Source organism: Ursus arctos, unplaced genomic scaffold (assembly GCF_023065955.2).
Source record: "Ursus arctos isolate Adak ecotype North America unplaced genomic scaffold, UrsArc2.0 scaffold_2, whole genome shotgun sequence".
NCBI lineage: Eukaryota > Metazoa > Chordata > Mammalia > Carnivora > Ursidae > Ursus > Ursus arctos.
This window is the reverse complement of record NW_026622874.1, coordinates 29063114-29134145: the sequence shown is the minus strand read 5'-3', so window position 1 is coordinate 29134145 and position 71032 is coordinate 29063114. Positions and strand designations below refer to the sequence as shown.

Below are 71032 nucleotides of genomic sequence, written 5' to 3'. Positions count from 1 at the left end.
CGGCACACTGAAAAAACCAGCTGCTGCGAACAGCTGAAATGAGCGAAGGAGTAAGAAAATGCTCTCAGGAAAAACCACCTTTCCCTCTGGGCTCCTTGTCTTTGGGAAGGATTCCGATGTGAAAAGCAGGTGAACTCTGAGGTCCCCAAGGAGGGATCCCGATCCAGCATCACTATCTGAGCACCCAGAGATCTGATCATTTTATGTGAAAAAAAATTTTTTTAATAGTCTTAATTATTATATACTCAACTCCAGGGAAAGATAGATTTAAAGACTTCAGCAGATTATTCCTTAAAGCCAATGCATTGCCAGTATTATAAGAATAGCCTAAAGCTGTGTGAGGAAATACGCTGCTTCCAAGGCAGGAGCAGGAACACAGATCAGTTCCCCAATGTCAAAGATGGGGAGTGGAAGCCCATGGGCGCCAGGGCTGGAGGCAGCAAATGCCTTCTTTTGTCAAACTCGTAAGAGAAAAGTTTGAGAGCCGTTGAACACAGTTAGCCAAGTACTTAGACCTCAGGAGAGAGGAGCTAGGCTCCAGTCCTATTCCAGAGCTGCGTCTGTCCCTTGCCTCTGTTTCCCCGACTGTTAATGGGAATATTAATTCCATAAAGCCCACCTCAGAGACTCTTGGGCTCTGGGAAGGCAAGGATAGCGTCTCTCCATCACTGTAACCCCACTGTCTAACTTGGACCCTGCACATAGTAAGTGCTTGTAAATATTGGCAGAATTAATGAATGAGATAAGAGCTTTGAACACCAGAACTCTGCTCTTCTGTTTAGCTGATCTCCTTGCCTTTAATTATCCCTGCCCAAAGCCGGGGGGGGTGGGGGGACTCAGCAAGTGGGGCCATGCTTGAAGACAAGTCTACTGAAGGCACTAGCACTGATAAGGAAAAATAACTGCTCATATCCTGGGGGACTCACTGCTAAAATCAGATCAAAGTAGAACACTCAACTCAGAAACTCTTTTAGAGAAGGCTCATTTAAAAGCATGACAGTAATTTAATTTGCTTGTATGTTGGAGGTAAATCAGGAGACCGTCGGGCTTCATTTCACCTGCTCATTCTTGAACTGCAGTCATCAGCGCAGGTGCAATAGTCATAAAGTGGACTCAGTGTCTGGGCATCGTGATAGCAGGTGAAAGATAAGTATTGGGGCTGGCAAAGCCCTTAAAAACAACAGTTCCACTCTAGACAGGTTTTTAAAGGTATAAAGGAAAAGGAGAAATTATGAAAAATTTACTCTGCCATTTTTTTCTTCCAATGGGAAAAACATCCACTTGATTTTATATGTGAGGACAGATTTCTAAATTTTGATATGGGCTTACAAGTGTGGCTACAGCTTTTTATGATATCTGCATCAGATGACTCTCTTCTCTTGTTCTTTCCATTCCTGCTTTGGCTTCTCTGCCTTTGTCTCCTTCTTTTTCCTCTCCCTTCTGTCCCTCAGTTAACTCCTTCCTTCCCTTCTTGTTCCCATTTTGCTTTCCTCCCCCAGCATTCTTTCTCATCGTGTAAACTTTCTTAAAGCTTCTCACAAGGAGTCATTCACATGGTGAGTGGTCAATAGCGTTTAAAAATATATATATAAAAAGAAAAAGCCCTGCCTGAACTAATTATAAGGTCACTTATAAATAAGCTGTTCATAAATAAATTGTTTCTTTTTAAGCTACCAAGATTAATCACACCCCAAAATATTCTTGTTCACTTAGGAATGTCTTTGATGAGGCAATAAAAAGTAATTAAATATTGTCCCTTGAGTACACAACCTTTTGAATGTTCTAAATTTGCACCGCGGAAAAAAGGGGGGACCCCCAGAGAAAGACACCCACAGAGAACCTTGATCCTGCTCTTAACTGAGAGGCCCAGGTGTGTTTTAGTACACTACCTGGATCGACTTATCTGTCCTCTCTCCACTCGTTAATATAATATTGTTAGGCTTACTTTGAACAGTAAATAGAAGCCAGTCCATGCATGACTAATCAATCCAAAGTGGTTGTTGAAAAGAATCGGGATCTGTGGTTTCATCCCAAACATCTGAGGACCATGCCAGGAGAGAAAATGTGTGCACTGCGGCGGCTGTCATTCACTGCTTCTACCCTAGACACCCTCTCCAGCGGGGTAAGTCCAGGCTGGGGGCATCTCTAAGGTTCCGAACCTCCTCTGCTCTCTTCATATCAGAGCGGCGTGTCCAGGGCAGTCCTGATTTCACAGCCCCTAGTCCCTCACCCTCACAGGTACACTGAATGCTTGTCAGGCTGGGAACCCTAATTTGGGTTTGAATGACATGGTCTGTTCCCTAAGACATCTCAAGTAAAAAAGCTCCTCACTTTTGATCTTGGTTTGTTTATTTTATAAATATTTCTAAATAGTTTAATATTCATGTAACAGTATTATTAAGTTAGTGACAGGTGGCTGAACATTTGAAATCCAAATGCTTAACATATATTCTAAAAAAATTTTGGTTCTTTAAACCCCTTATAGAAAAAGCTTATTCTAATTTTCCCCTATATTGTCCCTTTCTTGATTTCTTCCCCTCTTCTTTCCTTCCCTGTATCCTTCTCTCTCCCTCCATTTTCCTTCCTCCCTTCCTTCTTTCCTCTTTATTTGTTTTCTTGTGTTTTGTTTGTTTGGTGCTTATGGTACATGTCTTTCTGAAGAATATATCTAGGAGTTAAGGAAGACTGATTAAGGCACCTAGAACCGATAGAGACTTCGCATCATATGCATTTCTCTTACTGTTCCAATTTGTAATCATGCACACCTATGCTTTTTCCCAATTAAAATACTAGTTAATGAAGCAGTATTTCACACCCTTCCTGTGTTTAAGTGTTTTCTTCCCCAATTTTAATGCCAGTCTATTTCCTCCTCTCCAGAAGTGAAAGACAGAAACAGCTTCCTAAGGGAAATAGGGAAGAAAGGAAGGGAGAAAGCTAACAGAAGTTGAATGTCTCTGTGTCCACAACAGGGATATAGGGGAACGGGTTAGCCCAACAGGATCAAGGAAGCGTGGGGTTTTTTTTTTTTTCTTTTTTTTAACTCAAGATGTAAACATCTTCCCATATCAAGTATTTTTTTTTAAAGATTTTATTTATTTATTTGACACAGAGAGAGAGACAGCCAGCGAGAGAGGGAACACAGGCAAGGGGAGTGGGAGAGGAAGAAGCAGGCTCCCAGCGGAGGAGCCTGATATGGGGCTCGATCCCAGGACTCCGGGATCACGCCCTGAGCCGAAGGCAGACACTTAATGACTGAGCCACCCAGGCGCCCCGTCATCATTAAGTATTTTTTACAACATTATTTTTAATGGTTATACAAGAGTCCTAAGTTATTATCTTTGTACTGAAATTTTAATTAATACTCTATGTTAAACATTTGGGTAATAGCTGATTTGTTATTATTACAACTAGTGCTACAATAAACATTCTTGTACTTAAATCTCTGTGCATAGCTGTTCCTTTTTACTTTAAATATGTCTTCTCAAGGAGAATAAATATATTTCCCAAAGGAAAATACATCAGAGTATATAAATCTTAGAGCCTTTGATATATGTCACTCCTGAAGTAATTTAAATTTCTGTAAACATAAAGACATTTCCCCCATGTTTATTAAGTTTTATTTCCTATTTATAAACTTCCTGTTCAGAACTTTTGCCCACATACTGGTTGATACCTTAATACTTGGAATGACTTAGAATGTTTCCACATATATCAAACATACAAAGACCCCCTTGTCTAATATTTTTAAATAATAATCATCCTCTGGCTTGATATTTGCACTTTAATGTTGATTATATATTTTTTGACATACAAAGACATTTAGATTTTAAGTAATCAAATCTATCAATATTTTCCTTTCTGAAGAAACAGCTTTTCCATATAGAACTTCAAAAATTATTTCCTATGTTCTTCTAATAAAAAAGGTTGTAAATTAAATTTTTAAACATTTTAATTCCAGTGTAGGTAACATACGGTGCTATATTAGTTTCCGGTGTACAATATAGTGACTCAGTAGTTCCACACATTACTCAGAGCTCATCAAGACGAGTGCTCTCCTGATCCCCTTCACCTATTTCACCCATCCCTCCACCCACCTCCCTTCTGGTAACCATAAAGTTCATATATTTTATATATTTACAGTGAAATGCACAAATCTTAAGTGGATCAATCATTGAATTTGAACAAATGACAAATGCATAAACCTGTAAAGATTTAGAAGTTGAAAGGGTATGGGTTGTGTTTTTTTTAAGCTGATAGTTACATAGACATATGAATATATCAGAAACCGTTGGATTGTACACTTTAAATGGGTGAATTGTATGGTATATGAATTATATTTAAATAAAGCTGTTAATATATATATAGAGAGAAATTAACATCATCCCAGCCATTGCATAGCATCCCTTTCCCGTACATCGTCACTTGCACTTTCCCTCAGAGGCAGCCCCAGGTTTTAATTTTTTCATCATTGGTTACATCTGCCTGTTTTAGAACTTTATATAAATGGAAACATACAGGATGAACTCTTTGGGGTAAAGTTTCTCTCACTGAACGTGTTTTAAAAATCCATCTGTGTTGGTGTGTATCAGGAGTCTTTTGTTGTTGTTGCTAACAGTAATATTTCATTGTGTGTCTATGCTATAGCTTGTTTACCCATTTCTCTATCGATGGACACCCGGGCTGTATCCAGCCTGGGGCCATTATGAATCTTCTTGCACGTTCGCTGGTGGACATATGCTTTTACTTCTCTTGGGGAAATACCTTCAGGTAGAATTGGTGAGTCATAGAATAGCGTATGTTGAGACTTATAAGAAACTGCCAGCCTTTTTCCCAAAGCGATTGTACCATTCGAGGCTCCCAGCAACAATGCATGAGAGTTCCAGCTGCTCCATACCCTTGCCAACATCTGACACTGTCAGTCTTTTCAAATTTTGGTCCTTTTTCTGGGCATGCAGTGATGGCTTCTTGTAGTTTTAATTTACATCTCCTTGATGACTAAAGTTTTTGAACTTTTTTTTAAGTGCTTCTACTTTTCTTTTAGTTTTAATAGTTTTGTATTTTATACCTAATTACATCTGTTTATCCATCTAAAGTTATTTCAGTTATGGTCTAGAGTAAATCTCTAAATTCATTTTTTGCTAAATAATCCATGAACCCAGCATAGTGCATTAAATAGTAGTTTTATTCCTACTGGCTTGTCATGCTTTCTTCATCATAGATGAAGTTGTTACATATAACGTGGTCTCAAAATATCTGTGTTAGAAAATATAATGAAAAATGGATTTGTACATTTGTATGTTTGTCCTTTTCTCAATTGCACAGTATTTATTGATACTTCCTTTTTAAAATGGTCTATAATACCTGGCGGGGCCTCTTTGTTATCATTCCTTTTCATGCTCAATATTTTCTTCATATCTAATTATTCTTTCAGTAAGCTTTCTCCTACAGTGACTCTTACTGCGATTTTTATTGAAAGCATATCGAACACACAAATGAATTTGAAAAACCCTGCATCGTGGCCCAGGAGCTTAATATTTAAACTTTCCTCTACATTTCTCAGTAACATTTTGGGAGTTTTTATTACATGACTCTTTCACTTTCTTATAAAAGCTATTCCAGGGCATGTAATAGAGATTTTCAATGTTATCATTGTTGATTTTTGCTATTACAATTTGCTTTTTTTTCCTTGTATTTTCTGAGTAATATTTCTATATAGAAAGGCTATGTAGGAAATTTCTGTGTAGAAAAGCTACTGGCTTTTGTGTCTCTTTAGCAGTTTTCTTGAACTCTCATACCACTTCTAAAAACTTTTAGTTGAATAATTTTTTTTGAGTTTCCAGGAGTGTAATTATATCATCTACAAAAACTTATAAATCTGTTTTCTCCCTTGTAACACTTATGCATCTTATTTTTATATAAATACTATTTAGTTGGTCAGAACTTCCGGATCAAAATTAAATAAAAATGGCAATAGATTATATCCTTATTTTGTTCCTGATTTTAATAATATTGCCTTAGTATTTCATTCTTAAGGATAGTGTTGGCTGTTTGAAATAAATCCTATTTAGTATGTTAAGAAGTTCTTAAATTTGTAATTGCTTTTTAATAAGTACCAGCTGTTAGATTTTAATGTTTTTTTCTGCATCTACTGAGAATCTCATCTGGATTTTCTTTTTTAACTGGTGGATGTGAGATATTATACTATTGGATTTTGCAAATATTAGAACATAAAACCTTTCATTCTGTTACTCTAAGAATAACTGGGGTTATTCTTTTGATATTCTGCTATCTGTGTCTAGATTTCCTTCTCTATGTTTATAATTTAGATCTTTCTTTGTCTTTCTTTTTTCTTTCTTTTTCTTTCTTTCACCTATCTTTTCCTTCTTTCCTTCTTTCCTTCCTTCCTTCCTTCCTTCCTTCCTTCCTTCCTTCCTTCCTTCCTTCCTCCTTCCTTCCTTTCTGCTATCTTTTCCAGGTTTTGACATCAAGGTTATCTCTGTAAATTAGGTACACTTTTTCTATTTTTCATTGTTTGGAAGTAATTATTGAAGTATAATAATTACCTATTCCTTAAGAGTTGAAAGATTATTCCCTCTAAAGATTTCTAGGCCCAGACAATTTTTTTTTCTGGACAGAATTCTTTCCTTCTTTTCTCTTCTAGTTTCTTTAGCTATGATTAGTATATTTAGGTTTTATATTCCTAATTTGGGTAATGTATATATTTCCTGAAGAAATAGTTTTCAAATTTAACTTAAAATTTTACAAAGTATTGTCTTATGTTTAGAACATCTCCTTATCTGATGTTGGATCCCTCTTTTTCTTTCTAATTTTTTTATCCACAGGGGTTATTTCCCTTCTTTACTTCCTCTAAAGGTTTGTGTATTTTATTTTAAGAAGCTCTTAAATTAAGTCTATAAATTTTCCTATATTCTAATTCACATAGTTTTGGTTTTGCCCTTATTCTTCTTTCTCGGAATTTAATTGTCATCATTTTTACAAATCTTTAGGTTGAATGGTTTCATTTTTCCCTTCCGTGAAAATAATGAAAACATAAAGATTGTAATTTCAGCTTTCAATATATTTGATAACATTTCATAACTTTGGATATGGTGTGTTCTTATTTTAATTATCTGAGTGCCATGCTCCTATACTTCGATTTTTGTTTTGATTTTTATTCTGTCCTTATACTTTGTTATTTTAATTTTTATTGCTAGTATTAATAGCTTGTTATTGTCCTGAAATCAAAGAAATAAGCTTGTATAGTTTCTCCTTCTTAAACTATTTCCCCTTTTTGGTTATATACATTGTAAATACTTTCTGCCATTCTATAGTTTTTTTCCATTTTGTTTACCATGTCTTTTTTTGTGCATCAGGTTTTTTTTTTTTTTTTTGGTCTTAATGTAATCAAATACATCCCTCTGATTTTATAGTTTGTATGTTTGTGTCTTATAGGGGAAATCTTCCCCTACTTGGTGATAGCAAAATGTATTTTCTTATGGTTTCTTCTAAAAGTTGCAAACATTTGCTTTTCGCATTTAGGTCTTTAATCTTCCTGGCTGGTGTGAGTAGGACTCTAGTTTCTCTTTTCTCCCTCAGGTGGTGATGCCACCTTAGTCTTAGGTATAGAGTTCCCTCATGTGTGTAGGTTATTTCTGGGCTTTTATTCTGATGCACTCATCTGTTCGTCTATCTCCTGCGCCGATACCACCACGGTCTTACTACCCTCTTCTTCTTCAAACTTGTCTTGACTCTTCTTGTCCCTTTCACATGCATTTCAGAATTAGCTTGTTTAGAGTCACACACACACACACACACACACACGCATTTTGGAGATATTTAAAATTAAAATAGCATCAAGTCTTTTGGTCAATATGGAGGAAATGGACATTTTTACATTATTGAATACTCTAATCAACAAACATGGTATTTCTCTCCATGTATTTAGGTCTTCACGTTGTTCAATAATAACTTTCTTAGTTTTCTCCATGAAGGTCTCACACATCTTTTAACAAATTTATCCTGAGGTGCTGCATAATTTCTGCTACTACTGTGAATGGGTTTCTTTTTTTTTTTTCCGTTACATGTTCTAAGTAGTTATTATTGTGTAGGAGTGCTGTTGACTTTTGTGTGACTGTTATATCTAGCATACCTGCTGGACATTTTTTAGCTCTAAGAGTTTCTCTGTGAATTTTCTGTCACTCTTGATGCAATCACCTTTTCTGCAAACACGAACAGTTTCCTTTCTTTTTCCAATCCCCCTCTGTCCCTCGGTCCCTCCCTGTCCCTTCCTGTCCCTCTCTAACCCTCCCTGTCCCTCTCTCTCCCTCTCTGCCTCTTTCCTTTCTGTTGCATCAGTGAAGACCCCTCAGTACAATGCTGAATAAAGACTTATAACTGGTATCCTTCCATTATTCCTGACGTTATTGGAGCTGTCTCTAACATGTCACAAGTTAGTGTGTAGATTGTAGATTTTGATATATGGCCTTAGGTAAAGAAAATTGCCTTCTATACCTAGTTTGCAAAGATTTTTTTTAAACTGTGAATAAATACTTCTTTCTGTGAGATATCTTTTCTACATTTATCAAGATGATACTAAAAGATTTTTAAAAAGCTTTTCTCTTTTGGTCTGTTAACTTTAATACGTTTCCCAGTCTTGAATTATGCTTTCAATTTGAGGTTAAATCCTGTCTGGTCATGGTATTTTTTTAAAGATTTTACAGCTACATGAAAAATGAGATTAAGTTATACTTTACTTATACTTGTCTGGCTTTAGTATCTTAAAAAATAAATTATGGAGTCTTCTTCCCTTTTATCCCCATTCTTTCAAACAGATTTTTAAAATGACATTTATCTGTTTTTTGAAGATCTGCTAAAACCATCAGGGCCTGGTGTCTTTGGAGGTGGGAGAACTTTTGGTTACCAATTTAATTTGCAAAGGCTTTATTCTGGTTTCATCTGAAGACATTACCAAAATTTTATTTTTCCTTAAAAATTATCCTTTTCTTTTAAGTTTCCATATTTATCATGAAGTTGTTAATAGTATTCTTTTAAGTATTTCTACATCTCCATTCTATCTATTTCTAACCTCTTCTTATTCCGATTTTCTGTTTGTGAGGTTTTTTCCTTTTTCTTGATCACTTTGCTCAAGGGTTGTCTATTTCTGTAAGTTATTTCAAAAAACCAACTTTCAGTTTTATTCATCTTCCCCAAATACTATTTCTTTAATTTTTTCTCTTACATCGATTATTTTCTTATTTCTAGTTTAGGTTTCTCTGGTGTTCTTAGTTTCTTTAGTCGATCACTTATTTATTTATTTATTGTCCTGTTTTTGTCTGTTTTTTCACTTTGTTTCTTTACAGAATTTGTTTTTTTTTTTAAAGATTTTATTTATTTATTCGACAGAGATAGAGACAGATAGCGAGAAAGGGAGCACAAGCAGGGGGAGTGAGAGAGGAAGAAGCAGGCTCATAGCAGAGGAGCCTGATGTGGGGCTCGATCCCATAACGCCGGGATCACGCCCTGAGCCGAAGGCAGACTCTTAACTGCTGTGCCATCCAGGCGCCCCACAGAATTTGTTTTTTAAGGTATTAAGCATTCATTATTCTCTCGGTCACACCCAGAACTTTTTAGTTACCTGTTGAACCCCCCTCCCTCTCTTGTTTTTGTTCTAGAGTTGTAGTTTCACCCTTTTAAATATATTTTTAAAAAGTATTTTTTACAATCAGTAGTTAGTTATGGTTACCAAAATATGATACACTGCAATAGTTGTTTTAGTGACCTCTGTGGTTGGGAAACTATCTTGGTCTTTGTATGTCTGAAATGTCTTTATTTGTCAGGGTATAGAATTCTAGATTGACAGTGATTCTCCCTCTGCATGTTGAGCACATCCCCCTATTGTCTTCTGGAATCCATTGTTTATGAGAAGGCTGCCCTATGAGAGGGATTTTCTTTCCTCTGTAGGTAATCCATCTTTTATCTCTGCTAACTTCTTGATTATCCTTATTCTTAATGTTCTGCAGTTTTGCTGCTGTGTGTTTAGGGATGGGTTTATTCGTATTTCTATGCTTGAACTCTTTGATTCTGAAACATTCTGAGCAATGATCTCTTTAGACATTGTTTGATTGACATTCCCTCCTTTCTCTTCTTTCAGAATTGTCATTAGATGACAGTCAGTAGCTCTCACTCAATCCTCCATGTGCCTTAATGCTTTCTCTTCTCTGCCTAGATCCTGGGTGTGTTCTCCACACCCATTTCCCCTTCACTACTGTCTCTTCACCTTCACTCAGTCCAGAGATGTTTCCATCCATTGATGGGCTGGTCTATAAAATTAGTTTCTATGTGGAATGAAATCCTGTCCTGATTCTTGACTCGTTGTCTTTCTTAGCATTAGATGTCTTTGTGTATTTTGGAATTTGGGTTTGCAGACTCATTTCAGATGGAAGTTGTGTTGGTTTTGGTTTTGTTTTCTTTCTCTTTCTCACTCCGAGCACCCTCCTACCTTTCCTCCCACGGTTGCAGTTGTCCCAGCCAGCCTTCCAGCTCCCCACCCCAAACCAGTGTTTCTGGTGTCATTTCAGGGTTACTGTTGCATGGTGATGACAGGGACACAGCAGATCCAGTCACTGACTTATTCCCAATCGGCAGGCTGTGTCTGCATTCTCCTACACCCCCAGACCTGCAACTTCTAGCGGCTGGAGCCCGGGCAACTCTCCAGAGCAATGTCTCCGGAGCAATGTCTTCCCAAGTTTGGGAAAGCCAATTCCATGTGCCTCTCCCACCATAAAATCATAAGCTCCATAGGAGAGGGACTATATATATTTTGGTCATCATTGTATACCCAGTGCATAAAATAGTGCTAACATGTAGTAAGCTGAATGAATGAAGGGTGGCTCACATGTCCCAGTGGAAGGAATACACCTGTGAAGTTAAACTTGCAGTTTTGCTGATTTGCAGGCCCCCGGAGGGTGGTCAGCCTAACAGAGAGGATAACTGTGTCTGTAGGAGGGAAGAGCATAGGTGTAAGAGTTCAAAGACCATGACTTCAGGATGGCTCTGCCTCTTACCTAGCTAAGTCACCAAATCATTCTAAACCTAGAATTTCTCTTCTGTAAAATGAACATCCCTTGGTTGGATGGCAACCAGATGGTGACTGCTCTGTCAGTCTGGGTTCTATCAGGCTGGTTCTGCAGATCCTTGGCTGGCTGGTGATGGATATACCGTGTGAATGAGAAACAAACGCATGGTTTTAAAGGCACTGAGATTTTTAGAGTTGTTTGTTATGATAGCATAACCAAGGCTATCCTGATGGACACAGTTACTCACCTGCATCCCTCCTCTTCACAGATTTTGAGTTCTGTTGAGAGAAGAATCCTCTTTTTTTCACTACTGTTGCCCAATTTCCAGTTTAGTATGTAAATATGATCATTGTTCTTTACTCTACTTTCACTACTAGGGACAAACGTATTAAAAGCCAGTAATTATCTCATATTTGCACTATTCGAATTTTCTGAGAAAATTGTGACATTGTGTAGAACACTAAGAACTATAATATGGGACGCCTGGGTGGCTCAGTCAGTTAAGCATCTGCCCTCAACTCAGTTTATGATCCCAGCGTCCTGGGATCAAGTCCTGCATCGGGCTCCCTGCTCAGTGGGGAGCCTGCTTCTCTCTCTGCCTGCCACTCCTCCTTCTTGTGCTCTCTCTCTCTCTCTCTCTGTCAAATAAATAAGTAATTAAGTAACTATAATAATACTTTAAAAAGTGTCACAGTGTCCTTTCTGGAAATGGGAAGACAAAATTTTTGACCTGAACATGGTTTAATTTTTGCATTATTACATGATTACATGCCTGAGTAACTCAGTGATGTCTACAGGGGCCAACACAATGTTTAGGTTGGCCAGCCCTCATAGGAAGTGCCCCCTGACTGTGATGTCCCGTGAGTTCTTGGTCCTGTGTTTCGGGGAGGTGGTGGGGGCCGGGGCGGGGAGTGTTGACCCTGCTTTCTGCCCTTAGTGTGCCACCTTTAGTGGAATGCCCAGCCCCCTTCCTAGTCTGCTCTCCACTGTTCTCTCATGGTTAAAAACATGAAAACCGAGAACCTGGAAGACATTCAGTTTTGAGTAGATATCGCCATTAAGTTGAACACTGCCTTAAGTAAAGTACATAAGCCCCACGGCATCTCTGATGGGGGTCAGGGAGTTTTTGCATTTGTGGAATTTAAAATGCAAAAAATATTTGTGATTTCATAGACATTTGCTGTGCTATAAATATTACACTTTATGGCATAATTATTGGTCTAAGAGAAATAAACAGCATAAATGAAATATGGCCAATAATGTGAAAATGCACACCATACAGATTAAAAGCACAAAACAATTACACAGTATCCTGAGGAGTACTTAATATATACATGTGAAATATCTCATACGTATATACAGTAAAAACTTGGCAGTGGTTTAAGATTTGAAGTTGCTAGATACGTGGTCTCTGGATAAAGGATATAGTTACATATTCTTGGAAATGCAGTATTATTCTTGTCAAGAACATAGACATTAGAAGTCAACTAATAGAATGTTAGAGTCTTCTTTTAATGGATATAAAAAATCAATTCATAAAAACACATTGGTCATTAGTTTCTGGGTAAAAGAGAACTTCTAAAATATGTGAGGAGAGCCTGAAAACAATTTTCTCTGAGGCTAGTGAAACATCTCTCTGTCTGCCACTGATGGGGCTTCCAGATTAAGCAAGTAAAAATATACAATGCTCAAAGAAATGGGAATTTGAGACTTTGTATGCTACAAAGAATTTTTAGTGTAAGTATATCCCGGATGTTACATGGGACATACTTATGCTAAAAAATTATTTGTTGTTTATCTGAAATTCCAGTTTATTTGGGCATCCTGTTCTTTATCTGGCAGCCTTAGACACCTCACTTTTTTAAACCCTTCTTTTGCACCGTTCTCTGGAAGAGCCTGTCCAGCCTCTGCCCCAAACTCCATAAATTCTGTATTAGTGAGCTTTCCTTAATGTGTTTTCACTTACACATTGTGAGGCTTATAAAGAAACTAGGTTCACCAGCCAGCGTCCCTCAAACCCATGGCACCGTTCTGAAGCAGTGTGGCCTCTAGAACTTCTGCAAGGGGAGGGTTATGTGGGCCCTCCCCGATAATGCCTATTTTAGTCACAGTTGTTAGTGCTGGAGAAAAAACACTCTGGTCATGAGATTCACCTTCTGCCGTGTCGCAAGAGAGTCAGGAAAACCAAATGCCTGAAAGAAAGTGTGGGAGAAAAGATCTGTCTCCTGAGCTGAAGATTCTGGAAGCCTTCTGCAACATGCTCAAGTGTTTTTTTTTTTTTTTAATATTTTTTATTTATTTATTCGACAGAGATAGAGACAGCCAGTGAGAGAGGGAACACAAGCAGGGGGAGTGGGAGAGGAAGAAGCAGGCTCATAGTGGAGGAGCCTGATGTGGGGCTCGATCCCATAACACTGAGATCACGCCCTGAGCCGAAGGCAGACGCTTAACCGCTGTGCCACCCAGGCGCCCCCATGCTCAAGTGTTTTTAAGCAAAATCTCTGATATCTTTCCCTGCACAGAGATTGAGCAACACTTTTTTTTTAAATTAAGTACCAGCTCTATTTCTTTGTCTCTGGCATCCCCATTTTTTTAAATTAACATATAATATATTATTTGTTTCAGGGGTACGTGTCTGTGATTCATCAGTCTTATATAATACCCAGTGCCCTTACAACACATACCCTCCCCAATGTCCATCACCCAGTTACCCCATCCCTCCACACCCTTCCCCTCCAGCAACCCACAGTTTGTCTCCTATGATTAATGGTTTGTCTCCCTCTCTGGTTTCGTCTTGTTTTATTTTTTCCTCTCTTCCCCTGTGATCCTCTGTTTTGTTTCTTAAATTCCACATATGAGTGCGATCATATGATAATTGTCTTTCTCTGATTGACTTATTTCACTTAGCATAATATTTTCCAGTTGTATCCGCGTCATTGTCAATGGCAAGGTTTCATTTTTGATGGCTGCATAATATTCCATTGTATGTATGTACCACATCTGAGCAACACTTTTTTAACCAAAAAGGAGACAGAGTGATTTCAGTCAAGTATTCATTCAGGCATAGCCGTGAGACTTAGAAACTTAGTTTCTAAGAGACTTTCTTAGAGACTTAGAAACTTTCCTCCCAGGAGGAAACACCAACGTTACTGAGCTCGTGATACAAATACCTTGATTTATTTACTCCTCATTCCCACCTGCTATAGCATGGCCCCATTTTACAACCAGGAGACAGAGGTTCGCAGAAGTCAAGCCATTTGCTCAGAGACGCATAACTAGTGGCAGAGCATGGATTCAAATTCGGGTGTCTGGGGCTACAGAAGCCTAAGCCCTATTTCCATGCTACCAATCTTCCTCTCTGGGAGGAGGGAAATGCTAAAGAATGCTAGGGTTGTAGAATGTTCTAGAAGAAATTATAGGATGTTCATGGGGTAGGTTCGTTCCTAATCAATTTGTGAGAGAAGCGTGGAGGTCATGATATATAACAAAATGAAAATGGGCTTCAGAGCTAGACATACCTGGGTTTGAATTCTGCCTTTACCACCTTTTTAGTTGCGTAATTTTGTTACCTAATTTCTCTTTGTAAGTCAGGATCCCAGTAGGCAAATGATGGCACACACAAGTGACTTAACTGAGGAGAGTTTAATAAAGGGACTATTAACTGAGACTTTGGCAGCATTAAGGGATTTGGCAACAAGGGATGGTGAAGTACTGAGAAACTGGTGAGAGCAGGAAGCCATTACCGTGCCAGGCCTGAAGGGCAAGGCGGGGGGAATATTTTATTGGATCCTGTTGAAAGCTGGAACCATGAAAGGGGGCTGCCTGACAGGAGCCATGGCCCTGGAGGAACACAGCCACTGTCTCAGCACCACACCTAGAACAGCAGACCTAACCTTGACCTCTCTTTCCCTGGCCAGGATTCCACTGTACATGTCTGTAGAGAGAGGTCAGCCCCCCAGGGCCCAGAACAGGGCAGACACGGAAGGAAGGGGGTGGGGCATTGTAATCAGAGAACAACAGCATTCAAACTGAGCTTCGGTTTACAATGGGAATCACAGTACCTACCATGTGGTGTTGTGGTGAAGATTAGCTATGGATCAACCGACTCCTTCAACGAGTGTTTGCCAAGCACCTACTGTGTGCCAGGCTCTCTCTCATAGATAGAGTGGTGACCAAAACAGAGAGTATGTCTGCCGTCATGGAGATTATACTTACAGGAAAGCCAGATACCACATTAGTATTTACAAGGGGGAGGAGATAAAATATCACCAGAGGGCACTCATAAAGAGTAGCTATAATTGTTTTTTAAAGTCCCAAAGAGGCCCACGTCACATAGCACTTTCTCATTTCATATACTGACTTTATGAACGACTTTGTCCATCAGGACAGGGTTCCCTACCATACTATAAAGTTCTGAGCATCCTGAAAAGGAAAAAGTGGTTATTACTACTTATATTAGTCAGGGTTCTCCAGAGAAACAGAACCAATAGAAGATTAGATAGAGAGATAGATAGATTGATAGATGTTAGATAGATAGATAGATAGATAGATAGATAGATAATAATTGGCTCACATGATTATGGAGGCTGGTAAGTCCTCAGATCTGCAGTCAGCAAGCCAGAGACCCAGGAGAGTTGGCCATGTAGTTCCAGTCAAAAGACTGGCAGGCTTGAGACCCAGGGGAAGCCAGTGCTTCAGTTCAAGTCTGAAGGCAGGAAGAAAATGATGTCCCAGCTCAAAAACAGTCAGTCAGGAGGAGTTCCCTCTTCCTGGAAAGAGGGTCAGCCCTTTTGTTCTCTTCAAGCCTTCAACTGATTATATGAGGCCCATTTTATGGAGGGTAATCTGCTTTACTCAGTCTACTGATTTAAAAGCTAAACTCATCTACACACACCCAGAATAAGGTTTGACACAATATCTGGTCACCTCATGACCCAGTTAACTTGACAGATAAAATTAACTATCATGCTTACCCTGGAGTCAAAATTCTTCATTCATTTGCCCCACTCCTTCTCTCTCCTGCCTAAATATGGCCTCCCTCTTTCACCTGGAGTTTCTCAGAGTGTGGCTCCCAGGCCACCTGCATTAAACCCCCATCGGAGCTTGTTAACCATCAAGAGAGCAGGCCCCACCCAGGCCTACTGCATGAGAGTGCCCAGCAGGGAGACCTAAAAATCTACTCATTTTTAAGCCCTTCATCACCTAATATGCCCCTTCTAACCTGCCACATACCAAGAGGAGGAGGTGAAGAGGAACCCTACAAGGGAAGGTCTGTTGGTCCTACATATCCACCCACCTGGCTGCCTCCTAAATGACCCAGGTCCTGTTGTGACCTCTGAAGTCCTCTGCATCCTCCCTTTCCCAAATTTGATGGGGCCTCTGGCCTCCCTCACCTCTCCTGGGTCCTGCCTGTGAGCAGGAGAGGTCTCGGCTACTCTTTCTGTGGCACACACTACGAGGCTGCCCCAGGCCACGCACCTGGATGCCTCCCTCAGCCACACCTCTTCTACTCTCACACACAGGGAAGTTACTTGTGGAAGTGGGGTAGAAGTCTCCTCTGCTCTGAGCTTCTCCAATCTTCCATGGGATTTCTTTTATCTTCTGACTGTAGACATAGCTGACAGCAGATAGAAGGAGACCCACACAGCCAGCTCCCTATTTCTACTTCTCCTGCTTCTCTTTTCTCTACCCACCTGGTAGAACTTTATTTAGGGCAAGGGGAAGGTCAGTGGGAGGTAACACTCTTCTTGGGCCACAGTACTTTCTTCCTCTCTACTATTCAAAGTACAGTGTTAATGGTGTGCAGGTGGCTTCAGGAAGGGACCCTTAGCCCTAAACTTGGTGTCTGGCACATCGTAAGCCTTCAATGAGATTTGATGAGTGAAAGAATGATTGAACAAATGATTGTTATCAGTATGTGTTTGCCATCTTGGATAAGACTCTTGCCCAGAATAACCTTGGAGAAAGTGCCAAGGAACTTAATTTGGTAAGAGTTTCAAATGTCCACTGCAAGGTAGTTTTCCCCTCTCCTCATGAGTGAGAACATTGCTCTCTGCGAGCCAGAAGCAGCCCAGTGTACAAGAAAATAAACACATGAAATGCTGCACTGGGAAGACAAAAAATAGCCAATGGTTATGAGTGTTACGCCTTAAAAAGTGCCTTTTGGTCCGTGTCAGTGCTGCAGCCTTAGGAATCCCAAAGATATTGATAAAGAGCCAGTTCCCAGTTTGACCCAAGTCACCACGTGTACTAGGCTGGCCCCTCACTGGGTAGAGGAGCCCTCTGGGAGCTTCTCCCTTCGAGCGTCATCAGCAACTTTCTGTCTCTGACAAATGAACATTTTCACTGACTCCGACGTAAGTTTTGCTTTTCTATCTAAGGTGGGGCTGGTGAGTTGGGGAAGGGAGAGAAAAAGGGGGTTATGTTTGGAAAAGAGATGATGACCATTTGGAAGTTAAAAACAATAGAAGCTAAAAACTGAGCAAAGGGATGTATTTAAAAAACTGTGTTTGATAGAATCAGATGATAACATAATGCTCAAATTACCTATAATTGGTATTTCATAAATTTGAGGGATGAGTATATTAATAAATAAAGAATATTCATATCTATGAGCTTTAAATAGACTCTCGAAAGCTGGCTTAGGAACTAAAATAGTCCTTTCTTATTGTTTCCATAGGAAAATATGTTTTGTATTCCAAACTACCCACTTGCATTGAGACTTTTGCAGAAGCTGGGGTTGCTGCCATGGGGAGGGGGTTACATGGCAGATACCACAGCCACTAGGCTGGGCCTCCTGTGACCAACCCACACGTTTAGAAGCCCACAGGCTGGGCTCAGGGAAGCAGTCACTGGCCAAAGGGACGAAGTCTCGCTAACAGGGAAATACCTCAGAATATGAACCTACAACAGAGGGCAGGAAATGGTAAATAAAATCCAGCCTTTCTGTTTTGAAGTGAGCTGCAACTTCAGTTAAAATGGAGAATTAACCATTCAATCATTCATTCATTCATTCTCTCACTCACTCATTAAAAACACATGTATATTTCCATTCTCTCTTTCCATAAGCCTCCGGGAAATAACACCAAAGGGTAAAGAATGTATTCACTTATAAGGACAGAAAGGACAGGGAGATAAAGAACAGTAAAGAGATGTCAACAAAATTACAGAGGATGGAAAGTAGGGGTGGAGTGGGGCACCTGTGATTACTTTAGGAAAGCAGAAGTGTCCAAGTGAGGTGCCTGCTAGTGGGGATGGCGGTGTCTCTACAGACCCCTGCCAGACTTAGCATCTGGGGGCAGCAGTAACTGCGGGAGGTGAGAGTGAGGGACGAGGCTGCAACTAGGGAGACTTATACATCTGAACCAAGAAGGTAACGTGTAAGTGGTTGCCTTTACCCCCAGTAGCCGGGTAACTTCTCCTCCCACCTTGAAATGCTTCTTCTAAGGAGAAATTAAAACTGGAGAGGCTCAGGATATGAAGACTGTAGGCAGGGTGTGGACTTGGATGTTAATGAGGGGATTACGTGAGGCTACACATTCTGAATTTCAGGGCGCTCAGCACACTTCCTTACCTGCTCACAGACAGTCCCCAACCAGGCATGTTACAAACAGCCCCCACCAGCGGAAGTCAGAGAAAGGGCTTGCTACCATCAGAGTCCTCCAATGAAGAACCACATCTCATGGCCCTTGGACGTTACCACCGGGCACAAGGCTCGTCCCACACAAAGAGTCCCAGTCCTCTCTCCTTTTGGTGCCTTGCTTTCAGCTATTTGATTGGGTGAGCAGTGATTGTTTGGGGAGTGGGATGAGAGGGACAGTTACTCCCTTTTTAAATTTAATTTCAATTTGTATCAAAGCAATACATGTACAAAGTTAGAAAGTCCAGGGGCGCCTGGGTAGCGCAGTCGTTAAAGCGTCTGCCTTCGGCTCAGGGCGTGATCCTGGCGTTCTGGGATCGAGCCCCACATCAGGCTCCTCCGTTGTGAGCCTGCTTCTTCCTCTCCCACTCCCCTGCTGTGTTCCCTCTCTCGCTGGCTGTCTCTCTGTCACATAAATAAATAAAATCTTTAAAAAAAAAAAAAAAAAACAAAGTTAGAAAGTCCAAGTATTCTGCAAGGCTCTGTAATGAAAAATACAACTGTCTCCCAACCGAGGCAACCCCACCCTCGATTTCCACTTCCCAAAGGCAATTGTTTGCCATTCTTTTAGCTGTTTTTTCCCTCCATATTTATTAATAATGTGCTTATTATTTATAATTGCTAATTTCCTGATTTTTCCTTTTTGGATATTATATATTGACTTCTCAATTTGGACATTTTGGATTTAGCTCTCTTCCTCACTATCTCCGTAATCCCTCCCTCAACTGCTCAAAATAATGCCTCCATTTAGCTGTCTTCATATCTGGTCAATAATTTCCTTTTCAAAAACATAGGTCATATGGGTACATGATTTTTTCCTGTGACGATGTAGACATAGTTACATTTTGAAAAAGAAAATTATTGTCCCAATTGAAAGCCAACTAAAACATAGCATCACTTTGAGCCTAAGAGAGATTCCACGTGACTGGCTTTACTAGGTATGTTCTCCTGTAAATGGCAAGAGAGGAGGTGACTTTGACCTGGCAGGGAAGGAAATACGGTCCTAGCACGGTATCACAGTAATCCAAATTTACATGGTCATAATAACACAGACCTTGTCTACTCGCTTCCCACTCTTGAAATCAAACCCTCCACAAAGCAACGAGGGCTTAACTATGGTGACAGAGCTGCTTGTAGAGGTTTCATTCTTGATGTAAAAGTAGGGGTGCAAATAGCAGAGAATGGGAAGTAGAGGAGAAAAGCAGCCAGAAGGGCACTGTGTTTATATCCTCAGCTAACATAGTGGGGTTCGAAACGCACTGTATCGATAGAAGAAGAAAAGGAGGATTAAGTATGTCACATCCGTATACAGAAGGAACCAATAGGAGGACTAAATTATAAATCAGATGCTGGGAGCAAGGAAGTGGGAAGGTAACTCCTCATATTTAATGGAGGTGAGTCAAGAGACAGTGTCTTAAACTGACCAAGAAATTGTTTTAAAAAACATTAGGAATCTTTTTAAAAATCGTTTTTTAAAGAGGTGGGCGGAAGCTGTGGTCTCTGGGAAGTGGAGTGCGTGTGCGGCGAGCGCTATGGGTCTTCTCCCAAATGACTGGATTTTTAAGTTTCGGGCACATACTACTTTAATTTTTCAAACGGAAAAGAGGAAAATGCACACGTTTTTAAAAGTTGAATTCAATGTAAACACAAGAGCTGTAGTACAGGTGTCCATTTTGCAGTGGCAATCTGTATTATCATTCCTTCAAAAATTGCACATTCTCCAGGCACGTCTTTAAATGGTAACATAAGCTTAATGGGTCTCTTGTTGAGAGACTTACAAAGTTAGCATTGGATATGGGCAACATGAGCGGAGTAGATAATGTGTTTTCATAGCTCTTAATGTTGGCTACAAGGTAAGTGAGCCGGCCACTCAGATAATGAGAACGGTCTGCACAGAAGTGGGAAATACCTTTGTGATGGACCTGGTTTCTTATACCAAGCCCTATTTATCATCTGGAATCTTCTTTTATTACCTAAGCAGGTCTCTTTTATTTTCCCTAGTCCCACCCATTTCGGCAAAGCTGGGTTTAAAGGAGATTCAATTCAAATAACTTTGGGCCCTGTAGCTAGGTGTCCCACATTGTGTAGAGATAATCCATTTCTCCTCATCATCTCTCTTCTTGGTCAAAGTTTTTAGTCGGGAAGGAAAGGAGCAGTGTTCATCTTTGCAAAGAATGTGCCCTTACTAGGCTCTCAATTTGTTAAAAGAATGAAATTTAGGGGCGCCTGGGTGGATCAGTCGTTAAGCGGCTACCTTCGGCTCAGGGCGTGATTCCGGGGCCCTGGGATTGAGCCCCGCATCGAGCCCCACATCCAGTCCCACATCGGGCTCCCTGCTCCGCTGGGAACCTGCTTCTTCCTCTCTCACTCCCCCTGCTTGTGTTTCCTCTCTCGCTGGCTCTCTCCCTCTCTCTCTCTCTGTCAAATAAATAAATAAAATCTAAAAAAAAAAAAAAAGAATGAAACATATGAAAGGAAACATATGAAATCATCCATGATTTGACCCCAGCTAGCTTTTCCAGCCTCTTCTTCCCTTCCATGTCCCTGCACCAGGAGACACTCCTTTGTGCTCCCATGCCTTTGCATGTCCTGATTCCTCTACCTGAAATGCTTTCCCCCCCCACTGTTTTAAGGCAATGTCTTCTGGACCCACCGTCTTTGAAGAAGCCTCCCCGCCTCCTCCCCCCCACCCAGCCTCCTCAAGCTCCTTAGCAGACAGGACTCCTCCCAAGTGTTTCCAGCAGCCTGGAACTCCATACAGGTCCGTCCTATTGCTGAACAGACGTTCCTTAACCCTACTTGACCATTGTCCCCAGGACCGTATTGTGAGGAAAGCCTGAAGTGCTGTCTTGGTTTATACCTGTAAGAAAAATATAATACAGAAGCTCATCAGACTGGTTGAGAAACACATTAGGTGTTGCAGCAAGGGCAGAGGTCAGGAAAATGTTGTAACTGGGTTTTGAAGAAGCAAGCAGTCTTTACACCCTGATGGTGTGTGGATCAGTCATGGGGAATGCAGAAGAGGCTCTTCGTAGCCCCGGACCCGGTCCATTGCACGCGCCCTCCCAATCGGCTGGGCAAAGGAGTGTTTGCCAACAGATTTCCCCTGAATTCATTTACCCTTGGGAGTCAAACATTTTGCTGTCATTTAGAACCTTTTAATTGTGGAAATTTTCAAACATGCATGTATCAATTCTCATATATCCATAACCCAGTTTCAACAAGGATGGGTATTTTGCCAATCTTATTTTGTCTATCCTTCCCCACCCCTTTTTATGGGAGAAGGAGGTAGGAGTATTTTAAAGCAAAGCCCAGGCATCTCAGGATATATCCCTAACAGATAAGTACTTCTAAAAAATTGTGGTAAAGTATACATAACCTAAAGTTGACCGTTTTTCCATTTTAAGTATATAATTCAGTGGCATGAAGTACGTTCACCTTGTTGTGCCACCATCACCACCAGCCATCTCCAGAACATTATCATCCTAAACTGAAACTCTATACCCATTGAACACTAAATCCTCATTCTCCCCTCACCATGGCCCCTGGTAACTTCTAGTCTACTGTTTGTCCCTATGAATTTACCTATTCTAGGTATCTCATACAAGCAGAGTAGTATAACACTTGTCCTTTTGTTTCTGGTGTATTTCACTTAGCGTAATGTCTTCAAGGTTCATCCATGCTGTAACATGCATCAGAATTTCATTCTTTTCTAAGACTCCTAAGGACTTTGTAAGTAATAATCACAGCAATAATCCTATTACACCACAGCAAGAGAGGTCCCTGGTGTCTGGTGGTCCCACATCTAGGGATATTAAAATGGATCAGTGGGTTCAAGGGTTGTCAGCCTGATCCACCCATTGATAACGTGGCATTTTAAAATAAGTGTTCCAAAGTCTCTGTCAGTGATCTGAAGCATACATATGTGTCTGAGTCTCTCTGTGTATGTATTTATATCAGCCGCCACGCTCAGCCCTACAACTGTCTTCTATTTGTTCTGTAGACCCTCAAAACTCCCCACTGTCCCTGCTCAGTCTCTGGTGCTGAATAGCCACTCCTAGGATTCTTGAGCTCTCAGGTTTCATCCAAGACAGCTCCCTATTTCCAGTTAGTCCTTGAGTTGCCTACAAATGGGAACCCACTCAGCCACAGAGATCTACCTAAAAGGAACCGTCTCCCACCGGCCGTGAATGCTCGTTCTAACGGCTAAGCTTCCACAGACGGTGGGCCTGCCTTCTGTCTGGTGTAGGAGCTGAATTCTGTTTCCTCTAAGTTTGGGGCTTGGTGGGGCTGAAGACCCCCTTGCAGACGGGGTCTGGGGACATGATGCACGAGGCTAAGACACATCCTAGATAGCTTACGTGTGGAACTTCACAAAAGATTGGCAAGGACTAGAATATGTTTTATCGTAACTTCCCAACTTGGGTTTGTTATTTTTCTTTTAAAATTAAATAGAGATAAGTTGTTTAAAAAAAAAAGTAAATATTCAGAGACTATGAACTAAAAAGGTCCTGACCATTTTCCAAAGTTCAGAATTGACATTATGCTTGTTTTGTGTCCTTATAAATTAACAGATGCCAACAGGTGCCAGACTTAAAAAGCCAGTCTCTCTCTTCCACATTCTGCCTTATTAGGGAGGAAGGATGGAGCAACAAGGAGGGAGAAGACAGAGCAGAGACAGTGGGGCAGGAGAGCCTGAGATGAGGGTGGTAGGAGGGAAGAGGAGAGCTGGAGTCTATAGATAGAAACAGAGCACGAGCCAGGATGCTGGACACTAGATCAGCTATCCAATAGAAATAAAATACGAGCCACAAATGCGAGCTGCGCATACAATTTTCAAATTTTCTAGTAGCCATAATACTAAAAGTAAAATTAAGCAAGTGACATTCATTTTAATAAATATTATTTTATGTAATCCAATGTATTCAAAATAGCATTTTAACATGTAATTAATGTAGAAATTATTCGTGAGCTATTTTACTTTCTTTTTTGGGTGTTAAGTCTTAGATCTGATCAGTACGTTATGCTCACAGCACACCTTAACTCAGATTAGCCACATTCAAGCCTCAATGGCCACATGCGGTGGCTAGCTCTCATATTGGACAACATTGCCCTAGATCTTGACCAAACTGTTCAGACTCTTCTCTCAACTTCTAGTCTGTAAAATGGGGATAACTCTCTCTGTCCTGATCACTTTTTAGGGTTGTGTGAGATGCACAGAGCTAACAGGTATGAATGTGCTCTGTAGGCTAAAGCTGTTGGGCCCCTGGAAGGCCCCTACCTCAGCAGAAAGAAGAGAGTGTTGCCAAAAATAACCTATTAATCTATTACCTAGTCATGGGGACTTAGCATGTGTGGACCCAAACAGAAGTGTGGCAGGGGCTCACAGACATCTCCGTTTTACAGACCAGTTAAATTTCACCACAAAAATCATGATAATGCAGATGAGGTTGTCAAGTGTTGTTTTACCATCTACTGTCACAATCATTCTGTTTATTTAAAAAATGAAAGGATATTTTAATGCTATCTCAAGCACCAGGGATGGTAAGATGAGAAAAAGAAAATGCTTGCTCCTGATGAGCTCACAGAGTAGTGGGCGGGGAGGGCGGGGGGGGGGGGCACATAGTCAAAAATGTGTGTAGAATGTAACCCCTAAATGCTCTTGTCTGCAAGTATCAAAACACCCAGTTCAAAACGGTGTAAGCTGAAAGGGGGAACTTACTGGCTGCGGTAACTGACGACTGCATGGTAAATGTGGTTGCAGGCCCCCCCTTGACGCCTCTGGCCTCCTGGCTCTGTCCTTTATCTCCGGCTCCACGTGGCAAACCCAGCAGGCCCTGGCTCACAGCCCCTACATTCAAGTCCAGCCTGGGTCCTGCGGCCCCAACTGAAAGAGCTCCCAGCAGCTCATTGGCTCTGAGTCCTCAGCCCATTCTTGGACCATCCAGGGTGGCCCCTGGCAGAGTTTGCCGGTCACCCAATGCGCCTAGACCGGGAATGCCAAGGGAGTGGTTTTTGCAAAGGAACACTGGTAAACTGTTACTTGAATTGGAGTGGAGAGATGCTGAACGGCTAAGAAGCAACAAAGTTGACTAAAAATTACAGGAATGCAGAAAAGGTGTGACCAGGGCTGGCTTCTTTGCCGGCCTTTGGTCTGTGCGGTCCGCTTTTAAAAGGTCCCACACTTGTTTGCTTTTGTTTTTGTTTTTTTAAGATTTTATTTATTTATTTATTTGACAGAGAGAGAGAGCCAGCCACCGAGAGAGGGAACATAAGCAGGGGGAGTGGGAGAGGAAGAAGCAGGCTCCCAGCGGAGGAGCCTGATGCGGGGCTCGATTCCAGGACCTTGGGATCATGCTCTGAGCCGAAGGCAGACGCATAAGGACTGAGCCCCCCACACTTGGTTTAATGCTCTGCTACCACCAGCTTGAAATTTTTAAGAATTTGGGAAAAGGGGATCCACATTTTCATTTAAATGACAAATTACGTACTCACCCTGGATGCGACTAACTAACGTTACATACACGAAGAAGTGACTTTGGAACTGAATTTTCAAAGACGAAAGAGCAGTTTTCCGAGTGGGCAGGGCTAAGAGGAGCGGAGGAAGTTCCAGGCGAGGGATTAGCATACGCAACAATGCCCGATGTGAAAGGTTCCAGGAGGGACTGTGAAACCGCAAGCGGTTGGGGCTTAACTTGCAGGTGGGGAGGGGCCCCGCCTGAGCGGGAAAGACGGGGGCAGAGAAGGAGCTGGCGGGTCAAGCCAGGAGGCTGGCGCTCAGTAACTATTTCTCGAAAGAATTAATAAATACAAGTCAAGTGAATTACATTACAAAAGGTATTTCTTTTTAAACCCACATTATTCCGAATGACCATTACAAAGTAACTGCCCCATTTTCCTCCCTGCTGTTCCACCGCACAGGACGGCCAACTTGTCACCACGTCATATTAGCCTGTACTGATCTTTATCAGCAGCATGTTAACAAGGTTTGCATTCCACCTCCATGACTTCACCACCCAAATATTTATGAATCAGAGAGATGTTTCTAAGAACGTGTTTTCCGACTGTTTATAACAATCGCAGTGTGCTGTAATTACAAAGATGACGTTTAAAAACCTAAATAGAACAAGCCTCAATTGTGTGGGAGTTCATTGCTTTGGTGATAAAAGAGAAACACAGACGGTGACTCAGGTGGAACAGTGTTTCATTTTCATTTTGCGTTCCCTTTGGTTCTACATGTCAGGACATGTTACAGAACCCGTGCGGAAGTGTGCCGTGGGGAATGCGAAAGCTAAAACAAGGGCTTTCCATGGGAGAAGGAGAGAACAGCGTCCCCTTTTCAAGGGTAACATGAAAGGGAGGGATGATTTCCCTCCTCCGTCACATGGCTGAAGAGTTGGCGATGGCCAATATTTTGCTCCCAAATTATTTGGAAAAAAAAAAAAAAAAAAGAGGCAACACTGGTTCTTCTGAATTGAGAATCTTTTTGAGTTTCCCCCCCCACAGCCTTCTTTCAATTTCAGTGAAACGTAAGAGGAGAAAGTAATATTCACGTATTTGCTAAGTGCTGAGTGTGGAGCCTTTGTCTGCCTTGTTCCTTCTTGTATTCTTAGCCCTTGACCAACACCGGGCATGTGGCAGGCGCTCAATGAATAGGTGAGGAACGTGAATAAATTTATTCCTCACAGCAATCCTAGGTGGCTGTGACAACCTTCCAGATCAGAACCCAGAGACTGAGACTATGTGCTGGAAATTGAGGGAAGGGGATGGTGTGTCCAGGCAGGTATGTGCAAGGCAGACAAAGACAATGTGAGGCTTCCTTGGTGACTCTCTTCTTTGTGACTAAGCGTGTTTCCCGTCTGTAGAACCCTCGGTCAATAGAGAATGACAACAGGAGCAGAGGGGCTTTTCAGGTGTAACATCTCCATCATGGTCATCATCTTCATCATCATTATTGACTGTAGGCACAGAGCTTAAAATTATAGGATTGAAGAACGATAAGGAATTTCAGAGTTTATCGTATTAGAAGTTCCCATTTATGGGTATAGATAGATAGCTGGATAGAGAGATAGATATGACCACCACCATCCCCTTATCAGCCCTTCAAGGTAAGTCTTACTATCCCCATTTTCAATGTCCCAGGCCAACAAGCATCCAAGCTGGGACTCTTGTGGCCTCTCAGAGCCATCTTGTTGGCACACATTCCTTGATGAACACAGAAGGAATCTGACCCTCAGAAGAGGCCCCAAGGTTATTCGGTTAGTACAGAACCAGGACCTGAACCCAAAATCGATGCCATTTCCACTTATCCAATTTCTCAATTCGAGATGAATACCCTTTGGATTTCTTTCTGTTCTGTTGATGTCAGTCAATGCCAGGGTTAGCAAGGCAAAAACAATCTGAGTTTATTGAGAAGTGATACGTCATTCCATTTCCCACCTTAGAACTACTTTATTTTTTCCTGTAGCCCATCTCAGTCCCTGGAACACGGTAGGCACTCAGTAAGTGCTCGATACACTTAATTAAGCCAGGATTTGATGTGGATGGAATCTCAGTCCTTAGTGTCTTTCAGTGCAGGACTGGAAAAAAGTAGGAAACTCTACCCTTTGAAAGACATGGGATGATTTTTATCTTCATTATAATATAAAATTTATGCTTTTATCTTTTAAGAATTAACATGCTCCATTATAAAAAAGTTAAATAATTTATACACACACACACACACACACATAAAGAGAAGGGGGAAAAAATTACCCACCTGTATTTCCACCAACCCGAACAAAGCACTTTCAATATTTTATGGCAATTTATTCTTTTTTTCTCTATTCATGTATTTTATTATTTATAGCTTTTGTTGAGTTTGTGACTGCTCTGTATTTACCATATATGTGTCTTGCCTTTTTAAACTTACATTATCCTATGGCATTCCCTAAGTTATAAGCTCTTTGTAAGCATCTTTTTAAACAGGGGCATAGCGTTGAAAAGAGTAGACTCATACTTAAATCAGCATCTACTTTATCAGTTCTCAGTTATGCCTGGCTAGGGATCACTGACTTCTCCTGGTTCCTCAATGGTCACTCCATTGCTAGGTAACCACTTTATCAGAAAGCTACCTGGGGTCAACATTATTATTTTTGTATTAAGACTTAATTGTTTTAGAGCAATTTTAGGTTCACAGCAAAGTTGTGATTTCCCATATACCCCTTGGCCCCACACATGCACAGCCTCCGCCATTGTCAACATTCCCCATCAAGATGGTACATTTGTTATAATTGAGGAATTCACACTGACACATCATAATCACCCAATGTCCATAGTTTACATTAGGGTTCACTCTTGGTGTCGTACATTCTGTGGATTTGGACAAATGTATAATGACATGGATCCTTCATCACAGTATCATATACAGTATTTCACTGCCCTAAAAATCCTCTGCCCATCCATTCCCCCGACTTCCTCCACACACACACGCACCCAACCCCTAGCCAGTACTGATCTTTTTACTGCCTCCATAGTTTTGCCTTTTCCAGAATGCCATATAGTTAGAATCATACAGTATGTAGTCTTTTCAGATTGGCTTTTTGTCTTAGTAATGTGTATTTAAGGTCATCCATGGTTCTCCATGGCTTGATAGCTCGTTTCTGTTTAGTGCTGAATAATATTCCATTTGTCGGCCCTATCACAGCGTATCACAGTTTTTATCCATTCACCTGCTGAAGGACAGCTTGGTCGATTCCCAGTGTTGGCAACTATGAATACGCTATAAACATCCAATGGGGGGGAATAAAACTATCCACAGGCCGGTTTTGTGTGGACAGATATTCAGCTTATTTGGGTAAATACCAAGGAGTGGGAATGCTGGATTGTATGGTACGAGCACATTTAGTTTCATTAGAAACCACCAAACTGTCTTTCAAAGTGGCTGTAACATTTTGCTTTCCCACCAGCAACGAATGAGAAATCCTGTTGACCCACATCTTCACCAGCATTTGGTGGTGTCAGTGTTCTGCGTTTTGGCCATTTCGATAGCTTACTTGCCATCTGTAGAACTTCCTTGGTGAGGTGGCTGCTAAGGTCTTTCTCCCATTCTTTTAAATTGGGTTGTTTGTTTTCTTATCGTTAGTTGGTGTCTGTATCATTGGCAAAAGCCTGAGGGAACACACAGAGGGAAGCTGCAGAACCAGTGGGGGCAGATTTGCACGGTAGTTGGTAATTAACAGTAAGTTGCCAATAATCCAGCACGGGCTACACTAACCCTACGGCCCAGCTTGGCTACCCTTCCTCCTTCTCTCCCCTAAGTCTCACTGTCTTGCTGATGCCAGGGCCCTCCCTTCTTAGACATCCTACTTCTAAAAACTGTCCCCAAATGACCCCACTAGCGTCTTCTCTGCCCCTATGACCTAGAATACCAATCAGCCCCCTCCTCACCCCCTCCCAACTCTCTGCCCCTCTCTGTCTGTCCTGACACCAAGCTGTTGTCAAAATCCAAAGGCAAGCCTGGAAGTTTCCCCAAATCGTCCTCTCCTGTTTACCTCACTGACCTCACCTTTGTTCGGGCATCACCGTTCCATGCCCAAGGCCTACCAGACACCTGCTTAGAACACTAGTAAAGTCGGGGGGGGGGGCAGTCCCCAAAATGTGAGAAGTTCAGCTTTAATGAAAGAATCTTGCATTTTGCAATGAAAAGATCTACTTTACTTTCAGCATTATGTTTTGTGAATAATTTTTATTGTGAATGAACCACATGTAAGAGTGAGGACATCATCAACTTCTCAGCTCACGTGGCCTTCGATGGTGGCACCTGACCAGTGTTGCAGCTTCCTGACACCTCCCCCTGCACCTTCTCTGTCACCCAGTCTGCCCTCAGCCCTGCCCCGGAGTTCTTCCTAAATGCGTGCTTGTGTCCATCCACTGCCGAGGGACCCTGTGACCCATCCCTGCCCTTTGTCCCTAGGACACCATCCAAACTGATTATTACAACCTTTAAGACCTATTATAGTGTGTTCTCCCCTGCCTCCTCCCCAACTGCCCCTCTCCTCCCACACACCCCTGCTCAGCAGCTGCCTTGCCCTTCTCCAAACATGCTACAGGTTTTCACAATTCTGTATTCTCACTCATTGCATGCACATTTGTGGTGGGGCCCGCACGTGCTGGGACTGGTGCGGGGAGCTGAGAATGAGCAAAACGATGAGTGGGGCACAGCCCCCATCTTCCTGGCACCCAGCGCCTCTGCATATGCTTCTCTTTATGTCTGGAATGTCTTCCCTCCTCTTCTGCCTAGAAGATGCTCAGCCTTCAATATCCAGCTCAAAAGTCACTTTATCCATCAGCCTTTGCCAGCTCTCCTGGACAGAGCCGTCCCGCCCCACTTTTGCCCTTATTATATCAGCCTGTAATTACCTGTTGTCCAAGTCTGTCTCCCCCTGAGCTGTGAGCATTTGCAGGGCAGGGAAGCTTCACTGTGTATCTGTAACTCTGGACACAGTACCTAGCACACACTAGGTGCTCATTAAATGCTTACAATAATATATATATTCATATAACGTATACATGACACCTGCTACTGCTGGATACTGTTTCATGCATGTTAACTGGCCACCTAAACAAGATTTAAAACTCCTCAAGGACAAGGAATGCTCTCATCTTGCCCTTGTAACCCCAAGGTGTCTACACATAGTACTGAGAGCAGGATCTGGCAATAGGACACATTTGAAGAATTGACAGATAGGTATAAGCTCACTGAAGTGACTCACTCTGCCCTCAGCCACTCCAGTTTCAAGTACGAGTTCATCATCAGATGATTTCAGTTCATCATATTTTGGGAAACAGGATAAAAGTCCAAAAAGCCCTACTCAGTTTACTCAGTCAATAGCAGGGCTTATGTTTGTGGTTAAAGCAAATTATGGAATAATTGCAAATTTGGCAGACGGGACAGTATCACAGAGGGCACAGGGATGTGGAATTTGTCAAGTGAGAATCTTCTGGGACTTTGGGTAAGGTCAACTCTAGAAGGTTCCATGGATTCAGCAAGACTTTGAAAAGGAATGGTGCCCATTTTCAACAAGGGAAGCAAGACTAAAGAAATGTAAGCACATGTAAAGCTCTCTAAGATTTGGAGGATGGTACAGCTTAATAGAAGTTTTCAAAGAAGCCAGTGTTTGAATCAAGTGCCTATGAGCAATTTTCTTAATGTTTCTGAGCTTTGGTTTCCTCATCTGTAAAACTGAAATCAAGATACCTGCCTCACAAGGTTATTATAAGGATGAAATAAGATACCAGGTATTTTTAAAAGTGCTTACCATTGTGTCTGGCATATAGTATGTGCTCAGTAAATAGTAATTACTAAATATGACCTAGCCTCGCACTGATTTTTTTTTTAAAATCTGTTTTAAAATCAGTCAGTCAGCCTGAGAGATAGAGCTTTCCTTTGGAGTCTAGACATTTCTAATGCATCAGAGTTCTTTGTGACTTGTTAGCTTCTGGGGTAAGATGGGAGAAAGGAAAAAAGTAACATTTATGGAATCCCTCCTACATGGAAGGCTTGAAGGCGTGTTGTTCTTTAATCTTGGGTATCACTTTGTACCACTGATATTGTCCTCATTTTACAGGAGAAACTGAGGCTTCAGGACCCACCCAAAGCCACATAGGAGGTGGCAGTGTAGAGATTTGAACTCAGTTCTGAATGCCTGTCCAAGGTTCTTTTCTGCCATCTCTGCCTCCTACCTCCCTGCTGCTCACCTTTTCAGCTCTAGGGACGCGGCGCCTGACCCCTCACTAGCACAGAATGCCCCAGAAATGTTGTCTGCGGCTCCCACATTCAGCTTTCTTCACCTTGGCCCCAAACTTGGCAAGGAGAGCATCTCCCAGAGCAGAGGGCAGAAAGGGGGCTCAGAAGTCTGGCTGCTAAGTTTCCTTCCAGTGTAAGAATTGATGATCCTGAGACCGTGGGAGCCACTCTTCCTCTCTTAGCATTTCCCCCATACCAAATGAGGACACCAAACCACATCAGAGCTTCCCAAGATTTCCCATGAACACTTACTGAGAGGCGGTAGGTGTCATGGGTAAGCACCCAGATGGGGGCAATTACTTACCCTCAGTGCCTCAGTGCCCTCATCTATAAAACGGAGATGTTCACAGTACTTACATCATAGGGTTGTTCTGAGGATTAATAGCCGTGAGTATACGTAAAGGGCTTAGCTCACAGTCCGGAACACAGTGAGTGCTACATAACAACATTTGCTGATATTATATTACACTTAAAGGCAGAAGACAGGGCACTAATCCCACCCCCCACTGCTGGGTCCTAGGAATTTAACTTTCCGTGGTCCATCCCACGCCCAAAATGTACTTGATATCTTTTCCTTTCCTTAAAAATTCTTGCGTGACTTATATTTAAACTCAACATATCCATATTTGTTTAATATAAAATAATAAAGCACTTCTTTTTTTAAAGATTTATTGATTTTTATTTTAGAGAGAGAGAGAGTGGGGGTAGGACAGAGGGAGAGGGAGAGAATCTCAAGCAGACTCCCCACTGAGCGTGGAGCCCAACACAGGGCTCGAGCTCACCACTCTGAGATCCTGACCTGAGCTGAAACCAAGAGTCTGATGCTTAACTGACTGAGCCACCCAGGCGCCCCAAAATAATAAAGCACTTACTAACACAGACACTCCAGCAAGACCTCTTCAGTTTAGGTCCTGGCTCTGGTGCACAAGGGTGTACCCGTGTGCCGGCTCACGCCCAGTTGGATGGAAATAGATGATTTCTGGGGTCCTTTTACTTCTGGGGTCTTATACTTTGGAGAATCAGCACTAACAGACTCCAGGACCTGCTCCAGTGGCCACCTACCTGGTATCACCCAAGCTACCCTTGCCGCTAAGCTGGCACAGAGATACCAGAGCTGAGGGGCTACTTAAGCCCCAGTGGACAACTGGCCCAGAAGGCACAGGTGGAAGCCCCGCTCCGGCTGCTCCCCCTCCGTACCACTCACCCACCCATGCCACAGACCGGATTTTCCGTTCGAAGGTGGACAAATAGAAAGTAAAGGGGAACGTGTAGGTAGAGAGCAGAAGGATTAAAGCAGATGCTCCACAGGGACAAGTACCTGCAGGACTCGTTTGTTTGTATGTTAGGAAGCAAGGAAAATGAGCAGATCGCCACCATTACTGGGGCTCCTTCCAGCCTCCACTATGCCCTGGGTGGCCCTTAAAGATAGAAACCAAGACCCCCGGGGCGCCTGGGTGGCACAGCGGTTAAGCGTCTGCCTTCGGCTCAGGGCGTGATCCCAGCGTTATGGGATCGAGCCCCACATCAGGCTCCTCCGCTATGAGCCTGCTTCTTCCTCTCCCACTCCCCCTGCTTGTGTTCCCTCTCTCGCTGGCTGTCTCTATCTCTGTCAAATAAATAAATAAAATCTTTAAAAAAAAAAAAAAAGAAACCAAGACCCCTTTCTGAACTGCATTTCAGCAACGGGAACAATGATGGAATTTGATGCCCTTTCCCCCATAATAAAGATTTAAATTTGTAATAGCATTCTAGCAAAATATTGGGAACACCCAAAATGCTAAAAGTGGGGAAATGACTAAGTAAATCGTACTACACCCATGGCTGTGAAAAATTACAGTAATAAAAGTGAGGATAGTCGTTACCTCTGGGAGGTCGAGAGGCAGGTGTGATCCGGAGTGATCACACGGGGGCTTCTCAGGACTTGTGTGGTAGGTTCTTGATGTGAGTTTTATTATTAAAGTGAGTATATATGTTCTATCTGTGTGTATGCTACATTTCACAATAAAATGAACAACTTATTTTTGAGAAGAAAAAAATAATGGTAACAAAGGCCACAGACAATTCACAGTAATAAGCAAAAGAGCAAATTGCAAATTGCATGCAATCTCAATCACCACTATGCTCTTAAAAATCATATGCATGAAAAATAATTGGAGGGAAACACACCAAAATGCTAACAGTGTTGCGTATATATATATATATATATATATAATGGTTTATAATGGTGATAGATGAAAGATGAAGGAAAGAAAGAAAGGAAAAGGGAGGGAGGGGGGAAGGAAGGGAGGGAGGGAAAGGAAAGAAAGAAAGAAAGAAAGAAAGAAAGAAAGAAAGAGAAAGAAAGAAAGAAAGAAAGAAAGAAAGAAAGAAAGAGAAAGAAGGAAGGAAGGAAGGAGGAGGAGGAGGAGGGAGGGAGGGTGGGAGGGAGGGAGGAGCAAGGGAAGGGAAGGGAAGGGAAGGGAAGGGAAGGGAAGGGAAGGGAAGGGAGGAAGAAAGAAGAGCTTCTCCATTTAATTATTTTCAGGTCTCTCTCATATCTGCTATCTCACTGATTCTTACACACCCCTTTGGGGGAGTCAATGTTAAATAGTTCTATTTGATAGACTAGAACACAGGTAAAGTGTTTACTCAGTTGGCTGGAAGGAAACCTCTGAGTGGGTCCCAGGTCTCCTGAATCCTGCTAACACCGGTGGCTGGGACTTCATCTTGCACACCCAGGATTCTAGGGTCCCCACTCTTAAATGGGAATAGCTGTTACCTGGGCTTTGGCCACATGCTCCAAGGTGGGTGTCTATGGCAGTAGAAGATGGATTACATACAAGGATGTCCCCAAAGATGCAACCCCCACCCAAAGTGCTCTCACACCAGCTCCCTTCTAGCAGGGCACCGAGTCCACTGGTAAAATTCCTTGGAAATGGGGAGAAAGAGAGAGAGAAAATCGGTTGTCAGGACCACAGGCTGTGTTAGAGAATCAGTTTGGACAACATTTCTCAACTCTGGTTTTTGGAGAGGAAAAGTGTTTGCCGAAATGGGTCTGTCCTTCTGCCATTCGACGTCTTCCTCTCACCACTTCTCTCCCTCCAGCTCTTTGAGGAGAGGTTGCCGGGGGCGTGCTGGATGGCTTCAGCAGGTGTCCATTCAAGACCCTCAGAGCTCAGCCCAGGGCACCTCACTTTGGAGAAGGTGGGGCCTTAGAGAGAGGGAGTAGCTTGCTCAAGAATACCAAAGGCAGAAACAGACCAGAACCCAAACCCCCTGCTCCCAGCCCAAGGCACTGTGCACTGGGCCAGTGGGAGCTTGAAGTACCAGCCTGCACTGAGGAGAGCTGTGGAGGTACCAGAGTTGTGTGGGTGGAGAACTGGGATCCCTTCTCGTTGTTTTCTGTATGGAGTCTTATCCCCGCTCCCTTGAAGATGATCATTTCTAGATATAGCTCTGCGTCATCCACCACTGTTGCTACCGACTAAAGGGACAGAATGGGCTCTAGGAGAGATTCAGGGGTTTCCCCTAGAAAGCCCCTCTTGATCCATAATTAAGGATACCACCACTGAGGACTGGCTGCGTGCCCCACCCTCAGGGAATCCTCCCAACAAGTTTATGTGTTAGGTGCTGTTATTGGTGCCATTTTCCAGCTCAGCCGAGAGAGTGAGAAATGACTCCTCCAAGGTAACACAGTCTCTGCTGAATCCAGCGTCAATGGGCCACCTTCCAACCTTCAGAGCCCAGTATGGGACGCTTCCCTGGTTTTCCTGAGAAGCCCATTTTGGAGAATCTTAAATAAGTAGCCCCACATTGTAACTGACTTTACAGACAGTGTGGGTTTTGGAAAGCAGAGTAGAGAAGAAAATCCTCTCCACTTCCTTTCTGTGGTGAAGAAGTGGGTGGAGCCAGTTCAGGGCGGCTTCCCTGATTTTGCGTTGCACTTACCTGTCCGGAGCTCTGTCAGCAAATACAATCTTGTGGTTTGAATAAGAATAATGTCATGGGGGGCGGAGTGGGAAGGGACTGTTCCCTGGACTAAGAAACTGCCAAAACCTTTAAATATCCCTTGAACTATTTTTTTTTTTTGGCTCCCTGCAGTGTTTTGGTGTTTAGATTCCGTTGCCACGAGTGGGCTGTTTTTAGCTGCCTAGTTCCGTCCCCTCTCCTTTTAACTTTTTTCCCTTCCTTTCGCACATGCCCCGGCATGAAGTTTCCAATTCTTATCTCAGTAAAACATACTAAGGCTGGTCTGAATGTGGATTCCCTAGGCGGTTCTCCAGCGTGGCACCTCAGCAATATTCAAATTTCTGCTTAACCCTTTTCCACTGAGGATTAACCCCCTCCCCTCCAAGCCCCCAAAGAACCCCAGCCGGTGCTTCCTTCTCAGAGGGGGAGGCGTGCTTTGCCTTTGTGTAAAGAACCGTTTTGGTCTGGGGAGTTTTTCTTGCCCCTCTTCTAGATGGTACAGTGTGCACGCCAGACATTGGTGGCTCTAACTCAAGTCAGGGTGAAATGAGGACACACGGGACTGAGATATTGATCACTCCTCCAGCGGCGAGCACCGTGGGGCTCTTCCCCAGCGCGAATCTTCCCCAGTCTCTCTCCAGCTGAGCAGGCATTTCACAGTCCTGCTGGGGGCTGGGGGCAGGGAGGCAGGCGGCTGTAGTTTTTGTTTTCCTTGGTTAAGAGTTTCATTCACGAGGGGTGGACTGACTTCTCTGTCAAGATTCTTATCACTTTTAGAGTTTCAGCGGCACAGGGAGGCAGAGAATGCGAGGCTCACACTTCTGTGAACAGCTGACAGCATTTTCTACCCAGGGGTGACTTGGAGATTCAAAACCAAGACTTAATTGAATGACACAAGACCAATGAAAGGAACGGGAGACACGATGATAATAAAAATAAACGACTAGGGGTTGTGGACTTGTCTGTCGTAATTATCTTTCTCTTGCATTGTTTTGTGGAGGCTGGTCTGGCTGTTTGTTTACCCTACGCCCTAAATTGAATTTCCCCGCCAGGACAGGACTAAACCACAAATCTGGCTTGGGTGTATTAAAATGTAAACTGGTTAAAAATTTCTGTAGGCATTTCACCGAGAAAGAAAAAAAAAGGGGGGGGTTCACATGTTCTCTCCCATCTCCTTGCTGCAATTTATGATGGTGCAATTTATTCCAGGGCAATAGATAAGTAGATACAATAGAGGCGTAGAAAATCCCAGATAATTTTCATTTAAATGTACGAACGTTCTTCCTTCTGATCTTGCAGCGTTCTAGAGGCTGTGCGGACACGCCCGGGGTTTACCTGCCCGCGCGTCTGCAGGAGGGTGGGGTAAGGGGGTGTGGGGCTGGGTGCGAGGGGGTGTGGGCGTGGGGGGTGGAGGGTGGGGCCGGGAGAGCCGTTACCTGGGCGAAAAGTAAAGCAAAAACAACTGCCCCACGCTTCCCGCGCGACGCAGCTGGAAAGCCGCTCAGGTGCAGGACTACATCCTCGGGGATCTTGTGTTGAACCCTGGGCTTCCAGACCGGTTGGGGGCGGGTGGGGGGGCTTCCGAGGCCGCCCTTCGAGTTGTCCCGGGTCGGAAGCTTGGCGAGGGAGTGTTCTGGATGAGGTTCGGGCTTCGGGGACAGCAACACGGGTGTGGGGGACCTGCAGTTTCACCTGCAGCTCTGAGGGTCTCTGCCCCAGGCGGCTGGGCCATCAGAGGGGCTGGGGAAACGGACAGATATTCCCCAAGTGTGCAGGACTGTGTGTGTGTGTAAGCAGGGGTGGTGGAGTGGGGGGAGGTGGGGGCGACCCCTTTATCACTGCCGACTCTAATAGGTTAGGGGTGGAGGTGCGGATGTGGGGCTGCCAGAGAGGCCCGGGCTCCAAGACCCTTCTAGTTCTTACCTCAAATTACCGAACTATGACCTTCGATCGCCTCTCCCAAGAGGCAGGTGGAAGCAGGGGTTTCTGCCCCTGACCGTGCCCCCGACACCCCACGGCGCGCGCGGGTCCCCCCAGTCCCGGGCAAGTTCGAAACTTCGCGAGCCACACTCCCGTCCACGTATATTCGTCCTTGGGCAGTTGAGAAGGTCCCTGGTTCAGCAACTCTCCAAGCCGAAACAGCTGGGGTCGAGGAATCGGAACCCGGAAATCGTTTTTAAGGTTCAAATGCAGTTCTGCTGAAGCCCCAGCTAGGATCTGGGGGCCATAGGACCCAACCTTTCCCGACAGCCGGGCTTGCGCGGCGAAGGGATTTCTGCTACGGGGCCTCATTTCGGCTGCAGTCAGTGCGCCCCCACTCCCCGCCGTCCTGTCACAATCAATTCCGCTCTGGGAGCAGAAAAACATGTGAAAGGCGAAGATGGGTTTTCCCTAAACGTAGCCTAAGAGGGTGGCGACCCCCCTCCGCCTGGCTCGCGGGGATCAAAGCACCTCCTCTTTCCTCCTCGCCCTGGCCGCCCGGTTTCAGCCCCACACTTAGCGCCCAAGTTGCCTCTGATTTTACAGCTCCTCTCAGTTTTCCACGTTGTGTTCATTTCACTGAGAAACTGCCCGTCAATTTCAAACGCTTTGTGGTTGCTAAAAAATCCTAATCCGCACGGTTCAGGCACCTGCCCTGGCCTCGGAGACCGGCTCCCCCCGGCCCGGAGACGGTTCCGCGTGTGCGCTCGTGCGGGGTGTGCTGGGGAGGCGGGCTAGGGCGCACCATGCCCGCCGAGCGCGGCCCTCCGCGGTTGCGTTAACGGGCGGACTTCTCGCGGGCCAAGCCACGGAGGTCACCCCCGGCGGGTAACTGTGTGGGTTCACGCAGGGGTCCTTTGGGCACCTCTCCCACAGCGGGGGCTATCGCTTCTAACCCTACCCTGCCCCCCCCCCACTTGAGAAGGCGGCGTTTGGCGGGGGAAGGGGCTCCAGAAAATGACCACGCATTTTAGGGAAAGGTAGTGCTCGCTTCCCAGCCTCACCTAGTTGGGGCTGCGGCCAGGCCCCGCCCCTCCATCTCCCCCCATCCCCCAACCTAGCGGAGGGAGAGATGCCAGCGCAGTGGAGTCATGCCGCTGGCTTGGGCACCATTGGCTCATGCCTGGAACACGCAGCGGCGAGTACGCACATCTGGCGGCCCGCCCGGACGGCTCCGGTCCTGATATGGAGAGAGAGGGCGGGAGGGTGTGCGTCCGAGAGCGAGAGGCCGGGGGAGCGCGGCCGAGCCGGCTCCTCCCCGAGCTTGCATCACCAGTCCCCCCCGCCCCTTCCCCCTTTGGCCCCTCCTCCATCCCTCCTCCCTGCCCAGCCTAGTTCGGCTGGTTCTCGGGGGAAGCTATTAATAGCATTACGTCAGCCTGGGACTCGTAACCCGGAGTAAACTGGCTCGCCGCCAGCCAGAGGGCTATAAAAGGGGTGATGCAACGCACTCGGAGCCACAGTCGCACGCAGAGAGGCGCGCAGTGCCCAGCGCTCTCCCCGCGCCGCCGCCCGAACCCGAGCCGACCCGCCCGCCAGCCCGCGCGCCCGCCGTGCGTCCTCGGGGCTCGCGGGTCCGCCCCGCAGACAGACAGCCCGACCCCGCCCTCTGGACCCTGGCCGCCTCGACTGGAGACCGGAGGTGAGCGCTGGAACCGAGTGAGTGAGCGCGGCGAGAGTGGCCCGCTTTCATTCCCTTTGCGCCCCTCTAATAAGCAGTCCCGCGACCCCTGCGCCCGTCCCCGACCGCGCGCCCAGCCTCCGGCTGCGAAAGAACTCTGGCCGAACTTCTGCCAGACAGGACTGCTCCTCAGCGCTTCGGAAAGTTTCTCGCAGAGAACTTTCTCTTTTGACTTGGAGCGCGAAAGGTTCGCGGTGACGGAGAGGGCGGGCTCCCGCTCCTCCGCGGGCTCCGGAGCCCCGCTCCTCTCTGCCCTCGGTGCTTGCTTACCTCGCCCGCAGCGGGCGTGTGGGGAGGTGGGTGCGCGGGGGTGGCCGAGGCTCTGCGGCTCGCTGTCCCGCTGATCCTTCGCTTCGTGCCGGGCGCCGCCATTCCCGAGCCCAGCCTTCCCGGGGCCCGCGGAGAGGCGGCGAGGCCGGGTGCCGGCGGAGCTGCTGCCCCAGGAGCCGGACCGAATGAATGGGAAAGGGACGCGCGAGCCGGGGTCGCGGGCGCGGCCGCTGGGGGTCGCCCTGCGCACCCTGGAGCGCTGGGCCGCGGGACCGCGCCTGAGCCTGGAGCGAAAGTTAGTTGGGATAAGTTTAGAGGTGGCGAGCGCTCGTGTTGCTGTCCTGGGGCGGAAGGCGGAGAGGGCTCCCGGCACAGGCCGGTGTCCAACCCCTGGGAGCGAGACTTCTTGTCCCAAGGCTCTTACACGCTTTTCTCCCGTACCTGTGACTCTTCCCGCTGGCGGGTCCGCGGGTTTCTCTGCCTTTCGTCCATGGAGACTCACCTTGGAGGAACAAGGGTGCGAAGTCAGTGCAGATTATTGAGGGAATGCCTCTGTGGTCTAGTGGCCAGGACCCTGAGAGCTTATCCTGCGCTTTGTGTCTTTGAGCCTCAGTATCCCCCTTGGGAGAAGTGGGCTCACAGAGCCCGTGCTGGCTCCCTCTGCCTGTTTGGAAGCACCAAGTGCTGGTTGGACCCAATAACCATTAAGGCCCTCTCTGGCAGAAGTTTTTCAGATTCCAGGGTGATGTAACTGAAAGAAAGGGGGCCGGTGAGGAGACTCGAATGTCTTGAGTTGGCGGGGGTGTGTGTGTGTGTGTGTGTGTGTGTCTGTCTGTCTAACGTCATTGACCAGCTTCGGAGGCAGTGAAGGGGCATGTCTTCCCTTCCTAACATTCTCCTTCTCTGCTTCCCCACATCCCATTCTCATTTCATCTACCTACTTTCTTTCCTCCTAACCATTTTCTTTTCCCTAACTTTATTACTGAGCTCACATATGCATCCTTACAAATAAAGGTGTTGTAAACCCTTGATGGAGCCGGGGCGGGGGGGGGGGGGGAAATTAGTGGTAGAAAATTCGGGTGGTCTCCCCCATTGCACTTTCAATGTGAGTGACAGTCCCATCTGTTGGGGGGGGGCTCCCCATCTTTAAATGAAGGAAGAATTGTTATTACTGCCCTTCTTGTTTTGTATTTGGTGTAGAATAATTCTCCAACATATAGTCTCTTGCCTTGAGGATATCCTGGACAAAGACTGGGGTGGCAGAGGGTTTTGTGGCTGTTATCTGGATGGTTTCAGAGTCAACGTGACAGGTAACACTCTAGGCTGACAGTGTGGATAAGATACAGCACCCAGAGCCTTCCTTTCCTTTCTATCTTAACCCCACCCCTCTCTGTCTCCCTCTTGGCCCGTCCTCTCCATTGTGCTCTTTCTTCTGTACTCCCTCCCTGTCTCAGTCCTGTCAAAGCTTCCTCTGTAGTGGATACCAGATTACTAAGACTGCTGACCCCTTACTTCCCTGGCCATTGGCTCTATTCTCCATTTGCCTTATTGGTTGGTCCTATCGGTGTTAGATCTCTGTTGGTGATGAAGCAAAATGAGCAATGGGTGAGTGGTCAACAGCTTGTTGAGGGCTTTGCCACTCGCCAGCTTCATGGCCTTGGGCAAGTCACTACCTTGTTGGATCTCATGTTACTCGATTGCAAAATGAAGATCTGACCCACGTGCCTCTAATGTCAGGCGTTCTGTCCCATTATATAGAGAGCCCATGATTTCTTCCCTTTTCAGTTGGCTGGGCATGGGACAAGGTCAGTGGTTGCAAGTGTTACCCAGCCTAGGGAGGAGGAAGTACATAGCCAGGACACCAGAGAAACCAGAAATGGTTTCATGTGTGAGAACCGGTTATTTCTCAAGTACGTAAGAGCCGTGGAAACAAGCTTTTGCCAGCAAATAAATAGTGGGGTAGAATTGACCCGGTGTGTTGGGAGCCCAGGGTCAACCAAAGTTCAAAAGAAACTGTGAATGACCTGAATTTCACTAGGGTTCCAGTCAGGTCCTGATTGACGGGGCTACCTTGCATTGACAACAACATTTCGAGTTCCCCCTAAAATAAGGAAAGTGGAGTCACAGTCATAATGGCTGGCCGGCGTGTGTATAAATCCACTTTGTGACTCTTGTGTGACCTTCTTGACTACCCTGTGAGGGAATGGGGGCAGGCGATATTGGCCTCATTTTCCAGATGAGGAGACTGAGGCCCAGGGAGTATGTATGGTAGTGATGGGCCTGTTCCTGAAACCCCAGCCTTACACCAGTGATTTTTAGATAGGCTGGGGGAAAGACCAAGATAGGAAGGTTGTGAAAGACCAGTATCGGCTTCCCGTACTGTGAGATGTTTTACGAGCAGCACTTAGTGTAAAGAGATAACAATTAAAAGTGAAAATTCAATGTAGTTGTAGCTACTAGGAAATAAAATCTGGGAGTTGAATTTCCAGTTAAAGAAATACACGAGTAAAGTTTCACTTTCTTGAAAATGATGAAACTGCCAAAGATATGACATGGTTTCTGATTGGAGATAATGAAGCAAAAGCAAAATGCAGGTTTTTGTAGCAAGTCTGGACGATTTTAAGATCAACGTAGAAAGCCAACTCAGAAAATCCCCAAACAGATTTTTTTGTTCTTCAATGAGGGGGAATGTTGGTGGGTCTCGACTTGGAGAAAAATTGTCTGAAGACTTAACTTCATTTTCCTCACAGGGACACAGCCTGAGTCCGGGCTGAATGAGACCTTGAGAGAATGAGTAAAGGAACAACTAGGAAGTATCTCAAAAAGTTAAGCTTTAGGGGCGCCTGGGTGGCACAGCGGTTAAGCGTCTGCCTTTGGCTCAGGGCGTGATCCCGGTGTTATGGGATCGAGCCCCACATCAGGCTCCTCCACTGTGAGCCTGCTTCTTCCTCTCCCACTCCCCCTGCTTGTGTTCCCTCTCTCGCCGGCTGTCTCTATCTCTGTCGAATAAATAAATAAAATCTTTAAAAAAAAAAAGTTAAGCTTTAGTGGAATGCAGAGAAAGCTCAAATCACTACAGATGCAACTGCTTTCCTTTCTGAAAGGTTTTTTTTAGCATTTTTGCAGCCCGTTTCCATCCCCAGGTAAGCCCACCCAATGCTTTTCATGAAAACATTCCATACCACTGACATTCTTGTTTCTTTCCTCGGAATGGCTGACTTTAAACTAAGAAGGGAAAACACCAGTCCCAAACAGTAGACCCCGAGCCCCGAGAGCTCATAAATAAACTTAGCTGGGGGTTGAAGCAGAACTACACTCAACACTGGGGGAATTCAAACTACCCAAGTAGAGGAGAGCCATCCAGTCGTCCAAACAAAGCCAGCCCAGTGGTAGCTGGGACTTCCATCCTTGAACTGCGTTTTTAATCAAGTTGGTTAAAGAAGGGGAAACACGAATGCATGGGAGAATTAATTGTAAGTTTTGGCCTTCAGAAAGCTGGTTCCTCAGAGTTTATCACCTGCCAGGGAAGTATCCTCCCTTCATCCAAAGATGATACAATTAAATTGATAGAGGAACATTGGTTCTGGCTCACAACACAGGTCTTTGGGAAGAGAATTACAGATGTTTCTGAGATTTCTTTGAATAGTCAGTGGTGGCATTGGTTGGCCTGGCATTCTTGCCTCCATCAGTGTATTTCAGATCTTAAGGGGGAGCCAGTTAAAAGGTCAGGGTGATCTATTCCGAAGTGTTTGAAATCACAGAGAGTGACCGGAGCCACCCTGCCACCGGGACCCCACAGAGCGTCTGTCACAGAGCCAATTCTGGGCGGGAGGGATCGCGGGGAAGCCTCCCAGTTGCTTTATATTTTCCAGGGCATGTTCATGTGTTACTTTCTCAACTCTTTGCACAACTCTGGAAAAATGGGGTGATTGTCATTAGCCTTCTTTTACAGAGGAGAAAGCAGGCACTGGGTGGTATGGTGATGATACATGAGTAAGTGGGCCTCAAATCTTGATCATCTGACCCCAGTCTAAGAATTTTGTGAATAAAAGACCCACTTACGACTCCTGAAATGCAGGCAGCAGCCCGAGTGTGCACGCTGACACAGAAAGATCATCAATTCATTGCACACTGTTCATGTTTTCCGCCTGGCTCTCTGCTTAGTCTGCTCTCCACCGCTTCTGCTCCAGGACCCCTCACCTGGCCCCTGCCAGCCCTCACCCCGCAAGAAAGTTTTGCTCTGGCTTTTTTGTTTTTGCAATATAAATAATATTTTATATTCTATAAGTTCAGGGCATGAGTTCTGGAATTAAACTTAATCCAAGTCCGATGCTGCCTCTTACTAATTCTGTGACTTTGGGCAAGGTGTTTAGCTAGTCTAAAGCTTAGTAACCTCATCTGTGAAAGGGGGCGAGGACCTAATTCACTGGGTTCTCGTGAGGGTTAAATGAGATGATGCACGTAAGGTTTCTAGCATGAAGGAGGCACTCGTTAAATGTTAGTGACTTGCCAAAGGGTTTCCTGTCCACTGGACTGGGCGAGTGACGGCGCGCGGCCAGATTGAGAAGCGGTGTGCCCAGACCATCCCCACACTCCTCATACCTGGATAACTGACCGCGAGGATGGGGGGGGGGGGGACGGCCACTGCTGGAGGGAGTGTATGGCAGGCAGAGATTTATGGGGGTCTTTTCCAAATTGGAACCATGGAACTATTATGATTTCTACCCTTCACTTTCCTTTCATTGTCCCTTTGGGCTCCCTGGGCTCTAGAACGAGAGAGGTAGACGAGGCCTCAGAGACCACTAGATCTGGCCCCCTCTTTCCCCCTTTCATGTGCTCAGTGGGGCAGTCTGCGGGGGTCAGCAGGCCTTGCCAGCTCTGAGTACAGGAACGGTGAAGACACTCAGTCCCCATGCCACAGGAGCTCTCAGCCATGGGCCAGATGAAGACTGAGACTCCGAGCCTGGGTCATACTGTTCCTTGGTGCTGGAGCCAGTCCCAGGTTCCCCTCGGTCCCCAGCCCCAGCCTTTCCAGACATCACAGGGCTGAACAACACCCCCAGGAAAGGTCCAAATCCTAGTTCCTTGCTTTTTTCTCTGAGGTCTTTTGCTTCAGCGGTCTTAAACTTAAGAAGGGGCTACTGGTCCCTTGTGACATGAATCCCCTGCTCCCTGCCACCAGCCCCAGCTCCTGCCAAACTGGGCTGAAGAAACACACCTGCTAGCTACAGTTACTTTCCTCATTCTCATTGACTTGGCTCCAACTTCCTGAGGGAGAAGCTTCAGAGATTTATTTGCTAAAGCCAAGGGTCCCCGAGTCCTCGCTTTTACTTCCATTCACTGATAGATACATTTGACTTGATTTCAGATACCTTCCAAGTTTCTTTTCAAAACAGAGACTGGAAATGGGGTTATATAAGAGTCTCACTGATTTTTTTTTTTTTTTCTTTAAGTGCTCTTCCTCTTTCGGGACTGTTTGAGGCTACATTTGCATATATGCACACCGGCCAAAACTAATAGCTTCTTGAACCCCGAATAGCCTGAAATGGCACCCTTTATAAATTTCAAGTAGGCATTTTATCCACATCACTGAGCTGTGTATTTTAAGAACCTGTTTTACTCAAGAGAAGGATGGTGTAACACGAAAACAACACAGAAGCTCAAGGCGGGGTATGGCTGTGGTGTTGGGGGCTGCAGATGTGGGGAGACTTGATCCCATGCCCCCAAATCCCTGAAGTAGTTTGGGTTTCGATATTTCTTTCAGCAAAATGATGCTTCAGCACCCAGGCCAGGTCTCTGCCTCGGAAGTCAGTGCGTCTGCCATCGTCCCCTGCCTGTCCCCTCCTGGGTCACTGGTGTTTGAGGATTTTGCTAACCTGACACCCTTTGTCAAGGAAGAGCTGAGGTTCGCCATCCAGAACAAGCACCTCTGTCACCGGATGTCCTCTGCGCTGGAGTCAGTCACCGTCAGCGGCAGACCCCTCGAGATGGCAGTCACGAAAACCGAGGTAGGTTCTCCTCGAGGGGCCCGTTCTTTCCACGCTCCGTCGTCGTACACCCACCGGGCCAGGCATGCTCCAGGCATGGGGCTGCGCAGCATGTGGTGATGGGGTCCATCACAACTAGGGCCCAGGCAGCCAGCCTGGGAAGCCAGGACCAGCTAGCCGTGCTCAGAGCCTTGGTAACAGCTCCTGCTCCCAGTTCACTTCTGTCTCCGACACTCGCACTCTTCCCCATCAAGCAACCTTTGATAAGACACCTGGAGTAACAGATGCGGTGAGAAGTCTGAGAGCCGGTTGTTGGCCAGGCGGTGGTGGCTCGAGGACCTCAGAGTGGAGGTCTTGGCTTCTTTGTCGGCCTTCCCCTCATGGATAAAAGATGGGATTGTATCAAGCGGACTTAACTGCCATGACCGCTGTCTTTGGTCAAGGGGTAGCAGAACTGGCCAAAAAAGAACCAAGTTTAAAAGGAAGTTGGTTATGAGGCCTTATGAGTCCATAAAAGGGTGTGGGGGTAATAGCGAATCCTGCATGGGATTGATCTGAGGGTTAAACGAGATGGCATTTGCTAGGGGTCTAGCTGACCGTCAGCACTCAGTGACTGGCCGCGGGGACTACCATATGGTGCTGTGTCCATAAGGCATCGTTAGAGGCATTGCCTGCACTCCATTAACCTCAAGAGGTCATCATTGCCTTGTCCAGTACTGGCCAGTGCAAGCTGGGCCATGGGACACACAAGGAATTTTTTTTTAATTCTCTAAATACCTTGAGATAACAGGATGTAATGGGAAGTGGTAGGATCCCCATAGAAGAAAGAAAAGCATTTTGCAAGGGTATTTGGAGGGCTGTTCAGAAGAAGAAGCAGCTGTCCAGTGCAGAGGACATCCGGTGACAGAATGTTTCCTGCTCCATGGAAATATTCCTTAGAGCCACCCAACTCATCCCCTGGTTGTGTGTTTACTAAGTGACCTTCTGATCTTAGGACAGTTTAACAAGTACGTTCTCCTATAGGGAAGAGAATGTACCAACTAATCTCGTTAAATATTCAGGTCCCCTTGGTTGTTACAATTCTCTTAAAATAAGATGCTGAGCCTGTGAAACCCATTGGCATCCTGTGTGTTTGGGCAGCGGGAGGCCCGCCAGGTCCCAGGTCCAGCCATCTCGGGGAAGGCAACAAGGTAGAATGAGGCAGTGTGTCCCAGAGAGGACACGGGACAAGGAGCCAAAGGCCTGGGTTTACACCCAGGCTTTGTAGCCTACTGGTCTGGTGCCCATGAGCTGGTGATTCCTGGGTCTCCGTGGACGCACTGCTGCTGGCGCCTCTGTGCCTCGTTTCCACATCAGTACGGTCAGGGCATTGAACTGAATGTCCTTGAAAGCTTTTTCCATCTCGGACAGTGTACAATTCTGAGATTTGCTCTACTTTCAAGTACTTCCTCTATGAGAAAACCCTGAATCCTCTCCCATGCATCCAAAAATATCTATAGGGTTGTATAAGAAGTACTCCAGTTGCTGAGGTCTTGATGCAGATGGTGAGGTTAATAATGGTAGTAACTAAGGCTTACGTAGCACTGACTATAAGCTAAACACTGTGCAAAGCATTTTAATTTTATATATAGATATATATCTAACTTAACTAATTTGACCCTCCTCCCAGCACTATTAGATAGATAGATAAGATTATTGATCCCATTTTACAAGTGAGGGAAACTGAGGCTCCGAAGAGTATGGTAAGTTGCCCAAGGTCTCACAGCGAATAGGTGGTGAAGCTGGGATTCAGAACCAGTTTAGTTTAAACTCAAGTGTCTGCCTGTGTGGTCCTGGGACCCAGGATATAAAAGGTGGAACTGCATCTTGCCCTGCTTTCCCCTCCAACTTTGTTTCTCTAAGTTGGGAGGCCTTCCGTCTCAGTGCAAGCTAAGTCAGTGTCATCGAAACCAAAGGACTAGTAATAAGACAGATCGGAGGTGACTGTTGTGTCCCAGGATTTCTTTGGTTTGAGGTGTGGTTCCCGCGCCCTTTCCTGCTGCCTGGAGCAGTGACAAGTGACACGACCAGGTCTGACGTCAGCAGCCTAGACCATCACCCACTCAAGCCCACCGTGAATGTTTCATCCCAGCTGGCCTCGGGTCTCTCAGCGAAGCCCAGCGCTATACTTTGTGGGTTCCCCATCAGTCCTGAGACAAAGTCAGGATCAGAGCCAGCTTCCAGAGAGGACCAGATCCTAAAGCAGGACAGGGTTTTGTTCCCTGAGGACCCCCACGGCTGACTCAGGGTGGGGTGCAGAGGACGAGGTCCGTTTTTGTTTGCTGGAGAAATCACTGGTTGGGTCGGGTGCACCACCCAGGGGTGGCCCCAAGCCATGGGCTGATCATGCCACTTTGTTTGGGGAATGCGCTTCGGTTCCTCTTTTCCAGAAGCTCCACAGGCTTCTCTTGAATTCATGAGGGAGGTGTTTTCATGCTGTGAGTGAAGATAGAGGTGAATGGGGGTGCCTTGGGGTCTCAAATCGAAGAAGAGGCAGGAGGGGAAGGGTGGCTAGGGGATGTTCCTGAGGTCACTCCTGGATCCAGGGGAAACGACGTAGCTACGAAACAATCTGTTTCGTGCTCTAAGTGATTATGGTCGTTACTGATAGTTATCATTCGGAATATCCAACTCATCTCAGAATCCAAGTGCTTTTCTAAAAAAAGCTGAATTTGAACTTACTAGTATTGCCAGTGTAATTTTAACTAGCGGTTCTCCGATTTGCATTCTCCCTTCGTGTGTACGTGTGGAGAGGTTTCATGCAGGAGGCTAGGACTCGGACTTCCTCAGCCCTCTTTGCATGGGGGCTGTCCTGGTTTGCTGTTTTTGCTGCAGTGAAAGGCAGTGTATTTAAGGTGGGTTGCACTTTTTGCCTCCCACGAAGCATGCGGTCTCTCGAATTTTATAGGTAGCCCCTGAAGAAGATGAAAGGAAAAAGAGGCGGCGGGAAAGAAATAAGATCGCCGCTGCCAAGTGCCGCAACAAGAAGAAGGAGAAGACAGAGTGCCTGCAGAAAGTGAGTCGTCCCTGGGGCGCCTGGGTGGTGCGGCGGTTAAGTGTCTGGCTCTTGGTTTTAGCTCAGCTCAGGCTTGTGAGGTCGAGCCCCGTGGCGGGCTCTGTGCTGAGCGGGGTGGGGGTCTGCTTGAGCATTCTAGCCCTCTGCCCCTCCCTCCACTCACTCTCCCTGTCTCTCTAAAATAAATAAGTAAATCTTAAAAAAGAAAGAGAGAAAGTGAGTCTCTCCTGCCTCGCCCCCTCCTTTTGCTCATGCCTGCCCCCCCCCACCAACCTCATGTTGCCATCACAAGGGGAGTCAAAAAGCCCACTGCCCAGAAGTCTTTTCCCAAGAAGGACATGTAGTTGGTAGCAGAAAGGCCAGTTCCTGACGGAGGAGAGAACAAAGCTGTTAGCACATAGAAGGGGACTCTGGATGTGGAAGAAGCAAGTGTGTGAATTAAAAACCACAGATTGTCTGCTGCCCAGATTCCCAGCAGTCTTGGCCCGTCCATACACGTCCAGCAGCTTCTAGACTGCAAGATATGTCAGCCCAGTTACAGAAGCTTCACTCACCCATTTTACCGAGAGAAGGAAGCTGCCAGCTCTCAGTTGGCTCAGTATGAAAAGCCTTTAATTAATCTCTTCAAACAAGTTACTTCCTTAATCTGCAAGCAGTGGTTACACTCTTTTTTTTTTTTTTTTTTTTTTTGCGTTCTTGTGTGTTCTTAACTCTGCCGCCCTTCTCCTCAGCTCATCCCTTAGTCTGAGCTCCCAGCTGTGTTCCACCAGCTCCCCTTCTGAAGGGAGAAGCACAGGTGGGAAGAGCTTCTCTGGGCAGGTGGAACGGGCCGTGGCGCCGTCCTTCCCATGGCTGTGTCCCCTCCCCCAAGTGTGGACAGGCCAGGGCAGAGTCTCCGCCCGGGGTCTACAGGTCCCCAAGGATTCTGTTGATTGCTTCAGGGAGGCAATGAAAATTGAGACATTTTGTGTGTTGCCATGTACATTTTCTCTGGGGAGACGAACTTCTCCCTGAAATCAGTGATTCATGAAAGACTAAGCACCATGAGTCTGCGTTTCTTCCCAGCCCTCAAGGCCCTCATGGGTCCAGGAGGGCTGCACGTGGGCTGTTGGACCCACACAAAGGAGCCATTGGTTCTACTGCAGCTTCATTGCCATGAGAGTCATAACCCACCCTCAACTTTGAGTGGAAACTCAAGGGCATCTCTGAAGAAGCCTCCAAGTTCAAAGGCTTCTCCAGGGTCTGGATTCTCCCAGACCTAATGCCGCTGTCCCAGCTTTGCGGGGACACCATCCCAGGGAGCCCACAGCACTCCCTCTCTGCAGGCCTGATGAACCCCCACAACGTGTGACCACCGCCACCCCGAGGCCAACCTCTCTGCACTGGAACCTTGGCTCCATTCCTAATAATTCTGTTGCTTGTCCCCCAGGAGTCGGAAAAGCTGGAGAGCGTGAACGCCGAACTGAAGGCCCAAATCGAGGAGCTCAAGAACGAGAAGCAGCATTTGATATACATGCTTAACCTTCACCGGCCCACGTGCATCGTCCGGGCTCAGAACGGGCGGACTCCAGAAGATGAGAGAAACCTTTTTATCCAACAGATAAAAGAAGGAACATTGCAAAGCTAAGCAGTTGTGGTGTGGGGGCAACGGGGGAGTCCTCATCGAAACCTTCGACATCCCAAACCCTGAAGCCATTGGAGATCTGACTTCCTGTGCACCTCTCGCATCGCAGCCGTGAAGAACCGTCAAGGCAGAAGAGCCCTTGGTGACTCAGCTGGGCCTTTCCTCTCTGCACCGGAGCGGACTTTGGACCAGGACAAGGGCATCTTTTTGTGTCAACGCCAGGATTTAGGCCTTCACGTACTGGCTGGTCTTGGGTGCTGCAGATGGCCCCTGGTCAGGGTCCTGCCCATCTTCTGCCTGGATTCTACAGAAACCAGGACTCTCACCATTAGGACTCATGCTGAAGAAGTGTCTGTACCTTGGGTGGGTGGAGTGGGGCCACGGCCACTCACAGGAGACACAGAGTGAGAACGGCATTTAGCAATGTTGTACAGTGGCCAGGGTTGTGCTTTCTAGCAAACGTGCTATTACGTACCGGAATTACTGTGTGCAAGGCACCTGTGTCAAAGCTAGGCATTGTGCTCTCCTGAGGTTTGTTTTGCACGACACCGGTGTGATTTTCCTCAGGTCTGTTTCTGAGAGTGTGGGGGGCGATCACCATATGCAGTGTCTTCCAGAATGTTGAAGTGGCCAGAAGAGCTTGTCCGCCCCGGGAGAACAGAATTCTGCTGGCAAGCGGGCAGTTTTGTGTCAACAGAGAAAGCCACCTTTCCCTTGGCACCCAGGCATTAACGCAAAACTCATGGGCACGACCACAGGTGCTCTGTCACAAACTCAGTTACAATGTCACAGAAAGAAAGCAGGAAGTCCAACTTCCAGAGGGCCAGGACTCTCCCCTCAGTGACTTAGGTCAGGAGTTATTTCTAGGCCAGAAGAGCCAACAAATATTCCATTTTCCTTTTCCCGCAGTTGAAAACCACATTCAGTGGAGACAAGTTTGAAGCCAGGTGATGCCTAGGCTTTAGCATTGTTGGATGTTAGCGGCATTGTTTGTCACGCAGATGTTTGTAGAAATCTGGCCCAGAGCATTGATAGCTGTGAGAGGTCATTCACACTGGCCACAGGACTCTCGCTACTGTCTGTTTAAATTCTGATGTTTCTGTGAAATCCTCAGAGTGTTTAATCCTACTCAATAGTATCATTACAATTTTCTGTAAGAGAAAATATTACTTATTTATCCTCGTATTCCTAACCTGTCGATATAATAAATATTGGAGCCAAGACATGGTAACCTTAAGTGTTGTGCTGGTTTCTGTTCTTTTTAAATGGGTTGGTTGTTGAACTCTAGTCATTCCCCACCCCTTCCCTCTCCATTGCGGGGGGGGGGGGCGTTTTGCTTAAAAATTCTCCCAGGGGTCATCCTTTGCTCTTTGGGGTGCCACTGGGCGGGATAGTTGACTTTCCATCTGTTTCTTAGTTTGTGGCATCTGATGCCCAGTTTCTCATTGACAAGCCCCGGAACGCAGCGCCAACCAAGTATATCCTTTAGACCAACTGTCTGGTGTTAACATAGAGTTTTAATATAAAATCCGAATTGCCAGATACCTCAGCTATGTTTGTCTGAATGTACAGACGCCTAAAACTTTGACCCATTGTTCAGCTTGACACTGTACCTTCTGCCACGGAACATCTCTTAAAGTAGTCACTCGATTATATCCATTAGGTCCAAATACGTGTCTGATTGTTGCAAGTATGTATTTCAAATACGAGGAAAGAATGGAGGGAGGAAGAGAGGGAGAGAATCGTTTTCGACGGGATAGGTGTGCTAGTTCAAAGAAAGGCATTCCACCGAATTTTCTGGAATCTCCAGGGCATAGGCTTGCTTAGGGCTGGAACAGAACCAGGCTCCCTTGCTCTTTGCCTGTGAACACAGGTATCCCTCCCAGGCTAGAAATAAAAACTGGCTTCTCTGCTACTAACGTCGTTCTTCAGATAGGTATTAGCTTCATTCAGTGTTAAGACGCATGCACATGAATGGGGAGTTTGCTCCCCTGAACTCCTGTATGGTTCCTTTAAACTAGCACCTGTGACACCAGCGTCCTGATTTTCTGCTTTATTTGCACATCAGGGATACTTCCCAATCTGTAAAGAGACTATTGGTGGGGGCGCCATTCACTGCTGCTTTCAGGAGATAATCTGTTTTCTTTAAGGGGCGGGGGGGGGGGGGGGTGGGATTCGTTGCATTGACCCTCTGGTAGTAGGTGTAGGTGCCACCAATCAGCTGTTAGAAAACTAACATAATAAAATAAAAAATAATTATAAATAAAAAAAAAGAAAACAAGACAGTTTTTAAGCTGCCACAGACAACAATGAATTAGAGAGGAAGGAAGCGGGTGGTGGCTATGGCCAAAAAAAATTGATCTGAAAAATACACTGTATATGGTCAGTGGAACTGAAAGCTTTTACCAAGTGCATTAAAAACAGTTTTGTTTTCTGCGGCCACGTTTATGTTTTGATACTTTAATAATAAAAAAAAGACGAATATGTATTTACCATCAAGTTGTTTAGTTCATCTTGTTTCATATACGATGGAGAGGGAAGGTTGGGAGGGTCTGAGAAAATAAAGTTGGACAGGGCCTCCGCCAGAATCAGACACCTGGTTTGCCAGTGTCTTTCCACGGGGCTGCCTCCTGCTGGGGTGGTGACGTCACACTGGCAAGGCATGGAGAGCCCACCCTCTCTCCTGACCTCATCCTTGTCCCCTTGCCTTTCCCTGACATCTGGCCTAACGCCTCTTTCAGAATCTGGCCCAGGGGGATTCTGGAATTAAGACTTTCACTTTCTGCCAAGAGCTAAAATGCTATTTTCCATTTTTACCCTACTTTCTCCCCGTGGGCTTTGAATAAACCAAAACCCATATTGAGCCTTTCCTCTCTTCTCATCCCATACTCTGGTCCTGTTCAGTTTCTCTGTGTTTTCATGGATCCGCCTGAGGTAGAGACTCAGAGGAGGCCAGTTTTGCCCATTGAGCATCCTTCTGTGTTCTCCTAGTGGCTCTAACCCCAGAAGCTTCTCAATTTGTCTTCTCAAAAACTGCTCTCGGGAATGAATTCACACCGAGGCTTAAAAGGCCAGTCGACGATGAATGCTAATAAAAGCTACTATTGATTAAGACGATTTGCTCAACACTTTACATGCATTATCTCGTTGAATCCTTATAGCAACTGTTACCCCCATTTTACAGACGAGGAAATGGAAAGCTGAGTCACACCATTGACCTTTCTAAAGGGTTCCAAGCAGGGGTGTATATTTGCATGTGTGTATGAGAGAGAAAATACACACAACATAAAATTTACCATTGTACCCATTCTAGAGAGTGTAAAACTCAGTACATTCACAATGCTGTGTGACCATCACCACTGTCTAGTTTCAGAATTTTCATCCCCCACAAAGTAAATCCTGTACTTATTAAGCAGTCGCTCCCTACACTCCCCTCCCTCCAGCCCCAGGCAACCACTAAGCTAAAACCTGTCTATGGATTTGCCTCTTCTGGACATTTCATCTAAATGGAATCACACAGTCTGTGGCCCTTTGTGTCTGACTTCTTTCACTCAGCATCCTGTTTTCAGGATTCATTCCTCTTTGTAGCATTCATTTCTTTTTGTGGCTGGATAATATTCCACTGTATGGATAGACCGTGTTTTGCTTACTCATTCACCTGTTGATGAACAGGTGTGTGTATTTTAACAAAAAAAATAGTCTTTATTTTCAAGGAATGAATCCCTAACGTAGGATTTCAGGCATAACATCAAACTGGGAGATAAGAGAATTGGGAGCAGGTGGCTTCCTCAGAACTTTCAAGTAACAATTTAGAAATCACATATTCTTGCCAATCACATTGGCTTGCTTTGTGGGAGGGGCAATAAGGCAGGAGGTATAATGGTACACGCTCTCCATAGGTGTTGATGCTTCCAAACCACTCCTGTTGCCGCTTGGCGGGCTCCTGGAATGGAAGGTGACCTCTCGCTCTCCCCCCCCCCACCCACTTCATTTCACTGGGGACGAAGGGAAGAAAACCTTAAAGGGGGGGGGTCTTAAGAGAGACTAACCAGGTTTCCACATACGGGCTGTTTGGAGAAGCATCAGGGAGGGGAGGACCGAAGATGACCCCCTGTAAAATTTAATTCCCAATTCAGCCCACCCACTGTCTGAAGTAGATGTCTTGGATTCTCTCCATAACATATATACACATATGGAGTCATGTGACTTCCAACAGTGCATCAGAAAAGTCTTCAATCAGTCTGGTTTTAAACCTATTCTGGCCCAAGCTTTCTTTTCAAGGCAAGGTACTGCGGTGGTTCCGAACAAGGGCTTTAGAATCAGGTAGAACTGCACGTAAATACTGCTTCTACTACCATTAGTTCCGTGAAGTTAGGCTAGTGATACCGCCTTACTCTTTCACCTGTAAAACAGCAACAGTACCAAACTCCATGGATTCTTACGGTCATACGTGGAGAACATGGCATGGTGTCTACGGGATACAGTTTTTAATGTTATCATATATGGCTGCTAGCATCAGTGTCTACTGTGATTTTATGAAAGAGCGGGCTAAGGACCAAGACTGCCAACTCTGGGTTCTTGGATAAAATGAAACCATGAGCTCAATCAAATGTATCCCATCATCTTACATTCCTATAGACTTTGTCCAGTTGCTGTATCTTTTATATTTGGGGGAGGGGGAAAAAGTCCCCACACAAAATTGTTCCATTTGAAGAAATTTTTATTTTGATACCCACCTGAGTCCCTGGCAGGGTGGGCCTCTGTGGGGACAATGGGGCATTTGGGGGGAGGATGGTGGCCCTGCCCTGAGGGGGTGTCTGGAGGATGAGAACAAAGGGGTATGTGACAGTGACAGGTCACAAAGGGCAGCAGAGGATAAATATGGCTGCGCAGGGGTTTAGGCTGAGAGAGTGGTCACTTCTCTCACCAGGACTGTAGTTCGCAGCTTCGCAGGAAGATAGAAAAATCAGGGACAGAGGTGAGGTGGAGGAGCCCACTGTCCATCTCTACACGATTGCAGAGATTCAGTCTGGGGTCCAGGCACCCGACAGCATCCCCTCTGCCATCCTCAGAGCCCCCCACCCTGACCCCTGTCTCTGGGAGGTTCTGAGCCAAAGGGGGGCCTGTGGCCTGTGGGGTGGGGTGGGATTGAGACACCTGCCGCAGAGCCACCCGGGTGACACAGGAGGGCTGCTGCACCCCCTGCCAACCCAACAAGGCGGAGGGAGAGAAGATCCAGGGACCCCCCGGCCAGCCAGCACTGCTTGTGACACAAGGTAGTCATGAACACCGAGTCCCTGCTACCGTACCACACAGCCCATAGTGCCTCCGGAGTGGGTATGTTCAACACCGCTGTGGGGAAACTACAGCGACAACTGCACAAGGGAGAATACGACATATTCAAGTACGCACCTATTTTTGAAAGCGACTTTATCCAGATTACCAAAAGGGGAGAAGTCATTGATGTGCACAACCGAGTCAGAATGGTGACGGTGGGCATTGCATCCACCAGCCCCATCCTGCCGCTCCCAGATGTCATGCTGCTGGCCCGACCCGCCACCGGCTGCGAAGAGCATGCCGGGCGTGGCCAGGCCACCAAGGGAAAAGGCCGCAAGGCTTCAAAGACCTTGGAGCTCACCAGGCTCCTTCCCTTGAAGTTTGTGAGGATCTCCATCCACGACCGGGAGAAGCAACAGCTGCGCCTCAAGTTCGCTACGGGCCGCTCATGCTACCTGCAGCTGAGTCCCCCTCTGGACGCGCGGGAAGACCTCTTTGGCTACTGGGAAAAGCTCATTTACCTCCTGCGACCGCCGGTGGACAGTCACAGCAGTACCTACGCCATTCCAGCGGAGGACATGCTGTGCATGCCTGTGTTTGAGGAGGAGGACAGGAGGAGCCCAACAGGGGCAGATTTCCAAGGAAAAGGGGATCAGGACCAGGTCAGCATCCGGAGCCTCCACGTGGTCTCTGAAGTGGCCGGGGCCACCTCTGCAGCTTTTGCTGGCGGGGAGGGGACCCATCAGGACTCCCACAAACCCAACACCATGCCCGACATAGCCGCCCCAAACACCAAAGCTACAGGGCTGGACAAGGAGTCGGCAGCAGGGGCAACGACAGAGGCGGCGGGGGCGGGGGAGGCAGCGGGGGCGGCGGCAGTGGTGGCTGCAGGGACAGCAGCAGGGTTCGCAGCGGGGGTCACAGCAGGCAACACAGCAGGCGCTTTGAGCGTGGCGATCACCAGGTCTGGGGCCCCCGAACAGCGAAGCAGGGCCATAGCCGGCGCAGCCACCAAGCGCTCAGGAGGAAGCAGAGCCCACCTCGCCGTCGCGGGCGCTGCCAACATGTCCCCGAAGAGCCTGAACGTGGCCTTGGCAGGTACCGCAAAGACCCCAGGGTTTACTTCCGACTCGTCCAACAGTTTCCCAGGGGCCAGCATGTCCCTGGCTTTCGCCGGGACAGGAGCCGCCGGCAAGACGGCGGGAGAAGGCGCTCTGGACGTGGTGGAGGCAGCGCTGCTCTCGGACGCGCCGAGCGCGGGCGGCTCGGGGGAGCAGGCGGGAAGGCAGCTCCGCAAGGGCCGGAGGGAGCGGAGGGAGCGCCGGGAAAAGGAGCGAGCCCTCCGGAGCTCCCGTCGCCGCAGGGCCGCCGAGAGCCGCCACAAGGCCCCGGGGGACAAGCTCCCGCGGAAAGCCTCCAGCCGGTCCTTAGCCGGCCAGCGGGCCGCGCGGGAGGACAAGAAGGAGAAGGGCCGCGGCAGCCCCGGGGACGGCGGGCGCGCCCCCCACAAAGGCATCAGCCACGCCCCCACCGCCAAGGAGTCCAGGACCTCCCACAAATCGGGGCGGAGCTTATCCACCACCAGCTCGGCCTCCGCCACCAAGAGGCTCGGCAGGATCAGCTCGTTCCTGCGGAACGTCAAAGCCAACCTTACCACGAGAACCGTGGCCTCCCCACGCGGCAGAGACGTGGACATGTTGGCGAAGACCGTGGACAGGAGCGGTATGGAGGCCATCATGGAGGCCGCAGAGACTGGCCAGTGCTTGGAGAGCGCGGGGAGCGGGACATCTGACATCATGGAGACCTTCGAAGCACATTAGTAGGACCCAGAGCTTTCGGCAGCTGCAAAGGGGGCCGGGGCTCAGGGACGTATCCCCGGAGACCCCATTCCAGCTTTCCTCACTGCAGTTGAAATAAAAAACCCCATACAATCTGACAATGGCATGCTGCATTCTGTCTGAATTTCTAGTTCCTGCAGCCCAGTAGTGAACTCACAGTGGATTCTGTGAGGTCAGCGGGGCTGCCACCTGAGTCCCCCAGGGTCCAGTCGAGGGCAGCCCCCATCTCACACCCATGCTCAGAGTCAAAGCTCATCCTGCCTCAAGGCCTGTCTGGCTTGTTCCTCAGGGCCACAGCTGACAGTCAAACTATGGCCCGGAATGCTCCACCTCCACCATTTCTCTATTTTTATAAACGTTCCTAACCCCCGAAGGTCCATAGACAAAATAAGAATAGGGACAAAGTAAGAATGGGACTCCCCATCTCCTCAGGCTATTCCGTGGAGGGAAGAGGGTTACGGCAGCCTTTGTTGGCAATATTCTGGTCTAGACTTAGCAAGTTCTTTCCTTGGCATACACCCTGGAGAGACAACGGTTGGTTCTAAGACCGTGAGAATGTTTATAGCAAAAAAGAGCAAAACACTGCCAGCAGCCCAAATTACCATCAACACAATTGATAATACAATAGGATGTGAATAGAGATATACATGCAACAGTGGGCGGCTACATACCTTGGCCTAGGGAAAAACCTATTCTGTGACTGTAACCTATTCCACTTATCAAAAACAAGATCAAAAGTACTTGTGTGACAAGGGGGCGCCTGGGTGGCACAGCGGTTAAAGCGTCTGCCTTCGGCTCAGGGCGTGATCCCGGCGTTATGGGATCGAGCCCCACATCAGGCTCTTCTGCTATGAGCCTGCTTCTTTCTCTCCCACTCCCCCTGCTTGTGTTCCCTCTCTCGCTGGCTGTCTCTATCTCTGTCGAATAAATAAATAAAATCTTTAAAAAAAAAAAAAAGTACTTGTGTGACAAAAACAAGGGAACAGTAAACACAAAATTCGGAACAGTGGTTTTCTCCAGGGTGGAAAGGTAAGACAGAATCACAAGGTGAACACAGGGCTTTCAGTGCTGTTAGAAATGTTCTGTTAAGCAAGGCAGTGGGTGCACAGGCGTATTTTTCACATTATGATCTCTGCAATCAGAATGGTCCTAGAAGTGCCGTGGCAGTTATGATGAAGTTATTGCTTCAGACATACCAGTGCCTTTCCCTTAATGTTTACGCACGAAAAGTGTTATGTCTGAAAGGTCTAGTTTCTTTAAATTGGCTTCTGGGTTCTTGTAATAATTTACCTACAATAAATGTAATCTCTATTTTACAGATAGGATCACTGAGGCTCAGAAAAGTTAACTTGTTCCCACTGCACAGTGAAACCTTTGCAGAACGGTGATCCACTCCTTTATGCAAAGCATTCCCACCAGTATGTTCCAAAACTCTGCACCAAATGCACTGGATTAAGGGGAGGGTGGAATGGAAGCCAGGGGACTCCTGGTAGTGAGTCACTGTGAGCTGATTTTTGAATTTCAGTGAGCTCACAGCCCTCAGCTAGTCTTCTCTCAAGAGTGTCCAGACCACCCTTGAGCTGCGTCTGGCTCCCAGGCTTCTATCCCCAGCCTCCGGGTGACCTGCGCTGCAGCCATAAACAGACCTCCTGCCTGGGATTCCAGGGACCAGTCTGGAATCTCCCTACAATCCATTCCTCCCACAGCCACTAATTAAACTTTGGTATGGAGAAACAATTTAAAAGGGTTTCTCCTTCTGGCGTTCAGAAAACAAATCCTTAAACTTCACGTGCGGGAGATGATCTGTTAGGTCACAGGATCCATGGTGCTCGGACCTTCAGTGGGGGAGGAGAGGAGTCTCTTCTGTTAGTAAAGGGAATGGTTGTGGTGGCCATGGGGTGGGGCGCTGGGGAGGAAAGAAGGGAGCCAGAGACCCACACACATCCACTGTTTCCTCAGGCACAACAAGGTTCACAACCCAGGATGGAGAATTATTGGAGTGAGTCAAGTTATTCTTAAAGAATAGAACATGCCAAAGATTAGATTCGGATTGGCCCTGGGAAGAAAACAGCTTCAGAATCATTAACCCAGAGCTTCAGACAAGACTCGGAGCTGCAGGGAGACAGAATTAATAGTTTACTCTTAACCAGCTTTTCCCTGGACTCAAGGCGGGGAAGTTACAAAAAGATCACATCGCATTCCTTTGACCCTCTGATTTCCACACAGGCAGGTGCAGGTAAACACTAGTCTGGAATAAAGACATCTGCATAGCATTTAGCTGTTTAATAGCGCTTAGCCGGTTAAAGTTCTTTAATGTATGTGCCCCTTTCTGATTCTCTCAGGTCTCCATTTGGCAAATCAGCAAATGGGAGTTAAGAGCATTTAAAGGACTTGCTCAAGGTGGAGGTGATGGTGCAGAGAGGGATGAGGCAACACCCTTCATGTATCGCCTGCTGAGTCCTAGCTCTGTGTCCTGCAGGGAGCTACGGAGTCGATGGGAAAAACAGGACGGCCTTGAGTAATCGTCACAACTCTTGAGTGACAGATACAAGGAAAGACGCATGTTCAGGGCACAGGATCCATTCAGAGGAGGGACTCCAGGGCAGGGGAAGGAGTCTTGGGTTGGGGAAGGGTTCACAGAGGACTTGGCAGTTTTAGGGCTCTGCCAGGTGGAGGAGGTATGGGGAGCAAGGGTAAAGAGTGCAGGAGGTGCAGGTCACAGAGAAGAATGTGTGCCAAGTACAAAGACTCGAAATATCACGATGTGTTGAGCAATTAGAGGTATTTCAGTATTGCTGGCAGGAGCACAAGGGGAGAAGAGGGGCATGAGGCTGGAGAATCAGGCAGCTGGGTCTTCAGGCCCCTGGTGTGCTGTGTGAATGTCTGGGCCTTGGGGAGCCATTGAAAGCCAGCATTTGATGGGAGTGAGTTCTCTCTGGCTCCAGGGTGGACAGCTGATAGACAGGGGGCTGTCTGGAGATGGGGATCCTCCAGGAAACCATTGCATTAATCCTGGCCAGAGGGGAAACTGATCCTGTGTGGCAGTGGGGAAACGGAAGGGGACAGAGTCAGGAGATGTTGAAAAGATGGAACAGGACAGTTTTCCAACCCACATCCTGAAAGACAGGGAGCTCATGGCATAGGTTCAGCACTCATCTAAAGGAGGTAGAACAGACAAAAGGGGAAGTGTCCTCCCCCCATGGTGACTGGTGGTCAGTGTGGGGTATAGCAAAAAGAGAGGCAAGGAGGAATGTCTTAAGATATAAAACAGCTTCTACGTGGCTAAGGGGTAAAACATCAGGATAAGGCAGCCAAAGGGACCTGGAGAGGAGAGGAGAGACTCCCTGAGCGGTTTCTTGTGTGTCTGGGCAGGAGGTATTCCCAAGGAACCTTCCTCACCGCACATAAACGTCGCCCAGTAGAGCCCCTAGTGGCCATATCCTGGCACTGCAGGCTATTGCTTGAACGATGGGAGCCAGAACTGAGGCTGAGGGGCAGTCACGCCTTCCCTTTGTCACACCACAATTAGCCTAATGCCAATCCCAGAGGTGTGAGCTGGGGGGAGGGGTCTGAGTAATGTCTTTCATCCAGGCTGCATGGCTCCAAGCCTCTGGCAGGGGAGTGGCAGAATGCGGAGTGGCTACTAGACCGGTACCCTAGGAGGTTGGGGGTTCCAAGTCAAGGGCATAATGAGTGACCATCCAGAATAGGGGTAGGGTGGAGTTAGTGTCAGGGTCTCTCTGCAGCCTAGAAGTCATTCGAGAAACAATTGTTGAGCACGTGCTATGCTATGGGCAAGATAGTTCATGTATACACACACACACACACACACACACACACATACACCAGTAACACAAATCAAAGTTTGGTGATGGCCTTGGGCAGTGTAAAGAAGGAGGCATCATAGAGAAGAGAAGGACATTTCCCAAGAACCCCAAACTCCCAAGTCCTCCTCTTTCTCCATCACCTTTCTGCTCAGACCTTCCCTTCTGGGAAATTAGTAAGTTTTTCATAAAACTTCTATAAAGTTAAATTAGTTTTTTAAAGACCTTTTCTTTGCTTTGAGAGCATGTCCTTCCTTCCGTTTTTAACATTTTCGTTTGAAATATAGCATACATACCAAAAACCCCCACATAGCTAACACCGGTGATGAATCAGAACATCGCCCCCCCCCCCAAGAAGCCCCCCTCATGTTCTCTACCACCCAGGGTAACCATTATCCTAGCTTCTGACATTTTTCAACTTTAGGTAAAGGGAATCGCATTGTATGTATTCTTTGACTCTGGTTTCTTTCCCTCGACATCATATTCATGAGATTTGTCCACGGTTTTTCTGGCAATGAGTCATTCATTCTCACTGCTCTATGGTATTTCATATGATACAATTTATTCATTCAGCCATTGGTGGGTGCTTGGGTTATTTCCGGTTTTTGGCTAATAAGAATAGTGCTGCTATGAACGTTTCTATGCAGATCTCTTGGTAAAAATATACATACATTTCTGTGAGGCATATACTTAGAAATGGAACTGCATATACGCACATGCTCAGTTCTAGACGCTGCTTCCACGGCGACCGCGCCATTACACTCCCACCGGGAGCGTGTGAGAGTCTGCTGGTTGCACGTCCTTGGCAACATTTGATGTTGCTCTTCTCTTTCCTTCTAACCAATCTGGTGGGATGAAGTGCCTTTTCTCCCTTTCTCATAAAAATACACTCTTTTAAAACATAATATGGTGACCTATAGAAAATGGTAATTTTGTTATAATGTCCTGAATAGGCAAAGCTAGAAGTTGGCTTCCAAATTAGTTTTGAAATCTCACACATCTCTGAGATCTTAAAAGTCTTGAGATCTTCAAGAAGCTTTTATTTTTATAAGCCTCTCCTACCATCCTTTTGCTTTATAACAAACTACCCCCAACTTTGTGACCTGAAAAATGATATCTCGTAGCTTCTTCTCCATCAGGAATTTGGGCAGGGCTCAACTGGTCCAGTCAGTAGTCTGGTCTGGAAGGTCAAAGGGATCTTCATTCACATGTCTGGTGCCTTGAGGGAAATGGCCATAAGGCGGGATTCTCCACAGGAATGCCTACATGTGGCCTTCCCCATGATGGTCACGGGTGGTCAGATAGGCTTCCCTCAGAGCAAATATCTCACTGAGCCTCGGAAGGCACCCAGCGTAACCCCTACCATATTCTACTGGTTACAAGCGAGTCATAAGGGTAGCCCAGATTTAAAGGGAGAGAAATGGAACTCCGCTTCTTCATCGGGAAATGACAAGACCACATTGCAAGAGGATGTGGAGGCGGGAAATAGTATTGCGGCCTTCTTTGGAAAATACAATTTGCCACCCCCCACCCCCAATTCTAACAAAGTTGGCCTGGCCAGGATGTACCTAAGGAGCCCTGAGGTCATTGTGGCCACCTCCAGGTTTCCTACTTTCCCTCTCCTTAACTCCCTCTCTTATGTCCTTCCCTCTTTTTATTTTATTTTCTTACTCTCTTCTTGTCCTCCCCATTTCAGTTAACTAAATTCACAAGAACCCCCACTGGACATTTCTTAGTCCCCTTCTCCCCATCCCTCCCCACATATCTTCAAGCTCTTTGACCCCGGGGGATAGAGTACTGGGACACCTAGAACCACACAGCCTGTCAGGCCTGGAAGGGTCTTGACTAATCCCAGATGCACTTTACATATGAGGAAGTTGAGGCCTAGAGAGGAGAGGGGCTTTCCCAAGGTCCTACTTCAAGTCAGTAGCAGCGTTCCGGCTAGCACAGCACAAAACCTAGTCCACAGTGGGTCTCGAAGAACATCTACAACTTTTCCTTCCATTTCTAACTTCCTGGAACTAAAGCCATTTGTTTTCTGTTTCACATTCACTGCCTCAACATTACGATGTCATTTCAGCTTTTTGGTCAAGGAGCAAAAACAATGCTGGCAGGCCTCTGCTCCCAGAGAGGCCTGGCCCAGCCCTGGCCCGGGACCCAGGCTTCAGAAACGGACAGGGGTCTTGTGGATGGAGCAAGTCAGGGTTAGTGCAACCAGTCCCCCTCCAAGCAACTACTATACCCAGACACAATCACTCCTTTCTGATGCCGAAACCCAAGAATCCTCTAAACTTGACTTGCAACTAGCAACCAGTCTGGGACTTTTCCGGGCATCCAGGGATGGAGAATGTAACTTAAGCTGATGATGACGGAAGTCAGGCCAAGGATAAACCTGACATGGCCTAGGGCAAGAAGACACAACTCTCTGGCCAGGCCCGAGACACAGAACACTGTTAGGATACAGTCTGTTTCGTCTGCTAACTCCACTTGGGAGGAGGCAAGGGCCCCAAGAGCGGGTCCCATAGCCTCAGGGGCTGGATCTCAAGGGAGGAGCAAGGGCTGGAGAAAACATGGAGGGTTGGCGCATGGCTCTGGGCTCTCAGCAGTAAGGACATGGAGAATCACCTGTTAAGAAGGCTCTCAGCACTTTCTTTAATCCGCCAGCTCAGTGCTTTCGGCCACAGGATAGCAGCTGTGCAAACAGGGGATACGCTGAGAGTGTCGCGGAGGCTGGCTGTGTGAGTCGGGGAGAAACGGCACCTGTGGGGGGCTCTGTGGACAAGTAAGGGCCCAGCAGTCACTCCTGCATCCGGGCACAGTGCGTCCAGCGCATTGCATCCTTCCCTATGGCCCTGCACCGCTCCTTCCAGCAGCCCTCTGAGCTGCCTGACAGGAGGCCCAGGACCCAGAGAATCACCACCACTGATGCCCAGCCCTGCCTTACCCACAGAGGCCAGGCCAGCAGGCCCTTTACTGGGAGGGGTACGAATAAGTCAGGCAAGGTCCCGTGCCTTTCTTCTTGCGGGGTCCCTCCCTCCAGCTGGGGGGTGCCTGCTTGCCAAACTAATAAAGGAGCAGTTTCTCTTCCTTCATACTCCCCTCCTGGAGAGACAGAGTGAGAAAAGGAAACCGCCTCACCGCCAGAGTCATTCCCCAGCCTGCGGTGGGCGCGAGCCCGTGCCTGGCCCTCCTCCGACGGCCGGCTGCCGTGGCTTCCGTGGCTGCCGTGGCTGCATCAGCGGGGCCACAAGTGTGCGCGCAGAGCAGCCGCCACGCTGGGCACAGAGCCAAGGAACTGGGAGCCCACCCCGCGTCTCCCTCCAAGCTCCGCAGCCTTTTTCTTGCAACTTATTTGGGGTTGCCACGTATGAGAACAGTAGTATCTACTGAGAGCCTCCTCTCTTGGCAGCCACTGTTCTAAAAGCTCTGCAGGGGCTACAGTGTTTAGCGCTTTTCCACAGCTCCACAAAGTCGGCACAATTATTCCCATTTCACAGATGAACAGACAAGTTCAAATAACTTAGCCAAGGCCTGCAGGGGTGGAGTCAGGATTGAATGCCAAGGGGTCTCCGCCCTCCTGACCCCCTCGGGGGCTGACTGTGTGGAGCGTGTAGCCTTAGAAGGCATCTGACCCCGGGCCGTGGTGAGTGACCAGCCTACAGCCAGCAGGCAGTCAATAAACCCCATGGCTTAGGACACTGGGCGCCATGCCAGGTACCACCCTGGCCCCTGGCCCTGGGGGTCACTCCATTTCCCTCCACTCCTCTGCTACAGACAGTGCCTTTCATTCAGGCCCAGGGTGTCTTGGAGGAATGAGCTGCAAATGTGGGCAGAGTGGTTTGGTCTTCTAGTTCCAGCCTGCTGACCTCTGTCTTACCTGGAACCACTATAAAATCTGTCATTGGTACTTTCAGGCTGTGACACCTCACACCATCCCTGGGCAGACCCAAGGATGAATTTCTGGGCCCAAGAAAGCCCTGTCTGACAGAGAGGAAAGGAATGGCTCCCAGGGAATCTCCCTGGCCAGACACTCGCTGACTTTGACCATTCGCTTCCTAGATAACAAATGTCCATTCTCTGTTCTAACTGGCCATGCAGTGCCTACCCACCCAGTCTTGCTCCCTCCTACCTCTCCCCTCTCTCCTTTTTCTACCCCAGGGCTCCTGTAGGCTCTCTCAGTCCATTGATGATCTCAGTCCTCCTTCCTCCCATCTCCACCCCCAACTTTACTTAGAGCTGAGAGTCCCTCCTCACCTGGCTCCTGTCCTACCTAACCCCCCACACCTGTCATGACTCCATTTCCCTCTCCTAGTCCCCACCACATTAAGGATGAAGCTTCAGGGTCTGGAAAACAGAAGCCCCCCGACAGAGTTATCAGTGGGCCCATCGTGAGAATCTGCAGATTAGGAGATGACCGGACCTCTTCCGACAAGTCAGAGCTGCCACTCTCTCTCTGAGGCTGAGGCTGCCTCGCTCTGCCACTTCAGTGGAGCACAAAAGCTGGAGCCCGTTTGCATTAATTCTCTGGGTTGCTTTGACTCAGAGTCCAGGACTCCAAAGCATGCTAATTTTATGCAAACTGAATGCAAATGATATAGAAAACTATGCGACCCTGAATTTACTGGAAATCAGAGGCTCCCCTGACGGGAAGACTTACAGAAATTTTGGAATCTACTTCCCGAGAGAAATTTAAAAATAGTGTGGCCTCCAGTTGGGGGTCAGGGAGGGACATAGCTGGAAGTCACTCAGAGGAAGGAACACAGTCCGGGTTTCTGTGTCGTTTCTAAGTGACCCAGCAAAAGTCAGAGGAAGAGAAAGCATCTGGCCACCAAGCCTTCGCTCTTTCTCCTCTCTTGGCACTGAGCTCTGGTTCAGCTCCATGCCCTGCCAAAACCACGCTACAGTGTACATCTTGGAGAGCAGAGCACCCAGGGTATTATGGCATCCTTGGAAATGGGCATTTTATTCATATCCCACTTCCCATGACAAGACTCCACTATTCTCTTCTCCCGTTGCATTTCCTACATTGACCTTCTTCTGCTTGTTCCTCATTGGGTGTGGTTGGTCAAGTGAACAGAATATTCTGGAACCTGCCCGGGGAGGGGGGGGTTAGGAAGTCTGGATGTTCATAAAGAAGACCTCAGAGGATGGCTCTTGGATCGATCAACCCAGGTAGAAAGTCTTAGGCTCCTCATTTCCAGGAGGAGGGAAAAAAGGACCACAGTGAGAAAGGACAGGGAAGAGGAAGGTGGCTCAAGAAACAAGAGCCCATTCTTCTGACCCTAAACTGAGATGCTCTGAATAACTTCAAAAGGGAGTAGCTGCCCTTTTCTTAAAGATTCCAAGAAAAGAAAAGACTTTTCCAAAATGTTTCTGCTAAATATGAGTTAAGATTGACCAGTAGTTTGGGCATGATAGAATCAGCACAATTTTATCTTTTTTAAAAAAGATTTTATTTATTTATTTGGGAGAAGGAGAGCATGCACGCGCACTCACACGCACACGCACACAGGCAGGGGAAGGGGCAGAGGGACACGGGGCTCGATCTCAGGACCCTGGGATCATGGCCTGAGCTCAAGGCAGACGCTTAACCTACTGAGCCACCCAGGTGCCCAGCACAATCTGATTCTTAAAAGAGAGGGAGGCAAAGGATTATTGACAAGAAGGGAGAAGGAAGGAGCAAAAGATTTTTAAATTTTCTATTGATATAGGAAATCCCGCAAGTATAATTTACAGGAGCTAGAAGACCTCTCCTGCCCCTTCCCCCAAATATTTCCATCTCTACATTCTCTACATTCCAGAATTTGTTCTTGGTCTTAACACTGTGTCTCTCCCCCTTAAAATGATGATCTCTCTAGAAGAGTAACTCATAATTGTCTTATTAGTCAGTTTTATCTTATTGTAATGCAGGACTTGGCAGAAAGTGATACTTATTGAGTCCTTATCGTGTGCCCATTATGTTCCAGGACCTTAAAAATCATGAACACCTGCTATAATGTGGGCTCGGTGCCTGCAGTGGTGAGCCAGGGAATAGCAGGCACCTGCTTGTGGCGGGTCATTCCCGACACTGTGGCGGCTAGCCACCAGCAGTCACATGGACCAACACTCCTGGGACACCTGGAGTCCCTGAACTTGTGCTCCACCAACAAGCACGGACAGAGCTCAGAGCCCTGCTGCCTGCCCAGCCAGCTAGGGCTTTATCCATCCAGGACTCCCCCACTTCACACAGGGCCCCGGCATCAGGCCTCCGCTAGCTGCCCAAGAGCTTTGAAGTCATGGCCTCTGCCTTTTGAGCTCCCAGGTAGGGTAGGGTGGAGACGAAGGATAGGGTGATAGGTAGGTATGGTCCTGTTCTTTTTATCTTTTTGTAAGATTTTATTTACTTATTTGAGAGAGAGAGTGACAGCAAGCTGGAGGAGGGAGAGGGACAAGCAGTTTCCAAGCTGAGCAGAGAGCCCGATGTAGGGCTCAATCTCACGACCGTGAGATCATGACTGAGCTGAAATCAAGAGTCAGATGCTTAGCGGACTGAGCCACCCAGGTGCCCTGGTCCTATTCTTTTTAGCACTGTGATTCTTATCCTTGATTCTCCCCCTGGATTAATGAGCTATTTGGGGAGAATCTGATTTCATATTTGGGAAGAGGAAGAATAGAAATTTTCAACCAGAGAGAATTTAAAAGACATTGTTTTACTCAAGTCTCATATTTTACAGATGGGCAAACTGAGACTCAGAGAAGCTTAGTAATGGTCCCCGGCCACAGTGGCAAAAGTTAGATTTGAAGTCAGCTTTGCCTGATTCCAAAGTCCTTGCTGGTTGCATGACACTAGCGTTTCTTAAACAGAGTGACCAAGGGAAGAGTTAAAAATACAGATTCCCCGGTCTGACCCCAGGTTTCTGAGTCCCTCTCCAGGGGCAGGGCTCAACAATCTGTGTTTTCACACAGCCCAGGTGTGGGTGAAGATGAGCCAGACTGGGAATACACTCCCCTGTGCCTTGCAGTGGGAAAGACCAGTGGGTAAGTTGAGAGGGGGCGCTGAGGGAACGAAGAGGAAAGAGAATGGAAGGGGCCTTCCGTGCTGTTGCCCAGGGCTGGCCCTGCCCCAACAATGGCGCCTGTCACTTAGTTGAGATCCTGACGTTGGGCCTGGAGGACAACTAATGACATCAAGAAAAGGCCTTTTCAGTCAGCTGTTTTCCTTACATTTCTACTGTGAAAAGGGGATATCATGCCTGTGGAATTCAGCTGCAAAGAGTCATCTCCAGATCTATTTTTAAATTCTCCAGAAATGAAGAAAGAAACGCCTGTCAAGGTTCAGAATGTGCTCATCATTTTCCTGATTCAGGAAAACTGCCTTGATTTAGTGCTCATTGCTTACAAGTCTGCGCTCACAGACAAATCGGCGGAGTGTGAGGTATGCAGGCAGCGAGGGAGCTTCAGCTGAGGGAGACTGAGTCACAGAGGACTCCAGAGAGCAGGAGGAGGGGCTCCCCTTCTGTCACTCCTCCTTGGCTGTGCCCAAGGTCCGGAGCTGCCTCAGGCCTGGTGATCTGAGCACCTCTCCCAGGGCTCCTGGTAGGAGACTTTGTGACGGTCCCTTGGGAAGCTTTTTAGTGGATCTGATAATCTGAAGGAAGACGTTGTTTTAAAGACAATTAAAATTGGGCTCTCTGCTCCTCCGCATTTGACAGACATCTTCTGGTGCAGTGCCAGCCATGTCCCCGAGACAGGATGGTGAAGGTCAGGGTACACAGATTTGGCCATAGTGGGCACCTGGTCCCCAGGGCAGATTTAACTCTGGCAAAGTGGCTATTGTCACCATCAGTGACCCCTTCATTGACCTCAGCACCATGGTCTACATGTTCTAGTATGATCCCCCCACAGCAAATCCAACAGCACAGTCAAGGTTGAGAACAGGAAACTTGTCATCAATGGAAAGCCCATCTACATCTTCCAGGAACAAAATCCCGCCAATGTCAAATGGGGTGATGTTGATGCTGAGTGTGTTGTGGAGTCCACTGGGGTCTTCACCACGATGGAGAAGGCTGGGGTTCACTTGAAGGGTGGGGCCAAGAGGGTCATCATCTCTGCCCCTTTGCTGATGTCCCCACGTTTGTGATGCGCATGAACCATGAAAATATGACAACTACCTCTAGACTGTCAGCAATACCTCCTACACCACCAACTGCTTGGCCCCTCTGGCCAAGGTCATTCATGACAACTTCAGCATTGTGGAGGGATTCATGACACAGTCCGTGCCATCACTGCCACCCAGAAGACTGTGGATGGCCCCTCTGGGAGGCTGTGGTGTGATGGATGAAGGGCTGCCCAGAACATCATCCCTGCTTCTACTGGCACCACCAAAGCTGTAGGCAAGGTCATCCCTGAGATGAATGGGAAGCTCACTGGCATGGTCTTCCATGTTCCCACCTCCAGCGTGTCAGTTGTAGATCTGATCTGCCACCTGGAGAAAGCTGCCAAATACAATGACATCAAGAGGGTGGTGAAGTAGGCATTGGAGGACCCCGTCAAGGGCATCCTGGGGTACTCTGAGGACCAGGTTGCCTCCTGTGACTTTAACAGTGATACCCACATGTGATATGCACATGCACGTCACTCACTGGCTGCGAGCTCTCTTGCCCCATCCTCCCCTCCATCCCAGACCTGGTCCCTGTGTTCAGGGACGGCGACACTGATGCTGCGTGAGCTTGTGTTTGACTCATTTTAATTGGAGGTCATGTGGGTGACCAGAAGTTGTGCCTCAATATAATAGAACTTGCAAAATCCAAGCCCACCTGCTTCTCTCTACCTAACCAGTTCCACCAGATGTACCTGGTGTCCCTATGGAGCCTCTGCTCCCATCGGTCTCCTGCCTGGATGGCCCATCGGAAACGACCCAAGGGAGAAGCAGCTGCAGGAATGACTCTTCTCCCCAGTCCAGCTTCCTCACAGGTAATATTCCTTCCAGTGTGTGTTGTTTGTTTTTAACCATATTCTTCTAATTCCTTGAATGGGTGAATAGCTAACCATGCTGCAAACTCGGCTAACACAAACAGGGGTTCGTGTCATAATTAAATTAAACTTACCCAACAGTCAATAAGACTTGCAAAATGATAGGAGGCATAAAGGCGTTACTTTGCTCCCTGGTAATTAATCCTGGTGGACATCAATAAGCCCAACCATTGCCTTCCCAAGTACCGTACTTCTCAAGCTGCAGGCTTAATAGAGGCTTTTCGAGTTCTTTTTTTTTTTTTTTAAAGATTTTATTTATTTATTCGACAGAAATAGAGACAGCCAGCGAGAGAGGGAACACAAGCAGGGGGAGTGGGAGAGGAAGAAGCAGGCTCATAGCAGAGGAGCCCGATGTGGGGCTCGATCCCATAATGCCGGGATCACGCCCTGAGCTGAAGGCAGACGCTTAACCGCTGTGCCACCCAGGCGCCCCGGCTTTTCGAATTCTTAGATATTAGCTGGGCTGTCTGGTTTTCTGTTGACTGGACACCAACCAACATTTCTTTCCTATTGGAGGAGAATCTCCCAGTGTGTAAGGTCTTGATAGATGTTTACTTTGGAGACTAAAAAGGCCAGGTATTTCTTCTCTCTGCACTCAGGGATCCAGGTCATCAGCCTGACTCAATACATGTGCCAAGACGTCAACGTTGAGCAAGGGACACAAAGTGCAGAGGCACTAGAATTCTTCCACAGTGATGAGGGGTCCATACCAGGCCATTCTGGCTAAAAAGCATTTATTGTGCTTCCTGCTTCTTTCCTGCAGACTCACCCCATACCTCTTTCCAATAAATTCCCTTTCCGGTTACAACAACCAGACACTGTTTCTGTTTCTGGTTCCTGAAATCACTCCCTCAGTTGTGGCAGTCACCCGCCCCACAGCTGCTCCACCCTTTTCTTGCTAATAGAAGCCCAAGGTTTCATTTGTTGGTACATCCACCTGGTCCAAGTGAATGGATCATGATTGGTCAGTCCCATCCTCTTGTCCAGTGACCTGTGACCCAGTTCTGGCCAAAGAGACCCAAGAGGAAGCTGCTA

The 71032-nt window shown here is 46.7% G+C and overlaps 2 protein-coding genes across 3 annotated transcripts; both read left to right on the top strand.

Annotated features, from left to right (window-relative positions):
• The first annotated feature begins 38975 nt into the window (after positions 1–38975).
• Positions 38976–51283, top strand: ATF3 (activating transcription factor 3). Of its 2 annotated transcripts, none has more exons than XM_057315376.1 (4): positions 38976–39071; positions 45145–45392; positions 48319–48422; positions 49852–51283. In XM_057315376.1, the coding sequence occupies exons 2-4, from the start codon at positions 45149–45151 to the stop codon at positions 50047–50049; spliced, it is 546 nt and encodes a 181-aa protein (XP_057171359.1). In that variant the 5' UTR covers positions 38976–39071; positions 45145–45148; the 3' UTR covers positions 50050–51283. The 2 variants fall into 2 exon arrangements, with proteins under 2 accessions (XP_057171359.1, XP_057171360.1); XM_057315377.1 differs by having other exon boundaries at positions 38995–39088.
• Positions 51284–55263: 3980 nt separating this feature from the next.
• On the top strand, positions 55264–57143 carry GARIN4 (golgi associated RAB2 interactor family member 4). Its single transcript, XM_026509028.4, has one exon. The coding sequence runs from the start codon at positions 55329–55331 to the stop codon at positions 57141–57143; it is 1815 nt and encodes a 604-aa protein (XP_026364813.2). The 5' UTR covers positions 55264–55328.
• Positions 57144–71032: the final 13889 nt, after the last annotated feature.

What these genes read in the sequence shown, in the direction of transcription:
- ATF3 (XM_057315376.1), top strand. Translation starts at nt 45,149, where the DNA reads ATGATGCTTCAGCACCCAGGCCAGGTCTCTGCCTCGGAAGTCAGTGCG. An exon ending in AGTCACGAAAACCGAGGTAG is followed by an intron (nt 45,393 to 48,318) that starts GTTCTCCTCGAG and finishes TTTTATAGGTAG; the next exon opens with CCCCTGAAGAAGATGAAAGG. An exon ending in AGACAGAGTGCCTGCAGAAA is followed by an intron (nt 48,423 to 49,851) that starts GTGAGTCGTCCC and finishes CTTGTCCCCCAG; the next exon opens with GAGTCGGAAAAGCTGGAGAG.
- GARIN4 (XM_026509028.4), top strand. Translation starts at nt 55,329, where the DNA reads ATGAACACCGAGTCCCTGCTACCGTACCACACAGCCCATAGTGCCTCC.